The sequence below is a fragment of the Lampetra fluviatilis genome, chromosome 6 (genome assembly GCF_964198595.1).
Source record: "Lampetra fluviatilis chromosome 6, kcLamFluv1.1, whole genome shotgun sequence".
In the NCBI taxonomy this organism is placed as follows: Eukaryota; Metazoa; Chordata; class Hyperoartia; order Petromyzontiformes; family Petromyzontidae; genus Lampetra; species Lampetra fluviatilis.
Window position 1 is genome coordinate 9,194,038 of NC_136280.1, and position 66,667 is coordinate 9,260,704.

Sequence of the window (66,667 nt, forward strand, 5' to 3'; positions counted from 1 at the left end):
TAATGTAAAGAGTCATTTCTTATTAATTCCTATGATAAGCAAGCATACTACATCACAGAAAGTGCTGGGAATATTTAAGTTCTCATCTTGTTTTATTTCAGACCTTAACAAACAGATGGCTCAAACTTACAAAACATTGAGTCGAACAAGTTCTGTAGCTTTACAAAATGAATATGCTACAACTTCTGTAAAAATGAATAAATAAAATATTAAAAAATAAAATGTGTGCTTCCTGTTTTACAGAGGTAGCTATACAAAACAGACATCTTCTGTTAAAATAAGTGTTTTCAGTGCACAGTAACGTAAGCAATACAGTAACAGTACAGTCTTACAGTAATGTAAATTTACATACTACTAACAAAAAAGTGCAATCTTACAACTGTAAAGTTGCATAAACTCCTGAATAAAACTAACTACGTAGCCTCTAACACTGGCCAATCATTCACCATCCTCCATCCCCTCTCCCTCAGTGTCCATCTCCTCCCCCTCCACCATCTCCTCCCTCTCAAATGCTCCACTGCGGACTCGTTGGTTATGGTAAAGGAAGACCAAGGCTTTGAGGTTTTGGTTGGTAGTTGATCTTCTTCGGTTAGACAACACTAGTTTGTAGATGCTGTTGCTGCGTTCAGCATCAGCTGAGTTTGAGACAGCATCTTTGTACCGCTTGGCCAAGGAACTCAGCACAGGAAGTCTCTCCTTATGTTTGTTGGCAAATGAGAAAGATTTGCGGGCTTCATCATGGTTTCATTGGCATCGCGGGGTTTGCAGCTTTTCAATGATGTCGCGTAATGAGTGACGTCACTTCATAACGTTCCCATGGCAACAGGGGAAATGGCTGCGCTTGTGTGAAGTAAACGCAACATTTTTCAACTTTCTGCTAAGATATATGTGACTTTTTGCAACGAAAATGCGGGGATTATGAAATCATGCAAGCCCGCATATTTTGCGCGCGGAAATCTGCAATTTATGCGGCGAAAGTGCGGCGTATTTGAAAAAACGCGCCCCCTGCATAAATATGCGGACTTTGGCTGATTTTGCATGGAATCATGCGATCGCATAATCGCGTTTTTCTGGAGGGACTGAATTACGGTGCAGCTACATGAAATCACTCTGAATGGGACTCTAAATAAAACATGAGCTGGTGCGGATGTTTTTGTTATGAATTGTTCTCAATATTTATTTATTTTCTGACTTAATTCAGTTGGGATCTGAGCAGAGTTTGGCGTGGGGGGGGGTGTCGCTTACGAATTATCGGCAGAAGCACCCGTTATACGTCGCCGTCGTCATCATCGTCGGCCCTTTCGCTTCGTCTGATTTTAAAAGGCAACAAAATCCATGCCGCGCGTGTTTGTCATCGCCCTCCCACGCTATTCCATGCCGGCTGGGTTTGGCGCAGTCGTTTAACGGGCTTTGGGCTCGCGGTTGGAAAGTCGTGAGTTCAAACCCCGCGCACCTCACCCATATGTGCCGTGCACCGACGCCACCACCGGTGACGTGGCTGTGGATTGTGTCGGCGGTGCAACTGCAAGTTAATTTCAAGTTCAAGTTCATTGATTAGGTATAGCCCTGTGAGCCACTCGGCTCTTGAATCGGGTGCAACCGCAACAAACAAAAAACTAAAACATGAACTAAAAACATCTTAAAGTGAATATGTGACTAAGTGCAAACAGAAAATCCAAGAAAAGACAGCAAAATATTGCAGAAAAAAAATCACCGTACACCAACGCTGTGTGCAAAAATCCCAGTGGGATGCAAGTCAAACAACCAACAACAACCACAAGACACCTTAGATTAAGGCCATCAGTCTAACTCAAGTGACGTCATCGCACGTCATCACGCGTGACGTCATCACATCTACCCCGCTGTTTAACGGGAGGATTTCTCCACAAATCTGTCTGTCCGCCCGACGATGCTGGTTGTAATTACTGGCGAAACGTCGTGCTCAGATCGTAAATGTTGCGGATTTGCTCTCCAACACTCACATTTGTGTGTGTGCTGCACTCGTATAGAATTGGCACCCACGGGCCACGGACTGGAGGGCCCCAGACGCCGGGTTGCGAAGAGGAGGCGGGGTGGTGGGGTTGGGGTGACATTGGACAGGGGGGTTCCCATTTCACTCCTGGGTTGCAGTGCCGGGTGAAGCTAGTGCGGAGCCTGTTGCATGTTCATAATCAACGTTTTTGGGTTAGATCGCGTTATTTATAAATGTGTCGTAACCCTCCACCACCCGACACGGTCAATCAGTAAAAAAGTGTCACGTTGACAAAAGACAAATAGTTCACTGCTTTAGCCCACCGGTGTGTTGAAGCGTGAAACCACAACATTCCTGTAGCATGTGTTATAAAGGGGCCCTAAATAAACAAATAAATAAATAACACAATTATTAAAACACATTTTTCTTACTTACATAGTAAAGTAATTGTATTTTTTCATTTGCTATACAGCCAGATAATACGACAAATTTCTAACCTTAAACACCCAGTCGTTCGTAAAAGTTGAAGGCTGTGTAGTACTATAGTAATAGAGCAAGTGCAGAATCACTGAACCATAATTGATAGCTTGAAAGCATTTCGCGCGGGGCCCTTGAAAGCGCGGGGCCCCGTAGCTACTACATATGCAGCTACTACATTTGCAGCTACTACATATGCAGCTACTACATATGCAGCTACTTTTGCTACTACGATAATCCGGCACTGCTTGGTACCGAGGCCCCATGCGAACGACGTTTCGCAACTGCCCCCAAATATTCACTCCCCAACCCACCACGGCTGCCAGGCGCCGTCCCCCCACCCCCCCACAGTGGTGACGCCGCTGAGACGCCTCGAGTGTGACGCGCATCTTCCTGCCAGGGGGGTAATAACAGCTTAGGAGCGGCGTCGACTCCATCATTGTTATTATTGTCGTGTTCATTATCACTGCCATCATCGCCAGAGTAATTTTCATCATCACTGCTATTGTTATCCTTGGCATCATTGTCATATTATCATTGCCATCATCGCCAGAGTAATTTTCATCATCACTGCTATTATCCTTGTCATCATTGTCATATTCATTATCACTGCCATCATCATGATCATAGTCATTTTGTTTATCATCACTGCTATTGTTATCTTTGTTATCATTGTCATATTCATTATCATTGCCATCATCATGATCATAGACATTTTTATCATCACTGCTATTGTTATCATTGTCATATTCATTATCATTGCCATCATCATCACCAGAGTAATGTTCATCATCACTGCATTTGTTATCTTTGTCATCATTGTCATATTCATTATCACTGCCATCATCACCAGAGTAATGCACGTGTCTTATTATTATTATTATTATAATAAAACTAGAAGCCATTTGTAAATCCACAGCCGGATTCAGGGCTGCACCACACTCTGTCGGTCATCGGGGTTGGTTGGCCATTCTTCACGCTGGCCGGCGTAGGGTTGGTTGGTTGGCCAAATCTTCTCGGTTCTTTCGGTAAAGTCACGTAGAAGGGAAGTAATAAAATAATACAAATAAAACATAATAAAATAATTCTCACGACGTTTCGGCCACAACGCAAGCAGCCGTCCTCGGGTGAAGACCAGGTCTGAATGACGCTGTCTCCCCGACAGACCTGGTCTTCACCTGCTTGCGTTGTGGCCGAAACGTCGTGAGAATTGTATTTTATTATGTTTTATTTTTATTATTTTATTACTTCCCTTCTACGTGACTTTACCGAAAGAACCAAGAAGATGAATCCCTGCAGTCACGAAAGCTTTAAATCGGTTGGCCATACTTCACACAGGCCGGCGTGTGGGGGTGGTCAAGGGAGGCTCCCAGGACCGGTTCAAAATCGTTTCGACACTGATGTTAGCCGTGGCCTGGAATTGAACTCGGGTTACTCGGCTTCAAAACAAATACACGCGTCCAACGTAAAACCTCGATGCAGAGTTCTGCAAAACAATTATGAGCGAGTATAAGTGCTGTTGCCATGTAGGGAACAAAAATGTTAAAGAATTATAAGGGAAGACCGGACACAACCATATAGTTTGTATTCGATTCAATACGGTCTTAAAATACTGCAACGGCTAGCGCAATTAGGATTGGCCATGACCATTCCCGTATAAATACGTCTGTGAAAATGAGCTTCATAGCTCATCGGATTCCTCCAGTCAAAATAAAGATTCTGATGCTGAGATATGTAGTACAACCTCAGCTTTGTTTTGAAGTTGGAAAGGAATACTATTTTTACAGGTGCAAGGGAAATAATAAATGAATAAACGAATGTAAAAAACCTAAAAGTGTGCAGTGGAGATGGTGGCGGCTGAGAGATGCGTGTGATTTGTGTCTGTGTGTGTGTGTTTTGAATGATATGTGGTACATGTCTGTTGTGTGTGCATGTGCATTGGTTGCGTGCGCTGTGTGCGTGTGCGTGTTGTCCGGACCGCTGCTTAGGAGTGGAAGCGTTGAGATGGTGAGTGTTGCTCTGCATGTTTCACCATACCACGTGAACCCATGTGATTTTACCGCACACATCACCGTGATGTCACCACACCACGCTATTGTGATCTGACCACACACATCGTGGTGATCTCACCACACCACGCTATTGTGATGTCACCACACCACGCTATTGTGATGTCACCACACCACGCTATTGTGATGTCACCACACCACGCTATTGTGATCTGACCACACACATCACAGTGATCTGACCACACACATCACAGTGATCTGACCACACACATCACAGTGATCTGATTACACACATCACAGTGATCTCACCACACACATCACAGTGATCTGACCACACACATCACAGTGATCTCACCACACACATCACAGTGATTTCACCACACACATCACAGTGATCTCACCACACACATCACAGTGATCTGATTACACACATCACAGTGATCTCACCACACACATCACAGTGATCTCACCACACACATCACAGTGATCTCACCACACACATCACAGTGATTTCACCACACACATCACAGTGATCTCACCACACACATCACAGTGATCTCACCACACACATCACAGTGATCTGACCAAACACATCACAGTGATCTGACCACACACATCACAGTGATCTCACCACACACATCACAGTGATCTCACCACACACATCACAGTGATCTCACCACACACATCACAGTGAACTCACCACACACATCACAGTGATCTCAACACACACATCACAGTGATCTCACCACACACATCACAGTGATCTGACCAAACACATCACAGTGATCTGACCACACACATCACAGTGATCTCACCACACACATCACAGTGATCTCACCACACACATCACAGTGATCTCACCACACACATCACAGTGAACTCACCACACACATCACAGTGATCTCAACACACACATCACAGTGATCTCACCACACACATCACAGTGATCTCACCACACACATCACAGTGATCTCACCACACACATCACAGTGATCTCACCACACACATCACAGTGATCTCACCACACACATCACAGTGATCTCACCACACACATCACAGTGATCTGACCACACACATCACAGTGATCTCACCACACACATCACAGTGATCTCACCACACACATCACAGTGATCTCACCACACACATCACAGTGATCTCACCACACACATCACAGTGATCTCACCACACACATCACAGTGAACTCACCACACACATCACAGTGATCTCAACACACACATCACAGTGATCTCAACACACACATCACAGTGATCTCACCACACACATCACAGTGATCTCACCACACACATCACAGTGATCTCACCACACACATCACAGTGATCTGACCACACACATCACAGTGATCTCACCACACACATCACAGTGATCTCACCAAACACATCACAGTGATCTCACCACACACATCACAGTGATCTCACCACACACATCACAGTGATCTCACCACACACATCACAGTGATCTCACCACACACATCACATTGATCTGACCACACACATCACAGTGATCTGACCACACACATCACAGTGATCTGACCACACACATCACAGTGATCTCACCACACACATCACAGTGATCTCACCACACACATCACAGTGATCTCACCACACACATCACAGTGATCTCACCACACACATCACAGTGATCTCACCACACACATCACATTGATCTGACCACACACATCACAGTGATCTGACCACACACATCACAGTGATCTGACCACACACATCACAGTGATCTGACCACACACATCACAGTGATCTCACCACACACATCACAGTGATCTCACCACACACATCACAGTGATCTCACCACACACATCACAGTGATCTCACCACACACATCACAGTGATCTGACCACACACATCACAGTGATCTGCCCACACACATCACAGTGATCTCACCACACACATCACGGTGATCTCACCACACACATCACAGTGATCTCACCACACACATCACAGTGATCTCACCACACACATCACGGTGATCTCACCACACACATCACAGTGATCTCACCACACACATCGCAGAATAGTCGCCAATCAAATACAATACCCGAAATGCGCCTGATCTCGTGGGATCTTCGAAGCGCCAAGCTAAGCGGGCAGCAGCTACGATGCACAATGCAGGTGGCTACAGGCGGCAGAGGGTGACGTTTACGGTCGAGGCCGATGCAGAAACGTCTGTTGCTGCGCTGCACTTTACTGCGACCGCGTTCATTTGCTCCCCCCTCCTTCACCGAGATGGAGCGTCGTTGTGCACCGCGAGAATATGATAGATGGCGTGGCCCGAGGGAGGCCTTCATTCGGCCGTGGATAGATCACGGCTGCGGCCGGAGCACGTGCGTTTTGCATCGGCCCGCAAAGCGCCAATTGCTCCGGATTGTCGCTGTTGACGTTTTCAAGTTTTCAAGTTTCATTTATTAGGTTTTGCCCTGTGAGCCATTCGGCTCTTGAATCGGGTGCAACCGCAACAAACAAAAAAACAAAAACATGAACAAGAAAACATCTTAAAGTGACTGAGTGCAAACAGAAAAATCTAAGAAAAGACAGCAAAATATTGCAGAAAAAGCACCGTACACCAACACTGTGTGCAAAAATACCAGTGGGATGCAAGTCAAACAACAACAACAACAACCACAAGACAACTTAGATTAAGGCCATCAGTCTAACTCTGTACTACAACAAACAAACATGGCCAACCCGAAAAACTTTTCAAAAATCACCAAAATAAAGCCATAAAAGCAATGAAACAGTGGTCATAGGAACTGTGACGTGGACCGCACAGCCGGTCTCTGTGTGTGCCCTCCCGCCCCAACCAGAGCGCGGGTGAATGGCCTCCTCGGGTGTGCGACGGGGAAGGGGGGAGGGTGGAACTGGACTGGACAGTGGGTAAGGAGTTGCGGCTGGAGCAGAGGTCGCAACCGGGTACCCGATACCCGTACCCTACCCGATACCCGGCTACCCGTACCCGTTTGCGACCCTGGTGCGGCCGGGTACGGGTAGGCTGGTGAGTCACTGGTGAGTAACCGTTTGTCACTCATTTCGGGTAGGGTACGGGTACGGGTAGGGAACGGGTACCCGTACCCGGCCGGGTACGGGTACCCATTTTGCGACCCTGGTGTGGCCGGGTGCGGGTAAGGAATCAAAACCCGTTTGCGACCTCTGGGCTGGAGTGAAGAGGAGGATGGGGGATGAGGGCAGGGCAGGGCTGTGCGGGGTTGCCAGGGTTCACGGCGACGGAAATAGCACGGACAATCGGATGTAGGGCGAGAGCTGCCCAAAGCTCGCAGCTCTCGTTTAACCTCGCGACGGAGGGCTTGCGTGTGTCTGTGCGTGCGTGTGCGCGTGTGCGTGTAGGTGTTATGGGGAGCGGTAGTGTAGCGGTTAGCGCGCTGCGCTATGAACCTGGCGACCCGGGTTCGATTCCCGATCACGGCCAACACCAGTGACGATTATCTGAACCGGTCCTGGGCCTCCCCTAGGTCGACTCAGCCTTAAATGAGTACCTGGTGCGGTGTGTAAACATCGCCACTGGGGGAGAGAAAGGCGGTCGGGCGTGGTGCTGGCCACCCACCCTCTCGTGTACCGTTCCGGCCTTCATAGGGGCTCGCTAACAGCACTTGCCCCTACAGTCTGTTCAGGCTATATGGGGGATCTTTATCTTATGGGGAGCGGTAGTGTAGCGGTTAGCGCGCTGCGCTATGAACCTGGCGACCCAAGTTCGATTCCCGCTCACGGCTAACACCACTGACGATTATCTGAACCGCTGCCTCCCCTAGGTGGACTCAGCCTTAAATGAGTACCTGGTGCGGTGTGTAAACATCGCCACTGGGGAGACAAAGGCGGTCGGGCGTGGTGCTGGCCACCCACCCCTTCGTGCCGTGCCGGCCTTCATAGGTGCTCGCTAACAGCACTTGCCCCTACAGTCTGTTAAGGCTATATGGGGGATCTTTATCTTATGGGGAGCGGTAGTGTAGCGGTTATCGCGCTGCGCTATGAACCTGGCGACCCAGGTTCGATTCCCGCTCACGGCTAACACCACTGACGATTATCTGAACCGGTCCTGGGCCTCCCCTAGGTCGACTCAGCCTTAAATGAGTACCTGGTGCGGTGTGTAAACATCGCCACTGGGGAGACAAAGGCGGTCGGGCGTGGTGCTGGCCACCCACCCCTTCGTGCCGTGCCGGCCTTCATAGGTGCTCGCTAACAGCACGTTGGCTCAAGTAGTAACTATTTGTTCGTTTTGTTTACGTGACAAATCCCTTACTGATTGGCCGTGTCGGGTGGTGGAGGGTTTCGACACATTTATACTTACGCGATCTAACCCAAAAATCTTTATAATTAATAATATTGGTCGGTCGTAAAAGCCTCCGTGTTAAACTGTCTGATAGAAGTCTGCCTGAATTTTTTGGTTATTTGCGAGTGCATTTTCCATCTAGAAAGCCTTGCAATTGAGCCCTTGCCCTTATGAATGTATTGGTAAGTAGTTTGTTTCAATGATCCATCATCATCACCGTCATAATTTATAATGTATACCGCTCATCCCACACAGTATGTCTCAAGGCGGCATAACAAAGTGGTATTAAACTAACTTTGTTTATTTTTTTGTTTGTTTATTTTACCAGGTAACGCCCATTGAGCGATATATAATATTTTTCAGAAGCGCCTGGCCACATGTGATAGCCCAACGGCGTGGCTTATCACGTAGAAATTCTGCCAAATACTTTAAAAGGCACGTTTCTATATGTGGAGGAAAAAACCAGAGGACCTTGAGAAAAATCCACGCGACCATGGGGAGAACATGCAAACTCCAGATATACAGGTGTCAGGGTCAGGATCAAAACCCACGACCTCCTGCATACCAGGCGAGGTATTTAACGTCTCGCCACTGGGGTATTTGTGGCCTGGTTAGCCTGGGTGATAAAGTTCAAGTTCATTTATTAGGTATAGCCCTGTGAGCCATTCGGCTCTTAAATCGGGTGCAACCGCAACAAACAAAAAACACAAACATGAACAAGAAAACAACTTAAAGTGAATGTGTGACTGAGTGCAAACAGAAAATCCAAGAAAAGGAAGCAAAATATTGCAGAAAAAAACACCGTACACCAACGTTGTGTGCAAAAATCCCAGTGGGATGCAAGTCAAACAACCAACAACAACCACGTGACAATGCCTGTGTTGGGATATCTGAGGCTCCCTTCTGAGAGGTTTTAAGCCTTCGGTTCCAATGATGTTTTTTTGCGGAAGGATTCTCATGTTTTAAAATTCACGGCTCTTTATCAATCCGCATCTATCCACTCCTGGATGAAAGCCTCCCCATGCCTTGTATAAAGGTGTCATTTTGTACCAGTTTAAAGGGTAAAAACCTACTACTATATTTTGCCACTGGTAAAGGAGGTCTCATAGTGTAAATGCTTACCCCGAGCTCTCAATACTCTGATAGTTCACTGTTTTTTAGTTGTACGCCTTTTGGCGTCATCTGGTCCAACACCAATAGAGACTAGGCTCTAAGAAAAGCTGTCTCGGGTGTGGACCAATCAACTTCAAGGACAGTGCATATCATTACCATTATCAGAGTTGTTTCTTTTTGTTTGCATTTTGACTGCTTGTGTTGCGGTTATTGCAAATATGATGCCTTGTATAAAGCTGTCAGTTTTGTACCAGTTTAAAGGGTAAAAACTTACTACGACTAGTCATGGGGGTTGTTTGACCATACTTCACCACGTTGGTCATGTGGATTGGTGAAGAGGGGAGCGCTCCAGAACTGGTTCGGATATCACCCGGCACTGGTGTTATCTGTGGCCCGAAATTGAACTCGGGCAGTCAGGTTCATAGTTCATGTCTGAACCAGCTTCATATCAGCCATTCTAATACCTGTGGCTTGAAAAAAAAATCGTATAAATTACACCACAATGTGTGTGAAATGTTCACAGTTTAAATCCCTTCCTCAAAGACTCCCAATTTAGTCGAGCGCTTGTTACCTGGATTTCTATCTTTTTATCAAGTTTAAATTGATTCCTATTGACCAGGTGAGAACCCAAGAATAGACCAGGATGGGGTGACTCATTTACAAGAGTGACTTGAAATGGGCCACCAAAACGAGAACAAAAACGTAAAATTAGGTAGAGCGATGAAGCAAATAGAAACAGGCGCAAAAACAACAGCATCATCAGGAGACGTGTCCGGATAGTCTCTCTTTAACCCACGCGTGATCACATCGCATTATGAGTGTTCAATGAAAGGTCTTAAAGTTACCTGGATTTTCGGAATTGTATTAAACGAATCGCAACTCTTGACAAAAACAAAAACGAGAGGAATGAAAGGAGAATTTAGGAACATCTGAAACCCCATTACAATTAAAGTAACAATGTCATCATGTACACGCCACATAGAGCTCTTTGTAAACCTGTGGCCATATGAGGGCTTCGTGAAGCCGTGTCAGTCTGGACTACTGGACATCTGTGAAAAAGAGCTTCATAGCTCATCGGATTCCTCCAGTATAAATAAACATTCTGATTCAGTCATAGCACTTGTTTGACACAGTCGGTGTGGGGAGGTGAAGTGGGGGCCCAGGACCACGCCAGAGTGGCTTCCACGCGATGGTACATGCCCAAGGGCACGTCCACTGTGGAGATGGAGTAATACAATGTTGTACTTTCGATCAGCATGTATGGTGCAAAAGAAGTCCAACACAAATGCGTACAAAATCAGCTCGAACGTGGGTGCTCGATGTATCGTTGCATTGAGAGACCTGCCAGGTGAGTGCTGAGGCCTAGCTGATGGGCCATAACTGGACTGGCACGGAGCCATCACTTTTCCACAGCACTGACAAAAATCGAATATGATGAAGCCAAAGAAAATTAGAATGTTTGGATTTTTTTTGTCTGTAAATTTTTATCTATAGTTTTGAGGACACAAGCCTGATGTGTAGCGGCGGGAAATACCCACTTAATGATTTTTCTCCTTGTTCCAGTACCAAATAGGAATAACCACGAATGGAAAATGTGAAACCTTTCAAAATAATAATGCAGAGAAAGGGAGTTGAGAGTGCGAGAGTTGGGCTGGGGGGGGGAACTGGAGTCATGGTGTATGCTTAAGCTTCCCGATGTTGATCTTAATTTCCAAACGTCATCTCTGTTTATCTTGAAGCTGGCATTACACTCCTCCCAGTGCGCTATGGTGGTTTCAAGTTTATTTACTTTAAACCGGTTGACAACTTTAAAGACCTGGAAAGTCTGCCTTAATTTCAAGAGCGACCGGTTGAATATTTTGGAGTGATAATAATTTCAAGGTGCAACTTTGAAATTGCTTCCTCCTGCCACTGCTTGCAGAAAAGGCCTCTCGAATCGAGGGACCTGCAAAAGGGTGGCAGTTACACACACTTTACCCCACCGTACGTGACATGCCCATCAACTAACTGTAATGTACCCGATAATTGTTTTTTTACCCTTATATCTGGCAACAAAACTGACACACGTAACCTCAGAGGCAATTTCATCTGCTGTGACCTTATCAATGAAAAATCTATATTGTTTGCATCCTAAAGCACGTGACATCACCATTGGAACCTCATTTGCCAGTAAAAAATATGATAATTGGTTTTTTACCCTTCTATCTGGCAACAAAACTGACACCTTTTTTTTTACGAGGAGTCATGTTTGCATAGACCACAATACCTGCAGTCATAATGCAAACAAAAAACACAACTCTGATAATGTGCATTGTCTTTGAGTTGTGCGCCTTTTGGCGTCATATGGTCCAACACCAGGGTGAGACTAGGCTCTAAGGAAAGCTGTCTCGGGTGTGGACCAATCAACTTCAAGGACAGTGCATACATTATCAGAGTTATGTTTTTTGTTTGCATTATGACTGCAGGTATTGTGGTCTATGCAAAAATGACTCCTCGTAAAAAAGGTGTCAGTTTTGTTTCCAGATAAAAGGGTAAAAAAACAATTATACTGGTAGGAACGAAGTGGACCAGACCACCAATAGATTAATGTGTCCGTCCGTCCGTCCGTCCGTGTATCAACATCGCCCCCTACTGTAAACACTTGGCATGACCCTGTCCGACAAGATAGCCGCCCGCTCCCCCTGCGATCTGTGAATTAAACAAGATGGCCGTCGCTTCCGGCGCATCACGGCAAAACTTTAAACTTCGCTTCAAAATTACTTTACTGAAACGCAGCACGTTTATTTAAAAAATTACTTTACTGAAACGCAGCACGTTTTTTAACACAGAGACAAGAAACATTTATTAACACAGAGACTAGATACATTTAATCGCCTTATTTGTGCACGAAAAGCACGGCGTGAGGCCTAGTGCGGCAGGCTTCACGGGGCCTAGTGCGGCAGGCTTATTAACACAGAGATGAAACGCAGCACGTTTATTTAAAAAAAAAATTACTTTACTGAAACGCAGCACGTTTTTTTTAACACAGAGACAAGAAACATTTATTAACACAGAGACGAGATACATTTAATCGCCTTATTTGTGCACGAATAGCATGGCGCGAGGCCTAGTGCGGCAGGCTTCGCGAGGCCTAGTGCGGCAGGCTTATTAACACAGAGACGAGATACATTTAATCGCCTTATTTGTGCACGAAAAGCGCGGCTTCGCGAGGCCTAGTGCAGAGGCTTCGCGAGGCCTAGTGCAGAAGGCTTCACTAAGTCTACTGCAGAGAAGGCTTCGCGAGGCCTAGTGCAGTAGGCTTCGCGAGGCCTAGTGCGGCAGGCTTCGCGAGGCCTAGTGCGGGAGGCTTATTAACACAGAGACGAGATACATTTAATCGCCTTATTTGTGCACGATAATTTTTTCTTTAACTCCTCTATACCCGGTCGATATCCCTGTACCGGTACTAAGTATTATTCCTACCAGCCCACCCCGCAGGGTCCTGTTCATATTTTTTACTGCCAAATGAGGTTCCAATGGTGTAATGTACCCATTTACACCGCCGGGTGCACAGAGGCGTTGAGGGACTCGGGGAGAGACTTGGCTGCCATTGTTTCAAGTGCAGCACTGAAAAAATTAACCCGTAAAAACAAAGTTTTTCACTATAAATCCTTTATATGCGTGGCGGCTAGAGTCCTCTCGTCCTCTGGCTTGAGATGGCTGCCACCTATGGGTCAGATGATTGCCTGCCACCATTAAGCAATTGGTAATTAAATATAAATAAAATTCCTAAAAAGTGTAAAATTTTGGAAATTCTTTTTCACGAAAATAGATTGTCACGCACAACGAGTCTGTGTGCAAAATGTCAGCTCGATTGGATCACGGGAAGTGGGTTAAAAAACGACCGAAAGATTTGCACGGTCGTAAGCGCGCAAGCAAGCAAGCAAGTGAACTTAATATAAAGGATTTAAAAACGGGATCGACCCGGTGACTTGTGGATAAGTCCAGTGTGATCACCATCACGGCACGGCAGCTCCTAAGTAATGTAGTAGCCTAGCATATTTAGTTTTTAGACTTGCCAGCTATAATGACCTATTCCGCTGCAGCCAATATTGGTTCCTATTTGTAGTAAAAAAAATATTACAGGTTTTCCTCAATTTACGCGGGTTCGGTTGGTGCAGTTTTGCGTATATGTGGCTAACCTATTTCGCTGTATTGGGCTCGCATTGAGTTGTAATAAAACATAAAAAAAACTTTTAGATTTAGAGAACGGTATCGGCCATCCGTCGCTCTGCCGCATATATATATTTACATCTGCGTGGGAGAGTGGGCGCCTGGGTGTGACGATGGAGAGTTGGCAACTACGCGAGGTCAGGGGTCGCGACCCTTTCTCGTGTCACGACTGGCGCTAATGGACGGACGTGGGCAAGCATTAAGTGCTTAATTAAGTCGCTCTGCCCCGTTAGCGGAACGAATGTCTATAGCGTGACAATTAACGCTGCCTCCCCGTTCCAATTAATCTTTCCTGTCCACGGGTGTTATTGGCTTAATCTTTTTGTTTCCGTGCCGTTTTAATCCGGTCGGAGAATCGAAAGAGCGTCAACGGGCCCCCCCACCGTTCGTTGACACCGCCTTGATAACAACGACGACGTACGGAGTAGGGCGACGTTTCGGGCAATGGCCATTGTCCGCAGAAGAGAGGGAAACGGTGGGACAAGAGAGACCGGATTCTCAGCTGGAGATCTGGAGGATCGCGCTTTACCCTGTGAGGCCCTGGAAAATCTGGGAAACGTTCATAACGGTTGACAAACTTAACAGTCTTCTTGGTTCTTTCGGTAAAGTCACGTAGAATGGAAATAATAAAATAATAAAAATAAAACATAATAAAATAATTCTCACGACGTTTCGGCCACAACGCAGACAGACCTGTTCTTCACCTGAGGACGGCTGCTTGCGTTGTGGCCGAAACGTCGTGAGAATTATTTTATTATGTTTTATTTTTATTATTTTATTATTTCCATTCTACGTGACTTTACCGAAAGAACCAAGAAGATGAATCCCTACAGTCACGAAAGCTTTAAATCGAAATTTAAACTTAACAGTTTTGAACTCAAACGCTCTTTGTATAGCCCATCATCAACCCACTGCTAGATGAAGGCCGCCCCTAGCCGTCGCCATCTCTCACAGTTATAAATATAACTTTTTACCATTAACACTATTTTAATTTTATGCTTTGCTCGTTTCTGTCATTTGAAGCAATTAGTTGTTCCTGTGCAGCGTTTGGAGATGGTGCCAGTATTGCGATGCTATATAAAGCTGCATTAAACAAAAAATAGGCAAAGGTCTCTACAAAGGTGAATTATTTGGCGATGCTGCATTGGCAGTGGTGCACAAATAACACGAAGAAAGAGTCAACACATTCACCAGTAACACTGCTGTGGGCAAGGGCCAATGCCCAAAACGTTGCCCGTTATATGTTTTACCTTTTTGGGGGGGCAGTGTTATTGATGAATGCGTTGACTTTTTTTGTACATAAGTGGAAACGTTCTATGCAGTCAGATGAGCGTTGGGGAGGAGGAGGAGTGAAGGTGGTGGGGAGGAGGAGGGTGAGGAATGGGGGTTGGCGTGGGGGGGGACTCTAGGGGAGGGGAGGTTTATACTGTGGGTTTTATAAAAGAGATTGTTCTCAAAGGAGGCGTGTCAGCGGGGGCCTGGCCTGAAAAGCGACTTCTGGTTTACTGATCTTCGCTGGGGCCACGTGGCGCTGTGACGATTATAGCGATATCAGTTGCGCATACGCGAGTAATTAATTGCGTTTCACGTATTTGGCGCTTTGCTGTATTCCCACGACAAATAGAGATCAAATTTCGATTTAAAGCTTTCGTGACTGCAGGGATTCATCTTCTTGGTTCTTTCGGTAAAGTCACGTAGAAGGGAAATAATAAAATAATAAAACATAATAAAATAATGCTCACGACGTTTCGGCCACAACGCAAGCAGCCGTCCTCAGGTGAAGACCAGGTCTGTCGGGGAGACAGCGTCTCCCCGACAGACCTGGTCTTGCGTTGTGGCCAAAACGTCGTGAGAATTATTTTATTATGTTTTATTATTTTATTATTTCCCTTCTACGTGACTTTACCGAAAGAACCAAGAAAATAGAGATCACTTAAACATTCTTCAACTGCAACTGAGATATTTCCATTTAAACCTTTTACATTCGGAGAGTGGTATCCACCATCCATCCCTCGGCCATATATATAGGCATCTCTGTGCGGGAGATTGGGGGCGCGTGGGTCTGGTGATGGGAGAGAGGGCCAACTACGTTGGCTGAAGGCTCGAGAGCTTTTTGCAGGAAGTCTGCAGTCAAGTCTTCTGATCATCGTCACGTTGCAAGCTCTAATGCCTACAACGCACATGCTGTCCGCTAAACAGACAGTTGCCTCTAAGTTAGATAATTGGCATGACGTCAATCACTCCGGAAAACATTTAGAAAGTCACTTATTTAATGGGTAGAGGGCCATTAATTTTTTACGACTCATTATCTATCGTTATTCAAAGAAAATTTTTGTCAGGAGGTACATTTATGCAAACACATGCAACGATAATCACGGCGTAACGATATTTTGAAAAAACGGATGATAAGATGATCGTGGATCTCATTTCGTATGATGTACTGTGGGACCTCATCATCCTTTCGCGGGGCAGTGAATTTGACAAATTCGAAAATTACTCGCGTTTTTACTCAATTGGCATCGTACATCGTAATCGCTGCGCCCGACTGGCAGACGGATGCTGCCCCCAGGTCACGCTTGTAAAACGAGACTCATCCTCTTCTTGGTTCTTTCGGTAAAGTCACGTAGAATGGAAATAATAAAATAATAAAAATAAAACATAATAAAATAATTCTCACGACGTTTCGGCCACAACGCAAGCAGCCGTCCTCAGGTGAAGAACAGGTCTGTCGAGAAGACAGAGTCTGAATGACAACCCCAGGCTTGGAAAAAAAAAGACGCTCCAAGCCTGGGGTTGTTATTCAGACTCTGTCTTCTTGACAGACCTGTTCTTCACCTGAGGACGGCTGCTTGCGTTGTGGCCGAAACGTCGTGAGAATTATTTTATTATGTTTTATTTGTATTACTTTATTATTTCCATTCTACGTGACTTTACCGAAAGAACCAAGAAGATGAATCCCTGCAGTCACGAAAGCTTTAAATCGAGACTCATCCTGGTCTCTTTCTCGCCTTGCTGAACAAAATAAGCGTTGAACCGAAGCGGAGAGCGTTTTGAACGCACCAATCTGAGTGTTTGTGCTCCTCGAGTCGTCCGGCCCCTCTGTCGGTCAACAACCCCCACGACTAACTTGCTCATTGGGGTTCTGTGACGATACCTCGCAACGCTGCTCAGTGTGTGTGTTGGTGAAGGGGAGACAGTAGAACGGGGGGGGGGGGGGTTGGGGGGAATGGTGAGCGCAGTGGTGGGGGTTATACTGTGGACCAGTTCGGATGTCACTCGCCTCTCATTGGTAGACCTGACCGGGAATTGAACACAGGTTGGCGGGTTCATATCGCGCCCATTGCTCTTGGTCCAAGAGACCCGGCATGATGATGCCTTTGGTATACTCGCCACAGTCCCGGGCGTGAGCTTATACAAGACATTTCATATGTAGAGGCATCGGAGGTGGTGTGGTGGTGCAGAGATGAGAGCGCTGTGCGGCAACCGCTGAGAGTTCGAATCCAGAATGCCGCCCGTCATTCAATCTGGTCCTCGAGTTGACGGTATCTCTGCCCAGTCCACTGCAACCGCACGTACAACATCGCCGCATTCAATTCGGCGCCGAATTTGGCGACACTCCGGCGCCGAGAACGAAATGCCGGCGCGACTGTCACGCAGGAGGTCCCAGTTGTCACCTCGTGACGTGGACACCGACAGCACAGTTTGGATTATATTGGGTTTAAATTTAAAGCTTCTTTCGTGACTGCAGGGATTCATCTTCTTGGTTCTTTCGGTAAAGTCACGTGGAAGGGAAGTAATAAAGTAATAGAAATAAAACATAATAGAATAATAAATAAATAATATAATATAATAAAGCCACGTAGAAGGGAAATAATAAAATAATAAAAATAAAACATTATAAAATAATATATATTATTTTATTATGTAATATTAAAATAATAAAAATAACACATAATAAAATAACATACTATATTATTTTATTATGTTTTATTTTATTATTTTTATAAAAATAACACGTAATAAAATAATATAATATCTTATTTTATTATGCTATATTTTATTATTTTATTATTTCCCTTCTACGTGACTTTACCGAAAGAACCAAGAAGATATATTGGGTTTCTCCGCAGGGTTTGTCAGGCTCGCTCTCCGTGATCGGGTGAGGATCTGGGCAATCCAGGAGAGCCTCAGAGTCGAGAGCCGCTGCAAGGGCACGTCATTGTTCCCGTAATTCAGGGTTGTATCGTGGGATTAAGACATTGTCGCATTTAGGGCTGGAGGGCATCTTCATTATTCTGGCAACTGCCTGATGATGCTGCCTGTAACCACCGGTGAAGCGTGGAATGTTGTGGATTGCTCTCCAACACACTGCTTGTGCTGCCGAAGCAGTAATACATTGGCACGTGTGTTTTACGAGACAACGTTGGGTGGAGGAGGGTGTCCCACACTGATTTTACTCGCACGATCTGACCCAAATATCAATTATAATTATTGATTGATCATCCCGACTCGTGTTGGCGTCAAGTCGTGAGACGAAGTGTGATAGTAAAATCGTGACCTAATTATCTCAGCTGGAATATAACCAATTTAAGCGTAGAAGCAAATTCAATGCGATGGTTTTATTGTGCATTTGTCGGTGACCGGGCTGAGATGGCGCTGGGCAGGTTCTGACGTGGCATAAGCATCGCGGCGGACGATTTCGCGCAAAACTGTGCATCACGTTTGTTCATCCGTTCAGTTTTCAAAGGCAGAAGGCGTCGATCTTGCGGCCTCGAGCGAGCGCTGCGCTGAGTAAGGCGGGGGGACAACCCACGGCGGCTCCAGGTCAAGGGGATGGTGGAATCCACCTCGGGTTTTCCCAGCCAACATATGAAACGAACGCGAGCAGCCGATCCCAGGCGCGATGCAACTTTGGGCCGAGAAGAAGAAGAAAGAAAATCCACGTGGTCTCCCACGGGCAACCGACGCGTGCGTGGAGCACCGTCTCCACTTTCCTCTTGGATCACTGATTCATTATTTAAGCACCCAGTCTTGCCACCTGCAATTGCAAAACCTGAAGTGGAGTTTTCTGCCCGGCTCGCCTGGTGCCCCATGACATCTCTGGAGTGACTCGCACGCACGCACGCACTAGTGTGGGGACTTTCTTGTGAAGGTCCACACCTGCGGACAGGCACGTTTCTCACACGCAAAAAAGACAAAGACAAAGATCCCCCGTATAGTCTTAACAGACTGTAGGGGCAAGTGCTGTTAGCGAGCACCTATGAAGGCCGGAACGGTACACGAGGGGGTTGGGTGGCCAGCACCACGCCCGACCGCCTTTGTCTCCCCAGTGGCGATGTTTACACACCGCACCAGGTACTCATTTAAGGCTGAGTCGACCTAAGGGAGGCCCAGGACCGGTTCAGATAATCGTCACTGGGTGTTGGCCGTAGAGCGGGAATCGAACCCAAGTCGCCAGGTTCATAGTGCAGCTTGCTAACCGCTACACTACCGCTCCCTACAACACAACAACAACCGCCATTCGCCACTAAGTGGCGGTGACGTCACCACGACGCTTGTGCCAGGCCATGTGCACCTTGAGGCCACGTGAAGTGTCGAACGCCCGCTGGCAGGAGGTCACGGGGCAGACCCAGGTGCCACGGGTCGACTGACCGAGATGACCGAGATGACTGGCTGATGCACCACCTGTGCCCCCTACTGTGCCAACTTGCTGTGCTTTAGCCACCCGGCGCTCCGCTCGTTGTTGTGAGCGTCGCTCCTCCGCCCTCCGTTGTTGTTGGAGGGCGACTGCCTCCAACTGCCCAGTAGCGTCCTTCACGAGCCTCCTCCACTGAGGCCGATCTTGACACCGCTGGTACCAGTCATCGGCAAGTCCACTCAGCTCCACGTCCTCCTGTACCACATCACTCCATCTCTTCTCTAGCCCGTGCCGCGCCCGTTTAGCCCCCTCGATCCGGCCGAACAAAAGCTACAACACACATACAGACACACACACACACCTTTGTCCGCGGGGCACTGACAGCTTCAATCTCTTTAGAGCACCTCAGGACTGACAGCCGTCTGACGGCCCCCCGTCCCATAAACAGTGGCGCAGCGTGATTGGCATCGGCCAAAGGAATGAACCCGGGGGGCCCTCCATCCAATTTCATTCCCCCTCTTCACGTAGCCGGGCGACTGGGGCCCTGGTGGTGCAGTTTGCACTGCCTGCACACGTGATAGCCTGCATCGCACCGACGCTCAACCGGAGATCCACGTCGGCCGAGGCTTGGACTCCGCAAGTGCGGGGCGGTCCAGAGCTGCGATCCGCGCAGGGTTTTTTTTTCTTCTACAAAACGGCTTGCGCCAGGTGTTTCCAATCGAGCCCCTTCGCGATCGGCGCCCAGCCTCACTGCCCCGCCCTCCGGGTCAGTGCCGGCTGTACGCGTGGCGCTTGGAACCGTGGCGCCGTCACCTTCGTCGTCCCGGTAACGACGTACGCAATTGCTGGACAGGCGGACTCGCCCGTGTACCGAGGTGAGAGCCGCTCCCCCGGTCTCCTCGGCTTGGGTCGCGTGGCACGCGGTCATCGGTCCACAGCTGGTGAGGTATTGCCACAGCTGGCGAGGCATTGCCACAGCTGGCGAGGCATTGCCACAGCTGGCGAGGCATTGCCACAGCTGGCGAGGCATTGCCACAGCTGGTGAGGTATTGCCATAGCTGGTGAGGTATTGCCACAGCTGGTGAGGTATTGCCACAGCTGGCGAGGCATTGCCACAGCTGGTGAGGCATTGCCACAGCTGGTGAGGTATTGCCATAGCTGGTGAGGCATTGCCACAGCTGGCGAGGTATTGCCACAGCTGGTGAGGCATTGCCACAGCTGGCGAGGCATTGCCACAGCTGGTGAGGTATTGCCATAGCTGGTGAGGTATTGCCACAGCTGGTGAGGTATTGCCACAGCTGGCGAGGCATTGCCACAGCTGGCGAGGTATTGCCACAGCTGGTGAGGTATTGCCACAGCTGGTGAGGCATTGCCACAGCTGGTGAGGCATTGCCACAGCTGGTGAGGTATTGCCACAGCTGGCGAGGCATTGCCACAGCTGGTGAGGCATTGCCACAGCTGGTGAGGCATTGCCACAGCTGGCGAGGCATTGTCACAGTTGGTGAGGTATTGCCACAGCTGGCGAGGCATTGCCACAGCTGGTGAGGCATTGTCACAGCTGGTGAGGCATTGTCACAGCTGGTGAGGCATTGTCACAGCTGGTGAGGCATTGCCACAGCTGGTGAGGCATTGCCACAGCTGGTGAGGCATTGTCACAGCTGGTGAGGCATTGCCACAGCTGGTGAGTCATTGTCACAGCTGGTGAGGCATTGTCACAGCTGGTGAGGCATTGTCACAGCTGGTGAGGCATTGTCACAGCTGGTGAGGCATTGTCACAGCTGGTGAGGCATTGTCACAGCTGGTGAGGCATTGTCACAGCTGGTGAGGCATTGCCACAGCTGGTGAGGCATTGCCACAGCTGGTGAGGCATTGTCACAGCTGGTGAGGCATTGCCACAGCTGGTGAGGCATTGTCACAGCTGGTGAGGCATTGCCACAGCTGGTGAGGCATTGTCACAGCTGGTGAGGCATTGTCACAGCTGGTGAGGCATTGCCACAGCTGGTGAGGTATTGTCACAGCTGGTGAGGCATTGCCACAGCTGGTGAGGCATTGTCACAGCTGGTGAGGCATTGTCACAGCTGGTGAGGCATTGTCACAGCTGGTGAGGCATTGCCACAGCTGGTGAGGCATTGCCACAGCTGGCGAGGCATTGCCACAGCTGGTGAGGCATTGCCACAGCTGGTGAGGCATTGCCACAGCTGGCGAGGCATTGCCACAGCTGGTGAGGCATTGCCACAGCTGGTGAGGCATTGCCACAGCTGGTGAGGCATTGCCACAGCTGGCGAGGCATTGCCACAGCTGGCGAGGCATTGCCACAGCTGGTGAGGCATTGCCACAGCTGGCGAGGCATTTCCACAGCTGGCGAGGCATTGCCACAGCTGGCGAGGCATTGCCACAGCTGGCGAGGCATTGCCACAGCTGGCGAGGCATTGCCACAGCTGGTGAGGCATTGCCACAGCTGGCGAGGCATTGCCACAGCTGGCGAGGCATTGCCACAGCTGGCGAGGCATTGCCACAGCTGGCGAGGCATTGCCACAGCTGGCGAGGCATTTCCACAGCTGGTGAGGCATTGCCACAGCTGGTGAGGTATTGCCACAGCTGGTGAGGTATTGCCACAGCTGGTGAGGCATTGCCACAGCTGGTGAGGCATTGCCACAGCTGGTGACGCATTGCCACAGCTGGTGAGGCATTGCCACAGCTGGTGAGGCATTGCCACAGCTGGTGAGGCATTGCCACAGCTGGTGAGGCATTGCCACAGCTGGCGAGGCATTGCCACAGCTGGCGAGGTATTGCCACAGCTGGCGAGGTATTGCCACAGCTGGTGAGGCATTGCCACAGCTGGTGAGGCATTGCCACAGCTGGTGAGGTATTGCCACAGCTGGCGAGGTATTGCCACAGCTGGCGAGGCATTGCCACAGCTGGCGAGACATTGCCACAGCTGGCGAGGCATTGCGACAGCTGGTGAGGTATTGCTACAGCTGGTGAGGTATTGCCACAGATGGTGAGGTATTGCCACAGCTGGCGAGGTATTGCCACAGCTGGTGAGGCATTGCCACAGCTGGTGAGGTATTGCCACAGCTGGTGAGGTATTGCCACAGCTGGCGAGGTATTGCCAGAGCTGGCGAGGCATTGCCACAGCTGGTGAGGTATTGCCACAGCTGGTGAGGTATTGCCACAGCTCGTGAGGTATTGCCACAGCTGGTGAGGCATTGCCACAGCTGGCGAGGCATTGCCACAGCTGGTGAGGTATTGCCACAGCTGGCGAGGTATTGCCACAGCTGGCGAGGCATTGCCACAGCTGGCGAGGCATTGCCACAGCTGGTGAGGCATTGCCACAGCTGGTGAGGTATTGCCACAGCTGGCGAGGTATTGCCACAGCTGGCGAGGTATTGCCACAGCTGGCGAGGCATTGCCACAGCTGGCGAGGCATTGCCACAGCTGGTGAGGTATTGCCACAGCTGGTGAGGCATTGCCACAGCTGGTGAGGCGACGCAGCGCAGCGGTCTGGGCAGCACCTCCGCTCGTTTGACCTTGCGACGCGATCAGACGGGAAAGGACAGGAGGTTTTGAGCATTTGGGAGTCTGCAGGAATACGTGCGCAGTGGATAAAGGCGCATCCATGCAATTGCTTGATTTTTGCTATTGCTGGTGGAAAAGCCTCCACGAGGAGCAGCTTTAGATAACCCTTCCCTGCCCCCCTAGAGGGCATTTTAGGAGTTCCCATACTTTACCCCACCATCCTCCATCTGCCGACCTGACTAACTACGGCGCACGGCCACTTTAAATTTTGGGTGTACAGAGGTGCTGGGGTGGTGGCGTGTTTCAAGAAACTCGCGCCAACCTTTCCACGGCCGCACTGGGCGACCAACTTGAGCCACCTGCTGTCGCTCTCTGGGCCTGCGCAAGCCCCAGCGTGCGTGCCACTTAGTCCACGGCAGCCTCTAAGAATCACAACATGGCGGCTTTGTTTTCAATTTTCAGTTCTCCGTGGTTAGAAGCGAGTGCGGTTGAGCCGGCGTTGTGTGGCCCTGTGAGAGACGAGGCGTGGGGGGGGGGAGAGGTGTAGGCGCCCCGACCCCCCCCCTCCCCCCCGGACATGGTAACGCGGGCAGCAAGAACACTGGGTCTCCCCCGTGGGACCAGGCTCCCAGGCACTCGGCGTAGGGGAAGCCTGCCCTTTGCAAGCTGTCCGGCATCGCGCCCCTCAGTGCCAACGAGGAAATACTCGCACTGCTGTGCTCGTGTGGGTGTGTGTGTGTGCGCGTCGTGCGTTTCGTATTCGCAGACTTCCCATTCGTCATCCTCGACATGACAAGACGTATTTATTCCAGTCCATCCGCCTATCGAACCATCTGGACAAATGACAGACTCCGTAAGTCAAGTTGAGTGAGCTTGCCATCCTCATGGCAGCAGCCTTTGTTTAACGGGACTTGACGCTGCTGCTGTCGAGACCAAGAATGTTGAGATTTCCAGTTTTAAAGGCCGCCGTAAAAGATTCGTCCAGAAAGGGCTCGTGGGCAGATTCTTTGCATACGACCAGGTGAGAGCCCCCCCCCCCTCCCCCCATTGTGACTCCGACTTTCTCTAGGGAGTCCGGGGTATTACGAGGGAAATACAAATGCTGTATTCGGTACAGAGAGCAACAACTAAAGCACAGCCTGATGGACCAAAAAACATTTTCTATTCACGTCCATTTAGTCCTTGACATATGCTCGTCAAATTCGAAGAGAGAAGACGTGTGGAGTACGACGCTTTTATTTGCACACACTTTGGAGCTGAGCTTTATTCGCAGATCACTCAATCGAGATTATTACGCGGCAATCGTCGCCCGCTACTGGCAGACTCACGGCCCGGGTCACGCTCGCGGGCGAGACTCATCATCATCATCCCGCTGGTGAGAGAGAATCCAGTTGGTGCTACCGCGCGGCCCGCGAGTTGTTCCCCACGGCGCCACTTGGCCCCTTGCGGAGCGATGACGCGGGGGGTTGGTGCACCACGCTCTCAACCTGGTCACCCGGGGCACGGCTGACGTCGGCGGCGGCGAGTGATGCCCGGGGCATCCCCCTTCACCAAATCCGCACTGAGCGGCTTGGTGTAGTGTCGTCGAACAGCCCCAGCGACCAATGCAACGTGGGGACGCCTTCAGCGGGGGATTGACAGAGAGATGACTCGGTTTTTTCGTTGCTAATTTCTCTCCGCCGCTGGGAATCACCTTGTGGCGTCGAGACTACAGTGTGCCAACGAGGTTCTTTAACAGAATTGAATTGCTGTTAGCGAGTACCTGTTAAGGCCGGCAGGGTGATGCGGCCAGCACCAAGCCTAACCGCTTTTGTCTCGCCAGTGCTGAGGTTTACACGCTGAACCAGATGAAAATGTAAGGTTCGAGTCGACCTCGGGGAGGCCTAGTACCAGTTCCGATATCACCACCAATGCTAGCCGTGGCCGGAATCAAACTCAGTTTGCCGGGTTGGTAGTGCAGTGCGCCGACCGCTGCGCCACTGCTCCCCACGTGTATCATCAGTGCCACCACCGCAACCACCGCCCCTGAGGGGCTTCTTAGTGCAGCGTGTGAACTCGCACACGCTGCACACACACGCGTATACTCCCACGCACGCACGTACTTGACGCACGCACGTACTTGACGCACGCACGTACTTGACGCACGCACGTACTTGACGCACGCACGTACTTGGCGCACGCACGTACTTGGCGCACGCACGTACTTGGCGCACGCACGTACTTGGCGCACGCACGTACTTGGCGCACGCACGTACTTGGCGCACGCACGTACTTGGCGCACGCACGTACTTGGCGCACGCACGTACTTGACGCACGCACGCACTTGACGCACGCACGCACTTGACGCACGCACGCACTTGACGCACGCACGCACTTGACGCACGCACGCACTTGACGCACGCACGCACTTGACGCACGCACGCACTTGACGCACGCACGCACTTGACGCACGCACGCACGCACTTGACGCACGCACGCACGCACTTGACGCACGCACGCACTTGACGCACGCACGCACTTGACGCACGCACGCACTTGACGCACGCACGCACGCACTTGACGCACGCACGCACTTGACGCACGCACGCACTTGACGCACGCACGCACTTGACGCACGCACGCACTTGACGCACGCACGCACTTGACGCACGCACGCACTTGACGCACGCACGCACTTGACGCACGCACGCACTTGACGCACGCACGCACTTGACGCACGCACGCACTTGACGCACGCACGCACTTGACGCACGCACGCACTTGACGCACGCACGCACGCACTTGACGCACGCACGCACGCACTTGACGCACGCACGCACGCACTTGACGCACGCACGCACGCACTTGACGCACGCACGCACGCACTTGACGCACGCACGCACTTGACGCACGCACGCACTTGACGCACCCACGCACTTGACGCACGCACGCACTTGACGCACGCACGCACTTGACGCACGCACGCACTTGACGCACGCACGCACTTGACGCACGCACGCACTTGACGCACGCACGCACTTGACGCACGCACGCACTTGACGCACGCACGTACTTGACGCACGCACGTACTTGACGCACGCACGTACTTGACGCACGCACGTACTTGACGCACGCACGTACTTGACGCACGCACACACTCGCCCGCCTCTCGCTGGCGACGATGACATTCCCCTGGCGATCGTCCGGGGCTGGGTGCACTTTGAGTCCGAGTGGAGTGGCGGCGACAGGTCACTGGGATTAATCCGGGCGCTGTAGGGGACGAGTTGAGAGGCTTGATTGATCGGCAGTAACTGACCGGGGTGACCAGTCGACACGCGCACACACACACACACAAAGATCCCAAAGATCCCCCCATATTGCCTTAACAGACTGTAGGGGCAAGTGCTGTTAGCGAGCACCTATGAAGGCCAGAACGGTACACGAGGGGGTGGGTGGCCAGCACCACGCCCGACCGCCTTTGTCTCCCCAGTGGCGATGTTTACACACCGCACCAGGTACTCATTTAAGGCTGAGTCGACCTAGGGGAGGCCCAGGACCGGTTCAGATAATCGTCACTGGTGTTAGCCGTGAGCGGGAATCGAACCCGGGTCGCCAGGTTCACAGCGCAGCGCACTAACCGCTACACTACCGCGCGCACGCACACACGCATGCACACACGCACGCATGCACACACGCACACACGCACGCACACACGCATGCACACACGCACACACGCATGCACACACGCACACACGCATGCACACACGCACACACGCATGCACACACGCACACACGCACGCACACACACACGCACACACACGCACACACGCATGCACACACGCACACACGCATGCACACACGCACACACGCATGCACACACGCCATCACACGCATGTGCGCGCGCGTGCACGCGTGACCCTGCCTGGGTGTGCTCGCGGAGTGCACGGTGAGCTGCAGTCGTGGAATCAATTAGCGGAATTAGCGCCGCGTATCGATCGGCTCCTTGATCCCCGTGCCGCCTGCCACGTGGCGTGTGCCGTGTGGCCGCGAGGAACGTGGCGAAATGCCGGCCTCGTCTCTTTCACCGGTGAGTTCTCTCTCTTTCGGAATCGACGACAGGTAGGCTTTGGCTGACGAGCTGAGGATGCAGGTGCCCCCCCCCTCCCCATCTGCATGATGAATAGGAAATTCCGCAAATGGATCATGAATTATGTTTAAGCCGATAAATTGTCTTTTAACAGTCGACCCCTGCCTACCTCTCCCCTCTCATTTCACTCTACTCCCCTCCACACACTCACCTACCTCTCCCCTCTCATCTCATTCTACTCCCCTCCACACACTCACCTACCTCTCCCCTTTCATCTCATTCCACTCCCCTCCACACACACACCTACCTCTCCCCTCTCATCTCACTCTACTCCCCTGCGAGTGCAGACGTACGATTTCACAGTCATAACTTTTATTCAGTTGATAGCTTCCGTTGGTAATGGTCTCGCGATCCAACGATTCCACCTAGCTCCAGGACATGAGCTGATTTCGTCGTTCCATCTCCGTGGCGGACGTCACCCCTATCGGTCGGATTCCCTCCTTTGGCTGCCAACTCGCTCGTTAGTCCCGACCCGCGGGCACCATGGACGGAGCACGGCCGACGATGGTGATGGCGAATCCCGTCGTATCGGTGGCATGGGTTCTAACGATGCGGCCGATTTAGCATCGATTCTTAAGCTCACGATGCACGCCTAGAATCGCGGGCGCAAGATCAACGTATCACCGCTCCGCGCGTGTTGCGTGCAACGTAACGGGGTGACCGTGCCCGTTGCGTCGTTGCGCTGGACATCGGCCTTCGGTCTCCGGCGGGGCAGGAATAAGAGAAGCGATGACACGAGGGGTTTGGCCACCGCGTGACCCACAATGGCGAGCGTGGCAGCCCACGTGGTAAACAGTTGCTGCCGGGCGACACGGGCGCAGGAGGCAAATAGGCTGATGGACCAAAATAACACTTTGATTATATTCGTACGAAGTGTGACAGAGCCTTGCATTTTCGTCATTTAAATAACCATCAGTTCACCGTGTTATATCGTGTTATAGACCTCTACAATGCTACTGCTATCCTCTCCTGGGCTGATGGGCCCCATGGAGTGGTTTGGCCTATTCTGATGTAATTATGCAATGATCGAGTTTCTTTCGACTGGAGTGTCACAACATATTTATTCTAGGCGACAACAAAAAAATAAATCCACTTTATTTCTACGCCATGCAGCTAGTCTTGACGGTGCACTATATCACACGTTTACCTTCGTGTTCCCATTCGGACGATGTAACAGAACATCTTCTGAAGTGAACTTCAAAATTTCCCTTTGTCATCTCCACTCGGGGCTCACTTTGTACGTGGCTTCCAAGGAGAGTTTGGTGGTTGTCAATCAAACTGATTCTTTTAAGTCTCAAAGCTGGGATAGATTTGGTGGAAATCCAATTGTATTATTATGATGGTTTGTTTGTGTAGCCTGCGTGACTTGGCTTGAGAGCGTCTGGTTTACTCACAACCCAATAACCCAGTTTACATGCAGCAGCTCCGTGCCTCTATGTGAGATTATTTCTCTCCGTGTGAGCCATTGGTGACTGGCTGCTACCATTAACTCGCTACACCCGAGAAGTCGGTCTAATCACTGGTTAAATGACCCCAGATTCTAACCCAGGATCTCAGCGACACTGACTCAGTGCTTTGCTCGCTGATCCACCTGGTTACATCTATTACCTGGCTTCTCCCCCCCTCATCCCCCTCCCCACTCCTCCGGTGTGAAGGTGCCGCCTCTTGCTACGTCGGACCTCGGACTTCACAAAGCCCTTGCAAGCGACGGGAAACCCTTGTGACCTCCCGTCGCCCCTTAACCCTGGAGCTGCCATGCCACCTTCACCACGTGGCTTCTCTGTCACCGCATTCATCATAAATCATTTGGCACTCCGCATCTCCCAGGAGGTGCCTCCTCCGTCGCTGCGTGTGACCTTGCGCTGCCCGCCCGCCCGCCCGCTCCTCGGGAATGAAGCCCCGGTGCCCGTGCGTGTCGCGCCTCGTTTAACCCTCGCGCCGCTGCGCCCACCGCGTGCAGACACCGCTTTGTGGGGGCCGGCGCGAGGGGCTCGCCGAGGCCGCCCCGCCCCGGCGTAAAGACGGCGTGGGCCTCCCTGCTGCAGTGCCTGCCCTGCCCGGCCTTCCCGTGCCCACCGCCGCCGCCGCCGCCTCCGCCCCAACAGCAGCAGCAGCAGCAGCAGCCGGGGCACAACGACGCCTTCCCGTTCTGCTGCTGCGGCGGCCGCGACGCTTGCGCCCCTTCCTCCTCCGCCGCCGTCGCTGCCGCCGCCGCCGCCTCCTCGTGCTTCTTCTGCTGCTGCTGCTGCCTCCCCCTGCCCGGCTGCTGCCGCTGCTGTCCCCCCGGCGGCCAGGGCGGCCAGGGAGGCGGCGGCCAGGGCGGCGGTGGCCCCGGCGGCCAGGGCGGCGGTGGCGCCGCTGGCGGCTGCTGGCCCCTGCCCGCGTGGCCCTGCCCGGCGGCGTGCCCGTGCCTGCGCCGCTTCACGGCGTGCGTGTCCCCGCGGCCGCACCCGCCGGCGGCAAACGGGGCCCTCGGCGACAGCGACGAGGGGCGGCGGCAGCAGCAGCAGGCGGCGCCCTCCCTCAGCATGGTGAAGCTCACAAAGTCCAAGACCTTCCAGGCGTACCTGCCCAACTGCCACCGCAAGTACAGCTGCGTGCACTGCCGCGCGCACCTGGCCAACCACGACGAGCTCATCTCCAAGGTGCGTCGCCGCTCACCTGCGATTGGTTCCTCTTCCTCAGCCATCTTGTCGCCTCCATAACTCCCCAACCACGCTCTTTCCTTTCCCCTGCGCTGGTTGTGCCGCAACTGTTGCTTAGCTTTGGTCCACGTTTATTTTGTCTCTACTTCCATAGTCTGCTTCCCCCCTGTTCAAGTTCAGGCTCAAGGCCTTCCTTTTACCTCTGCCTACGACTGACTGCCTTCTTGTCTCTGTAAATTAAATATGCACACAGTATTTGTATAATGTCTAGTGACACGTCGCGCTGAGACAGGATTTAAATTCACATTGTATTCATGGTAATGACTGGACAATTTTACAATTCACCCCTGCATCCAAATTATTTGACGAGGCAACCATTCGGCAAGCAGCGTTGGGTGAGGGAAGAGATTTTTGTGGGCCAGCTGTTGATCACTCTGCTATGCTGCCAGGACGTTACTGCAGGTCCTCGGTTAATCCAGGGATGGAGAACCTATGATTTGGCCCACGACTTTATTTCACACGGCCCGTGTCCACATGAGGCCCGCCACTTTGAAATGGGCATCAAATTATATTTACCCATCACTGCAAGCATTTCAGCTGCACTAATCGGTTACTAGAGGGGGAATGATATTGCAGCTGGCAACAACGCTGCGTTGGCAATTTTAGCGCACTCATTCAACGCTAAAGATGAGCCGTCATAATTGTTTGCATTATTATAGGATCGGCCTCTATTAATTTGTGGCCCTCTGCCTGAGGTGTTTGTGAATTCTATTCGGCTCCTGGCAAGAAGACGGTTCCCCACCCTGGGTCTAATCAGTCGAGTGCAGGCCAGGCCGCCCCCACTGCCCCCTATGGGTGGGCAGTATCATCCTCTTGTTGATGCAGCTGTCTTGAGATGATTTCTTTTGAACAGTGTTCCCAAATTGAGTAGTAATACCCCACTCGGGCCAACGAGTTTACGTGCCGCTCTTCCCTCTTGCGGTAACGTGATATATTATTTTTCGCATCGGCAGGACCCTCCTAAAAAGAGAGCCGTGGGACTCGATGAGGCTTTCCCGGTCAAACAAACGTAATAATAGTAATGATAATAACAATGTCCCGGTTTCTTTTTTGTAGCTCATAGGTGCCAACCCCTGCGTTGGCGCCCTGCCAGGGATATAATCTGAGTGCCGTTTGCCAAGGGCGGCGTTGCGCGCAGTGGCACTTCGAGTAGCTGTTGGCGAGAGGCAGGGTAACCGCTCCTGCGGGCCGTGTCTCACAGCCTATGAGTGCGAGGAGGAAACGTCAGATTGGGGAACATCGTTTGCAGCGGTGTCATGGGGTTCGCTCGCGGGCGTTTAGGCTCAAGACGTTATCCGTTGCCGCTGCCTGGCAGTCAAGCGACCCGCGCCTTTGTGTGACGAAGACGACGGTTGTTGGGCCGGAGCAGAGGTCGCTTGAAGTACGCTCACAGGGAGTTCTGTGGTGCCCGCTTCCTTGGGCGCCTTGTGTGACACGAAGGGTTGCGTGCTGCTCTGGCGATAAAATTGGGGGAAATTGTTCTGGGGAACGATGCAATTTTTTTATCTGGTCTAAAGATTCTTCAAAATAGTAAAACATATTTTACAGATTTGAAGCTTTCGTGACTGCAAGGATTCATACTCTTAGGTTTTTTCGGTAAAGTCACATAGGTAAAAAATAAAATTAAAATTAATAAAAGTAATGATAGAAATAAAATAAAATAATAAATCACAATTTTTTTTTTCTATTATTACTTTTATTCATTATAATTTTATGTTTTACCTACGTGACTTTACCGAAAAAACCTAAGAGTATATTTTACAGACCTTAGCCAATCCACTATTTAGATGGAGGCCACCCTACGCCTTGTTGGGCCATACTTCACCACTCTGGACAATGCGGGTGGGTGAAGGGTGGAGCCCAGTATGAGCTCAGATATAACTCGACACTCCGGATCAGATCAGAATCAGAATCTTTATTTATCCTCGAGAAATCCGATGAGCTATGCAGCTCTTCTTTTCACAGATGTCCAGTAGGAGCGGGTCAGGAAGTTACAACAACAAACAATACACAAACACACGATAGGAGTGCAAAAGTATAGGAAAGGTAACCAAATTAGTAAAAATGTATACTGAATATAGATAAAGTTTGTAAGTTCAAATTGCATAAGTACACCGATTCCAAGGCATGGGCAATGCGGCGAAAGAACAGCCAAAACAGTCCCAGACCACACCAAGACAACACACAGTCCATCAAAAACAAAATTGCACATTATAATTGAATTAGTGAAAAATGGGTAAGGATGAAAGTTACAAATCACAGTTGCAAGTGCAGCCGTATCCACCGCCAATCTTCTGCTTCGTGGCATTTTTTGAAGGCAGATTTACGATGTTAAACGAGGGATCAAGGTTATTTCCAAAGCGTCGGTGCCGCAACGGAAAAACGCCTTGTCACTCTATTCCCACTCGCCCCTTGGCTGACGCTAAATGTCACCAATGTCAGCCAAGGGGCGAGCGGGAATCGCACTCAGGCCATCGGGTTCATAGCAGTGTGCACGAAGCACTCTCCACATACGCCACCGAGCCACGGAAATATTCAGAAGTAATGTTTGCACACGAACGGGGTGGGGGGGGGGCTCCCCCAGAATCCAGCGAGATACGGCTGTTCCACTCGGCAGAGGAAATCTTCGAGTTAGTGCTTAAACAGGATGAATAATTCATCTCGCGTTGTAAGCGCGCCCAACTGGAGCCATGTGACCGTGAGCTCCTTCCAAAGGCGCACTGGTTCTGCCGGTGCTCGCTCGTAAATCGGACGGAAACATCTCCCTGAGCCTCGCCACGGCCCCGCGCTCACCTTGTCACTTCAAGCGCAATTATACCTGCGGTGGCGAGATGTTAACTCCCTCGCCTGGTATGCAGGAGGTCGTGGGTTCGATCCCGACCCTGGCGCCTGCTATACATTTGGAGTTTGCATGTCTCTCTCCCCGTGGTTGCGTGGATTTTTCTTCGGGTCCTCCGGTTTTTCCCTCCACATGTATAAACGTGCATTTCGAGTATTTGGCTGCTAGAAACTTCCACGTGATAAGCCACTTAGACGAGCTATCATTTGTGGCCAGGTCACTTCTGAAAAAAGCTATATAGCTGAGTGGGCCGTATCTGGTAAAATAAAAAAAATTACCGCCCTTTTGTCAATCCGCTACTGGATGACGGCTTCCCCATGCCCGTGCGTGTCATGGGATGGTTTCTTTGAACGTACTTCACACTGGTCAACGCGGGTTGGCGAATGTGAAACGCGAGCTTGGTCGTGGGACCCTGGAAGTACGCTGCTGCCCAGGGCGTAGCCGCACGGCAGTGCCGCGTGATCTGACGCGTTCCTGTAGCCCCGGATGTCTCCGCATTTATAACCCGCTTCGCTGGAAGGAGCGCCTTAACAAAGTGGGTCAGGTTCCCTTGAATTGGCATCGATGAGCCCGGGCTAGTGAGCCGCATTGAGATCCTGCCAGCGATCGTGAATGCATATTCCTTGCACCCACACGGGTTGGAGCTTGGGGGGGGGGGTGGGGGTGGCGGGGGGGCAAGGTCAACCAGGTGTCTGGCTGGGATAGTGGGTGGGCAGGCAGGTGGGCAGGCAGGTGGGCGGGTGGGGCGAGCGGGCCGGCTGGCTGGCGACAGCTTTCTATCCCCGTGGGCAAGGGTTTACGCCGCCAATCGCAGTGGCGCTGCCGTGGATGTCGCTGATCCGCGCGGATCCAGCGTTGAAGTGTGGCGGCGGCGGCGGCGGTGGCGGCGGCAGCTGTCGGTGAGCGACCCTAGTGGCCTCTCTCGGTGGGGGGGATTTCGAGGGGCCCGAGAGTCTGAATCCTCAATGCCGAGGTCCAAACGACGGAAGCTGTCGAATGGATCCGGTTGTGATTTTTTTTAAATTCGAACCGAAAACAGAAATCATCCAGAATGCGCCAACATTGTCAAAGCTGAGACGGGTCGAGCCCGGTTCGTGCTTGAATGGTTGACCGTCTGGGAATACCACGTGTTGTATGTACGTCTGTTGAACTTCTTTCGCACCGTACGTATCCAGCCGTGCTTATCGGAGGCGTGGACAGTTGGGTAGCTCGGAGATGACAGTACAGTACTGTATTGGAATATATCAGTGTGGAGCTCGAAGCGTTATCCCCTCATATCCGTGGGTTTTCTCTGGTTGCTCCAGTTTCTTCTCACAAGCTAAACACGTGCAATGTGCAGGCTCTTCCTGAATATGTGTTTTGAGGCTCATCGCTGATTTCAAAAAAAGGCATTTCTATTATTGCTTTTATTATAGTCATAATCCTAAATAATTCTTCATACAAATTCTCACAATGCTATGGTCCTGCATAATAAATGCACTAAATCCAAAGGATTAAAGAGGATTAGGTGGATTCCTCCCACTGACATTGACGTGGTGAAAGCCAATTATAAACACAGATGCTGGGTTTCAGAGGGGGCTCGTCATCATTCGTCGAGTGGGATTGGCTAAACTTAGATTGTTCCCGGAATCCGTGGGCCGGGGGGGGGGGGCCGGGGGGGGGGACCGGGGGGGGACCGGGGGGGGGGGCCGGGGGGGGCCGGGGGGGGGGCAGCTATATAAAGGTAGACTTTGCATCTCTGCCGTCCGTGCCTGCTTAGGATTAAGTTGCCATCCGAATGAATCCACCCTAGGGCGTACTCGGCGCACGTATGAACTGAGCTTGTTTTATACTGTTAGGTTTTGTTCGGTAAAGTGACGTAGGTAAAAAAATTAAAAGTTAATAAAAGTAATAATGGAAATAAAATGAAATAATAATAAAATAACTTCCATTATTACTTTTATTAACTTTTAATTTTATTTTTTTTACCTACGTGACTTTACAAAACCTAACAGTGTGAATCCTTGCGGTCACGAAAGCTTCAAATCTGAGCTTATTTTCCTACTTCAGTCTCGACCACGCGGCGGCAGTTGCGTGCCGCTCTCGCGAATGCTCTCGGGCCGCGGACTGCAGTGGAAACCCAAAAACGTGCGCGACGTAGAAGCTCGCTCGAGGCCGACGTCCCACGAACTCCGATCGGGAGCTGAAGCGTCAGAGTCTCCGAAACGCGCCGACGAGTTGAACAGCGCGTGCGCACGTGTACACGCACACACGTGTACGCTTTGCAACATGTGCTCCATACAATAATTCTTGCGGAATTGTTTCATGGGAACTGTGGGGAGGATGGACACGGAATGCGCTCTTTAAACACGTTCCTTCCGAGTGGGCAGGAAGGAACTTGGTTGGACGGCGCATTCGTGCGATCCGTGCCACGCGGCGCAAGCTGCGTGGGGCGGCGCGTCACGTGGTGCTGAGCCCGCCCGAAGTGCTCTATGAAATACAAATCGAGGGCGTTGCTATGCACGACAGACAGACAGACAAATAATCCCTGGTGGGCAGTGTGGAACTGTTGTTCTTACCTGTATAAAAATTAACCCGTAAAAACAAAGTTTTTCACTATAAATCCTTTATATGCGTGTTCAATGGGCCACAACCCAGCCCACATTGGTCTTTGAAACGGGCGGCTAGAGTCCTCTCGTCCTCTGGCTTGAGATGGCTGCCACCTATGGGTCAGATGATTGCCTGCCACCATTAAGCAATTGGTAATTAAATATTTAATTTGTTTTCCCTAAAAAGTGTAAAATTTTGGAAAAAAAATTTCACGAAAATAAATTGTCACGCACAACGAGTCTGTGTGCAAAATGTCAGCTCGATTGGATCACGGAAAGTGGGTTAAAAAACGACCGAAAGATTTGCATGGTCGTAAGCGCGTAAGCAAGTGAACTTAATATAAAGGATTTAAAAACATTTATCTCATGACAAGCTTCCACACACTCCAGTGTGCATGCCGAGTCACCTGACTCAGCAGAGCCAATCACAGGAGCAGGCCCCGTCACAGTGTGAAATGGGCACCACGTGAGTTATCGTAAAGAAAGAGCGATGATGCGTCATCGGTTTTTTTTTAAGAATGGCTGAGCAGGTGATATGTGTATAGCTATGCGGGAGAGTGGGCACCTGGGTCTGGTGATGGAGGACGTTTTTTTAAGCTGTAACCTTGAGTTTGGAGAAGCCGTTCAATGGCATCTGGGGTCATCGGGTGAATTCCGTGTTTGTACCTCTTGAAGGAAACGCGAGTGGGGCGATGATCGTCGCGATGCGAGTGGTGGATCGCAGCTTCATCGCTGTCACGATCAGGCGACTCCTTCATTCCCCACTTGAGGAGGAAGTTGTCGCACCTGCCGTGCAGTGCTTAACAAGGTCAACTTTTGTGATGAACTTGGGAAGTCGCCCTCTGAAACACTATCGATTATTACACTAGCTATGCATGCAATTAATTGTACATGTATGTATGTATTAATAGTGCTCAAGATAGCTTTTTTGCATTTTCCCTTCCACGTCCATGGGCTATTTTGGCGGTAACGGAATTAGAACGCGTGGGTTGGATTGTTGGATCGCAGGACCACGAGAGATGGCTGATGGCTCGGTGAGGCCTTCGTCCAGCAGTGGATCAATCGTGTCCGACGATGACCAGGGTGACGATTATTTGGGCTTCTGTCGAGTGTCAATGTTCTTTACGCAGCAGTTTGTTGCGATGCGGAAGAGAACCGGTTCCATACTGAACCTGCATTATTGCGCTTGGCGAGTTGATAAAAACCTCGCCTGGTATACAGGAGGCCGTGGGTTCGATCCCAACCCTAACACCTGCGAATATGGAATTTGCGTGTTCTCCTTGTGGTCGTGTGGACCACGTGATAAGCCACTTCGTTGGGCTATCATTTGTGGCTAGGTGTTGCTTCTTTAAAATATCTATTTAGCTAAGTGTGGCTTACCTGGTAAAATTACCAAAAAGTTTAGTGCAATTTGATTACTGTCCAGTTACCCCTCTATATGGATGTCTGTTAAACGTGTTGTGCGTGGGGGTGTGTGTACGCGAGCTTCTGTTCATAGAGAAATTGCCAAAATATATATCGAATAATCATTGTCATCATCCATTGCATGAAAACCTTCTCTACCATTGTCGCCACCCTTCACGGTCACGCGATGCCGTAATCCATCTCGCTGCGGCACATGAACTGGTGGTGAAAATGTGGTCTCATTGGAAGCATAATGATCGTGAGTGGGCCAAAGTTCAAGAGGTCAAATAAGCCAATGCCGTTGATGTCATCATCATCCCAACAACATCACTCAGTTGACCTTTGGTCTTCGGGGGAATACAAATGTTCGTATGAGAAAGCTTGGCAATAACCAACTTGAAACATGACAATGTAATTGGATCTCCCCCGTTGCGCATTACAGTCTAACTTTCTGTTGCATTATCATGCACTGTGGGTGAAGTGTAGGAAATATGACGCCTTTTTTTAGGATGCATTTCCCTGTCGTCGTATATTTCAGTTGTGATATTGTCATCGCGTAATGGGAACAAAAAATTCGGAACTCTCGCAACAAGCAGTGCACCACCCTGCCTTGCAGAGACCCCAGAATATGATCCTACGGAACTACTTGTGGGAGAATCACACACGAGGCACACAACTTGTGTACGCTTGAGAACCCAGTTTAATCACAACTCAGTCGATGTTAGTCTACGCGTAAATCTAGATTGAAAACTCCAATGGAGACTAGGCTCTAAGAAAAGCTGTCTCGGGTGTGGACCAATCAACTTCAAGGACAGTACATATCATTATCATCATCAGAGTTGTTTCTTTTTGTTTGCATTTTGACTGCTTGTGTTGTGGTTATTGCAAACATGATCCCTTGTATAAAGGTGTCAGTTTTTGTACCAGTTGAAAGGGTTAAAACCTATTACTATACTTCATTTCTTTAGAACCGATTTTTGTTTTTAATTGGTTGTCCTTCCCCCGCACCTCCGATTAGTGCAGTTATCTCCGTGCGGTGTGAAATAAGTTCAACATACGTACAATCTATGAGTCTCTATGCCAGTCATTGGTAACGAGGCTGAAACCGTCAACTCGCTACGCTTGAGAGCCCGGTTTTAAAAGCACAGGCAGCTGTAATCTATATTAGAACCCAGGATCTCAGCAGGGCCGGGGCGGTGCGCTCGCACCAAAGCCGGCAAATCACATCACGAAAATATGATTGTCAGCCGAGGTCAACACACCCTCATGAATGCTACTCTACGCTCATGGCTGACTTTGTCCCATTCCTGGAGCGTGCTCCTTGAGCTCGCTCCGGCTCATCGACCTTGCAGCTCGTTTCCATTGTTTGCACGCAATCTGAAAGACAACCGTGCGAGAGACACGGAATGTTTTAAAAACCCATCCAGTGCCTTGGCCGGTCCCCGTGGGGTCAGCAGTGGAGATGTTAGAGGGGGGTTTCTTTTTTTTTACACTTCCCCGTGACCAAACAAAAACCCAATGTGACGAGAAGTGAACCGATGTTGAGAGATGATAATCTCGCCCCCAGAGTGAAACTCAGCAGATACGCCAAAAGGAGAGCACCGTTGTGAATTTTCAATTTATTTTTGTCGTAATCTGTTGGCAGAGCGCCACCACCACCACCTACTTACTGTGCGCTGATGCGGCCCAGATCCAGTATTGTGGTGATGGGGGGGGGCTCATTGTAGGAGAAGCGCCGCGCGTGTCAACAACAACAACAACAGACGCCGTTCACAACTAAGTGGCGGCGACGTCACCACGACGCTCGTGCCAGGCCAGTGGCACTTAGAAGCCACGTGAAATGTCGAAAGGTCATTGGCAGGAGGTCACGGAATAGACCCAGGTGCCATGTGTTAACTGACTGAGATGACTGGCAGATGCACCAACTGTGCTCCGCACCGTGCCAGCCCTTTTAGCAACCCGGCGCTCCGCTCGTTGTTGTGAGCGTCGCTCCTCCGCCCTCCGTTGTTGCTGGAGGCCGACGGCCTCCCAACTGCCCAGCAGTAGCGTCCTTCACGCGCCTCCTCCACATGCGTGTCAGCGCACACCTCCTCCTCCGCCCCCACCTCTCTCAAACCCACTCTTAGCGGGCAGCCTGAATGATGCGAACCAACATCGGCTCCCAAGAATATATCAGGTGGTGGTGGTGGTGAGAAGGGTGGCGCAGAAAGCCTCTTTGGGCATCACTCGGCCCTCCTCGGCCTCCCGTTCACCACCGTCACTGCCCACGACAGGGCAATGGCAACGGTGGCGCTGTGCGAAGTGGGGGGGGGGTAGTGGGGGTGCTGAGTGGGGGGGGGCGCCGCGATGAGTGCTTGTTATTGTGGCTCGAGACATCCGCACTGCAGCACGCTGACGTCAGGCGGGATATTTTTACCGTTGCGGTGTGTGGGCGTGATAGCCCCAGCCTCTGTGTGTGTGTGAGCCTCTGTGTGTGTGTGAGAGCCTCTGTGTGTGTGTGTGAGCCTCTGTGTGTGTGTGTGAGCCTCTGTGTGTGAGCCTCTCTGTGTGTGTGTGTGAGCCTCTGTGTGTGTGTGAGCCTCTGTGTGTGTGTGAGAGCCTCTGTGTGTGTGTGTGAGCCTCTGTGTGTGTGTGTGAGCCTCTGTGTGTGTGTGTGAGCCTCTGTGTGTGTGTGAGCCTCTGTGTGTGTGTGAGAGCCTCTGTGTGTGTGTGTGTGAGCCTCTGTGTGTGTGTGAGCCTCTGTGTGTGTGTGTGTGAGCCTCTGTGTGTGTGTGTGAGCCTCTGTGTGTGTGTGTGTGTGAGCCTCTGTGTGTGTGTGTGAGCCTCTGTGTGTGTGTGTGTGAGCCTCTGTGTGTGTGTGAGCCTCTGTGTGTGTGTGAGAGCCTCTGTGTGTGTGTGTGTGAGCCTCTGTGTGTGTGAGAGCCTCTGTGTGTGTGTGTGTGAGCCTCTGTGTGTGTGTGTGAGCCTCTGTGTGTGTGTGTGTGAGCCTCTGTGTGTGTGTGAGCGAGCCTCTGTGTGTGTGTATGCCCCTGTGTGTGTGTGTGAGCCTCTGTGTGTGTGTGTGAGCCTCTGTGTGTGTGTGAGCCTCTGTGTGTGTGTGAGCCTCTGTGTGTGTGTGAGAGCCTCTGTGTGTGTGTGTGAGCCTCTGTGTGTGTGTGTGAGCCTCTGTGTGTGTGTGTGAGCCTCTGTGTGTGTGTGAGAGCCTCTGTGTGTGTGTGTGAGCCTCTGTGTGTGTGTGTGAGCCTCTGTGTGTGTGTGTGAGCCTCTGTGTGTGTGTGTGTGAGCCTCTGTGTGTGTGTGAGCCTCTGTGTGTGTGTGAGAGCCTCTGTGTGTGTGTGTGTGAGCCTCTGTGTGTGTGAGAGCCTCTGTGTGTGTGTGTGTGAGCCTCTGTGTGTGTGTGTGAGCCTCTGTGTGTGTGTGTGTGAGCCTCTGTGTGTGTGTGAGCGAGCCTCTGTGTGTGTGTATGCCCCTGTGTGTGTGTGTGAGCCTCTGTGTGTGTGTGTGAGCCTCTGTGTGTGTGTGAGAGCCTCTGTGTGTGTGTGTGTGAGCCTCTGTGTGTGTGAGAGCCTCTGTGTGTGTGTGTGTGAGCCTCTGTGTGTGTGTGTGAGCCTCTGTGTGTGTGTGTGAGCCTCTGTGTGTGTGTGTGTGAGCCTCTGTGTGTGTGTGAGCGAGCCTCTGTGTGTGTGTATGCCCCTGTGTGTGAGCCTCTGTGTGTGTGTGTGAGCCTCTGTGTGTGTGTGTGTGAGCCTCTGTGTGTGTGTGAGCCTCTGTGTGTGTGTGTGAGCCTCTGTGTGTGAGCCTCTGTGTGTGTGTGAGCCTCTGTGTGTGTGTGTGAGCCTCTGTGTGTGTGTGTGAGCCTCTGTGTGTGTGTGTGAGCCTCTGTGTGTGTGTGAGAGCCTTTGTGTGTGTGTGTGAGCCCCTGTGTGTGTGTGAGCCTCTGTGTGTGTGTGTGAGCCTCTGTGTGTGTGTGTGCCCCTGTGTGTGTGTGAGCCTCTCTGTGTGTGTGTGTGCCCCTGTGTGTGTGTGTGAGCCCCTGTGTATTTGTGTCAGCCCCTTGTGTGTGTGCGAGCCTCTGTGTGTGTGTGAACCCCTTTGTGTGTGTGTGAACCCCTCTGTGTGTGTGTGTGTGAGCCTCTGTGTGTGTGTGTGAGCCTCTGTGTGTGTGTGTGAACCTCTGTGTGTGTGTGAGCCTCTGTGTGTGTGTGTGTGAGCCTCTGTGTGTGTGTGTGAGCCTCTGTGTGTGTGTGTGTGAGTCTCTGTGTGTGTGTGTGAGCCTCTGTGTGTGTGTGTGAGCCTCTGTGTGTGTGAGCCTCTGTGTGTGTGTGTGAGCCTCTGTGTGTGTGTGTGAGCCTCTGTGTGTGTGTGTGTCTGTGTGTGGGTGAGCCTCGGTGTGTGTGAGCCCCTGTGTGTGTGTGTGAGCCTCTGTGTGTGAGCGTGATAGCCCCAGCCTCTGTGTGTGTGTGTGTGAGCCTCTGTATGTGTGTGTGAGCCTGTGTGTGTGTGTGAGCCCCTGTGTGTGTGTGAGCCTCTGTGTGTGTGTGTGAGAGCCTCTGTGTGTGTTTGAGCGAGCCTCTGTGTGTGTGTGTGCACCTGTGTGTGTGTGTGTGAGCCTCTGTGTGTGTGAGCCTCTGTGTGTGTGTGTGTGTGAGAGCCTCTGTGTGTGTGTGAGCCTCTGTGTGTGTGTGTGAGCCTCTGTGTGTGTGTGAGCCTCTGTGTGTGTGTGTGAGCCTCTGTGTGCGTGTGTGAGCCTCTGTGTGTGTGTGTGAGCCTCTGTGTGTGTGTGTGAGCCTCTGTGTGTGTGTGAGAGCCTCTGTGTGTGTGTGAGCCTCTGTGTGTGTGTGTGAGCCTCTGTGTGTGTGTGAGCCTCTGTGTGTGTGTGTGTGAGCCTCTGTGTGTGTGTGTGTGAGCCCCTGTGTGTGTGTGTGAACCCCTCTGTGTGTGTGTGTGAGCCTCTGTGTGTGTGTGTGAGCCTTTGTGTGTGTGTGAGCCTCTGTGTGTGTGTGAGCCTCTGTGTGTGTGAGCCTCTGTGTGTGTGTGAGCTTCTGTGTGTGTGTGTGTGAGCCTCTGTGTGTGTGTGTGTGTGAGCTTCTGTGTGTGAGCCTCTGTGTGTGTGTGTGAGCCTCTGTGTGTGTGTGAGCCTCTGTGTGTGTGTGTGAGCCTCTGTGTGTGTGTGAGCCCTCTGTGTGTGTGTGAGCCTCTGTGTGTGTGTGAGCCTCTCTGTGTGTGTGTGAGCCCCTCTGTGTGTGTGTGCCCCTGTGTGTGTGTGTGCCCCTGTGTGTGTGTGGGGAGCGGTGGTGTAGAGGTTAGCGCTCTGCGCTAAGAACCAGGCGACCCGGGTTCAATTCCCGCTCATGGCCAACACCAGTGACGATTATTTGAACAGGTCCTGGGCCTCCGCTAGGTCGACTGAGCCTGAAATGAGTACCTGGTGCGGTGTGTAAACATCGTCACTGGGGAGACAAAGGCGGCCGGGCGTTGTGTTGGCCACCCACCCCCTCGTGTGCCGTGCCGGCCTTCATAGGTGCTCGCTAACAGCACTTGCCCCAACAGTCTGTTAAGGCTATACTGGGGGATCTTTTTGTGTGTGAGAGCCTCTGTGTGTGTTTGTGTGCCCCTGTGTATGTGTGAGCCCCTGTGTATTTGTGTCAGCCCCTTGTGTGTGTGCGAGCCTCTGCGTGCGTGTGTGTGAGAGAACTTGGAGCATGCCACATCAGCATGGGTATTTTATAACATAAAACACTCCACCCGCCTCAACTTTCCTTGATTGATGGACCAGTTGTGGAGAGAGTGGAGAAGTTTCCCTACCTGGACAGTGTGCTTATGACCAGCTCCGGGCTTTGCAGCAGGGGTCTCATTCCGGATCAGCCGAGCGATATTATATTTTCATCAACTGCGTAACGCTGTGTGAAAGCTACCTGTCCTGTCACTCTACAGGAAGCTTCGGGTCTTCTCGGCCACAGTTTTGGCCTCCCTTCTCTTTGCTTGCGAAATGTGGACCCCTCTAATGGAGCATCTACGCCGGTTTGAAACATTCAGGCTGGCCTGCCTACAGACCATTATGGGTCTAGCCAGGCTGGATTACAGTGTGAGCGGCGCTACAGATCCTAGAAAGAGCTGGATAGAGTCCCATCGGTGAGCTCGTCCGACAGAGGCTGCTTTGGTTGGGTCATAGCCCGCATGCCGAGCCATTGCCGTCCCCAAGCGGATAATGTTTGGCCAGATAGTGGGGGCTAAACGGGCAAAGACACAGGCTAGAGAGGAGATGGACTGATGTTATACAGAAAGATGTGGAGCTGAGTGGACTTGCCGTTGACTGCTACCAGCAGTGTCAAGATCGTTCTGTGCATGTACAATTGTGTGTGTATGCGTGGAGTCTGATTTGGTATAGAAATAATATGTATATAATATAGTTTGATGAGAAATCGGAATAGCGTTTTCTTTTCATATTTTGGAAGGTAAAGGCCATGCTGAGGCCATTTTGGCCACCGGCTTGGCTCTTCAGAAAAGTACAAAAAAATAATTCCTGGAAACATAAATATCCTTACCAAATCAGATGTGGTGCTACGGCCGCTCGGGCCAAAATCAATGCGTGCTCACACAGCGTATTGAGCGTGCGCTGTTGGTTTTGCATTCGCGATTGAGATGGTGTCCTTGAAATCAAACCCGTGCGATCTTCGAACTGCCCACTTTGTTGACGATATTCCGGCAATCGGCGGAACGATGACAAACGTATTCGCAGCGGGCCACTGTCTCTGGCAATTGTCCTGCTTCAGAGCCACAGAGCAAAGGGAGTTTTACTTGCCGACGTGTCGGCTTGCTGTTTGTGTTAAGCGTGCAGCGTTCATGATGAACTTGGCAAGTGTGTTTTCATTTGTGCTCGTGTCACTGCTAACAGGTCCCGGGCTCTTGTTGTTGTTTTTAATAAATATCCTCTTCTCTGTCCCTCCCCCCCGCCCGCCCCGTGCAGTCCTTCCAAGGGAGCCAAGGAAGGGCGTATTTGTTCAACTCTGTGTAAGTTTACCTCTATTTACATCACGGCTGTGTGTGTACGGAGGGGGAAGCCACCGCCTTGCTTGAGACTTGAGCCCGCGCTATCAATCGATTGGTCGGCTACAGATTGTACGACTTCCTTTTTGTGGTCAATTACCCGGTGGGCCCTTTGAAAAATGGCGCCCACCCCCACATCCCACCTTCCGAAGGTAGGAAACCCCCCAAACAAGCCACGCCCAGCGTTACAGCGGCTGATGATGCCGATGACGTCACCAAGCTCGTCCGTTACCTCCCGTCCAGCGACACACTTAAGAGCAGAGGTGAGACATCTTTTTTTTCTCCCAATTGTGTTTTCACGATCGGTTGAGCCATCGAACCGACGATCGGTGGGGCCATCGATTACTTCGGTAACGGGGTCACAGCCCAGGCTGTACGGGAGGCGCAACGCTGGCCACCGCGGGTGGGCGGCGGCGGCTGCCGATGTGCCATCCGATGCTCCGCGGCTCCATATTTGGTGGCGCGCTTTGGCATCGGATGCAACCCCCATGCTGTGCCGTTAGCGCAAATGACTTATCACGGCATTACCGACGCGTTCGCCTCGCCCAGTCCGTCCGCCCGGTACAGGACGTCGATGCCGCTTGAGCATGGACGGAGCCGATTCGTCCACCCCAGACGATTTTGGTAGATTCCTTCGATTTTGTGGTTTACGATTCGATTCGTGAAATGTGTCCATTTTGGTGCCCACGGTGGTGCATGTGGCCCTCCCTCCGTGTCCTCACGATGTTGATCATGACGAGGATAATGAGGATGATGATGGGGGAGCGTTGAACACAGAGCGGTGTGAATGTATGAGACGCATCGTGTTCTGAGCATATCGTCTTTAGCCGTGAGCTAGCCACTGCAGGATGAAGGCCTCCTAGCACCAACGCCATTGCTGTCGTGGTACTGAAACGCCGCGTCTCGCTCCTGCATGGCTCCATCTTCGCAGTGGTCTTACTCTCGGGCGTCTTCTCACCTTTGGCTGACACCCTAGGGGCCGTCCATAAATGACGTCACGCACCTAGGGGAGGGGGCTGGAGGGGTCAGACATTTGTGACGATGTGTGACGAGGGGGGGGGGGGTTTGAGAAATGTGACGTCACATCAAAATGCACAACTTTAAATAAATATAGACACAACACGTTCTACTTAATTAAAAAGTATTTTTAATAAATGTTTTCTCCTACAGCATCAGAGTGCAGCGCCACATTAAATACGCACTACAATGACAATAGTTTAAAGTGATTTGAAGCATTTTTTTTTCTTGGGGGGTGGGGCGGCAGAGCTTTGTGATGTCATATTTGAGGGGGGTCTGACTCTTTGTGACGCCGTGTGACGAGGGGGGGGGGGTCAAAAATCGTCCAAAATCACGTGACGTCATTTTTAGACGGCCCCTTATCACCAAGATCATCCATCGACGTCCCCCCCCCAAAAAAAAACTTGGCAGCACCCTCCTGAAAGAGAGTCTTCATACTCGAAGAGGAGGAGGCTTTCCTGGGTAAACAAGCATAAAAAATTGTAATAAATAATAATTGTGCTTGAGCCTGGTGAGTGCTTGGATGGATGACTGCCGATAAATACCAGCAGACGCAGGCTTAAGCTGGGGAGGTAGCCAAGGGATAAAAGCACAGCGATGGATTCTTTAATAAATCTGTGCTGTTTCCCTCTCGTATGCACAGTGGGTTTCCTCTGGATACTCGGGTTTACTACTCGTGAAACTAAACAATCTTTCATGAAGGCTGCCAAACGAAGGCTGCCAAACCTATTTGTTGTGAGACGTTATTTGTTGTTTGTGCCTTTGCTTTTGATGCATTTTCTTAATTTGTTTATTCATTTTAGATTTTGCTCGGTAGTAGGCTTTTCATTTGCTTGGTATTGGCTGTATATGGGATTTGGTCCTCATATATAATTAAAATACCTCGTTATGGGATGCTAATAGCATAAATGATGCGAAACAAAATAAAAGTGTTATTATGCCGATACAGGACCCTCCAGGAAGGGAGTCTTGAAGCTCAGTGCGCTCTTTCCTTGGAAAGACAAATATAAACGGAAAAATCCAGGACAGTCGTATTAGAATCGACTTGTAGATGATGACCCGTTGCATCATCCGCGCGCGTCCCATGCTGCGATAGCGCGGCGAATGCAAACTGCCGCTGCCACAGCCAAAACCGCCACCTCCGCTGGAAGAGCCCCCCCCCCCCCGTATGGCCGAGCGGGCACGGGGAAGTCGATCAACGGAACAACACGAGAAGCCTCCCCACCCGGCTCCCTCCCTGCCCCCCTCTCTCTCTCCTATTTCCTTCCCCCGGCCAACAGTTTGTATCGAACGAGCGGAGCCGCAATTTGGCCGGGAGCGCGACATAACGCGGAATATCGGCGCGCGGGGGAGGCTGGGCATCCGCGCACGCACGCACGCATGCAGGATGGCGCGGCCGATCGAATTTGATGCCAGGCTCAGTTTTGTCTCCTGGAGGAGCTGTGTAATTCTGCACGTCCCCTGCACCCGCTGATGGGATTCTGCAAATCCTGGTCTTGGCCAGGCGCGGTCGGTGAGCCTCGAAGTTCAGCGTCTGTTTAGGCTGAACGTGCATGTGTTTGTGTGTTTTTTTAAATTATGATTGCGACGCTTGTCTTTGCTAAGGAAAGCCTCCGTGAGTCTTGCAGTATTGACCAGGCCGGCCACTGGATTCGAATTGTTAACGTCTGTGACAGGTGGTCAACTCGCGTCCGCTCGGCCTTGCGCGAGGTGATCCCCCACCTCCTGCCCCAATTGCCGAGTGATTCGGTGGATCGTCGCGATTCGGGATCGCGATTCCGTGGAACAGTTGATTCGTTGGCGTCTCGTTTTCACCGACTCATTGGTCCCGTTTTGCTCGTCTCGTTGGATCGGACGCAACGCGAGACGTTGGAACTGTGCACGAACCCGAGAGCACTTCGATTCGCGTGAATTGTGAATGTACCAATTGATTTAAAGCACACTGCTGTTGTATATGGACATCAATGAGGTGTTTTGGGCTAGATCGCGTAAACATATAAATGTGTCGTTAAACCCGCCACCCAAAACACCTCTATTATTGATATTGGTCACGAAAGCCTACGTGTTAAACAGAGTGTATTTACTCTGTGTATGGTGTTTGTATGTATGTGTGTGGATAGTGTGTATGTGTGGATAGTGTATGTGTGGATAGTGTGTGTGTGTGTGGATAATGTGTATGTGTGTGTGTGGATAATGTGTGTGTGGATAATGTGTGTGTGTGTGGATAATGTGTGTGTGTAGAGTGTGTATGTGGATAGTGTTTGTGTATAGTGTGCGTGTGTGGATAATGTGTGTGTATGTGTGGAGAGTGTGTATAGTGGGTGTGTGTGGGGTGCTGCTGTAGGACAATGGTTAGCGCGCTGCGCTATGAACCCGGCGGCCCGGGTAAATGTCCCTTTCGCGTCCAACACCGTTGACGATTATCTGAACCGGTCCCTGGGCCTCCCTGAGGTCGACTCAGCCTCAAATGAGTACGTGGTGTGGTGTGCAAACATCGCCACTGGAGAGACAAAGGCGGCCAGGCGCGGTGCTGGCCACCCACCCCCTCGTGTACCATGCCAGGATTCGTAGGTGCTCGCTAAACAGCACTTGCCCCAAAAGTCTGCTAAGGCTATGAGAGGCGCGTTTGTCTTTGCAGCGTCTGTGCGCATCATGAATTACAATCCCATTGCGCGTGGAGAAAATAAATCAGGTTCGCTGTCAGACGCTGTGCCCCCCGTCACCTCCGAAGCCTGGAGTTTTACGCGCCCTTTAATGGAACGGTCAGCGAGAACGCCGGCCGATTTACATCACCAACGCGCGCGGTGGGGAGGGGGGGGGGAAGAGATCAAACATAAGAGGTCGTCTCACAGTTGAGCTACAAACAAACAAAATACAACAACAACAACCACCACCATCACGCGGACCGAACTAAGATGGGACAAGACGAGGGGGTTGACCGAGAAATGCCTCCCAAAAGCCGATTTCTTTCTCCGCCGCGTGCCGACTGATGCCAACCAAACGGTCGCCAGGTCACCCTTGGCCCGCGACGAATCTGCCGCGGACGACTCGACTCTGCCAGGCGACAGGAACGGTGTGTTTCGGTGATGCCCGTTAGGATGTGTCTGCTGATTTGTGCCGCGCGTTGTTCGGAATCGGGGCTTTGGTTCAGCCCGGGGACGGGGGAGTCAATAAAGCTGTTGCCGGTGAATATTCCGTGCGAAATTAAAGGAGCACTTGGTGTGCGCTGCGTGCATTCATCGGCACCGGGCAGATAAAGTTGGCCGGAACAGTGGTGCTGGTCACGCCGCCCCCTCGCGCCGCTCGGCCTTCACAGGTACTCCCTAACAGCACTTGCCCCAACAGCCCTGTATGGCTATACGGGGGATCTTTGTCTTTGTCTGTGCAGAGTGAACGTGGGCTGCGGGCCGGCAGAGGAGCGGGTTCTGTTGACCGGGCTGCACGCGGTGGCCGACATCTACTGCGAAAACTGCAAAACCACCCTGGGCTGGAAATACGTGCGTTGCTTTCCCTGGGTCTTAAGAAGGCGTGCCGGTGGAAGCAGTCGGTGGCGTGGGTTAATGCAGCCGGTGGCGTGGGTTAAAGCCTGTGGTGTGGGTTCGTGCAGTCGGGGGTGTGGGTTAAAACCGGTGGCGTGGGTTCATGCAGTCGGGGGTGTGGCTGAATGCAATCGGGGGTGTGGGTTAAATCCGGTGGCGTGGGTTCGTGCAGTCGGGGGCGTGGGTTAAAGCCGGTGGCGTAGGTTCATGTAGTCGGTGGCGTGGGTTAAAGCCGGTGGCGTAGGTTCATGCAGTCGGTGGCGTGGTTTAAAGCCGGTGGTGTGGGTTAATGCAGTCGGTGGCGTGGGTTAATGCAGTCGGTGGCGTGGGTTAATGCAGCCGGTGGCGTGGGTTAAAGCCGGTGGCGTGGGTAAATGCAGTCGGTGGCGTGGGTTAAAGCCGGTGGTGTAGGTTCATGCAGTCGGGGGCGTGGGTTAAAGCCTGTGGTGTGGGTTCGTGCAGTCGGGGGCGTGGGTTCATGCAGTCGGGGGCGTGGGTTAAAGCCAGGTGAGTGAGTTTAAAGCGATGCCATGGGAGAGGAAAGGGATGATGCACACAGATGAATTGCTTTGGCCCAGTGCCAGATGCAGGGCAGGTTGGTGCCCTCCCAGAGAAGTGCTGCGTGCTCGTCAGCAGATCTCTCCCCGGCCTGCTGGGGTGCCACCTTGTGTGGTGTTGACTTCTGCCTTGCTCGTGCCCCAGTGCAGTGACACGGAGATGTGTATAACCCCCACACGCTCATTAATTGTCTCTGGCACCCCTCAGTCAGGGCCGGATTAGTGTCATGATAGGCCTAAGGCGAATATGAGGGAAGGGCCTAAGTATGTATTCCATTTTTTCACCTGAAGACGATGGCTTGTGTTGCTATCGAAACGTCGTGTTTTATTAGTTGTTTTTTTCTAGCTACGTGACTTTACCGAATGAACCAAAGAGTATGAATTAGATTTCAATAAAAAAAATGAACAATTCGTCAAACGTATTTATTGACCCATGTAAAAGAAACACTTTTATTTAAATTCATCAAACGTAAATCGCTCACGACATTCATTTCTTTAAACAATGTTTTTTCCATATTATTTGGGTCTTTCGGTAAAGCCACGTAGATAAAAAAAATCACCTGATGACGATTGCTTGTGTTGCGATCGAAACGTCGTGATATTTTTTATTATTTTTTCTGTCTACGTGGCTTTACCGAAAGACCCAAAGAATATGAATTCCTGCAGTCACGAAAGCTTTAAGTCAATGTTTTCCCCCCCGTAGCTTCACCTGTGGCAATGTCATGAATTATGTCATCGGAGTTAAAAGACACAATATTTCTGATGGCCACGCTACCATCACTCAGCTGTTACTTCAATATGGCAAGGAGGGCCTACAAATGAAGGGCCTAATCCGGCCCCTGACCGCAGTGCATTTTTATTGTTGCCAGTGCTGAATGCGGTAATGCGCCCCTAACATGGCCCGGGTGTTATTGTTGTTGTGCAAAATTGTACGATTTTGATCTTAGTGAGGAGTTTCTTTTGTTAAACCAGGCGAGAAATGGATAGGCCAGGATCGTCTCGTATGCACGAGTGACCCGGGTAGACGCCGAAGGGTCCGGCACTGGTACAACACAGGTGCTGGCGGCACTGAAAGCGATGGCTCGTGTTTATATCTTAACGGGGCATTAGGACATTTAAATCAACAGCTGTGTGCGCTTTTGGCATCGCACGACAAGTGATGCCTGGGATGCTCGAGTAGCGGTGAAGGCCTACATTCAAATTCAGATCCGATTCCCTGCAGTATTTACGTTTGTTTTTGCGCATTTTAAAATCCTTTATAGTAAGTTCACTTGCTTGCTTGCGCGCTTACGACCGTGCAAATTTTTGGGTCGTTTTTTAACCCACTTCCCGTGATCCAATCGAGCTGACATTTTGCACACAGACTCGTTGTGCGTGACAATTTATTTTCGTGAAAAAATTTTTTTTCCAACATTTTACACTTTTTAGGAAAAAATAAATTATATTTAATTACCAATTGCTTAATGATGGCAGGCAATCATCTGACCCATAGGTGGCAGCCATCTCAAGCCAGAGGACGAGAGGACTCTAGCCGCCACGCATATAAAGGATTTATAGTGAAAAACTTTGTTTTTACGGGTTAATCTTTTTTACCGACTCCAACTCGGTGAAACAAATAGTCGTCTGTCTCAAAATATGGGTTGTTTTTTTCTCTCTCCCTCAGAATATTTAATTAAACTGCAACAATCCGATGAGCTAGAAAGCTCTTCTCCCACACAGATGTCCAGTTTTGGGGGGTGGGGAGGAGGGTTTCGGCTCAGAACATCACATCAACCCCGCCGTTGTGTGTAGTTAAGGCCCCATTTTTGTCAAGGCCCCATTTTTGCGTGAGCTGCAACGACCCTCCTCCTCATTAACCGCCGTGTGTCTTCATTGACGCCGTGTTTGTGCGCGCAGGAGCACGCGTTCGAGAGCAGTCAGAAGTACAAGGAGGGTAAGTACATCATCGAGCTGGCGCACATGATCAAGGACAATGGCTGGGACTGAGCCTCCCCTCCGCCCACCACTTCGGTCAGCAGTCACTTCAGAGCCCCCCCCTCCTCCCCCCGGCTGCCCCCGGGTGGAGTGGGGGGGGGGTCAGGGATGGGGGCGGGGGCGCGTGCCGGGGGGTGTGTGGGGGGGGGCAGACTTCGCTTGAAGAAGAGGGGGGGGGGAGGGGCGGGGCACCCACCCACGTGTATTCCTCGAGGTGGTGGCGTTGTCTTGTCACGAGCGTCCTGCCGTGTGTACTCACAATTTGACGTCCTCGTCTCTGTCCGTGGTTTTCCGTCTTCTTCTCTCCCCCCCCCCGCCCGCCCGCCCCCCCTCCCCCATTGGGACGTCGTGAGGCGACCAGGCCAGGGAGAGGCTTTGGGGCAATCGATCATAAATGAGAGAGAGCGAGAGATGGCGACACGAACTAAAAACGAAAACGAATCCCTCACGCCGCACGCTCCCATGCTCGCCCTCTTCTCTCTCCCGCTCCATCTCCACGGCGGGGAGAGATGAGTTACGCTGCGTCGTCGGGGTTTATTTTCTTTCTAAAAACGAGCACATGATTTGGTGGCTCAAAAGCTGGGCAATTAAGTTATATTTTTTGTTTGTTCGTTATTATTATGGTACGATACAATTGCGCTTCTAAAATTACGTCAAAAATGCCGAGGCATCTCGGCTCTGTTACAGTTTGTATTTTTATTATTATTTTTGCGTTTACGTGTAAATTATGATTGAACCCGTTGTAGGAAATGGCGAAGCATTTATTTATTTATTGAAACAAAAAAGTTTTATTATGTTTTATTTTTATTATTTTATTACTTCCCTTCTACGTGATTTTACCGAAAGAACCAAGAAGATGGAAACAAAATTTGTTTAACTTTTTCGCGCATCGCGGCTTTCGCGATGACTTGAGACTCAGTGCACACCGCGTGGCCGGATGTAACCCCGTTGTGGCCGCGTTGACCCCTAAGCCTGCGTCGGTGGAGCCTCGTTTAAAGATTTAGCCGTCTGCCATCAGATATACACATATACATAGATGCCGTCTCTGGACGTGTGCGCGACGCGTGTTCAACTGAGGCTGTTGTGTCTGTTACGATGCCGCTCCCTCCTAACTCCTCATTTATTTAAAATGTGTACCTGTAACATGAACGAGATTTTTTTTTATTGTATCGTTTCAAAATCCCAAGCACCGAGCGTTCCGTCATGGATTATGAACTTCGTGATCGGTGCGCGAATTGGAAGGGGCGGAAAGCGGCGTGCTTGGGAAGTGGCCAAGCGGATGGTGAATCGTTCTTTTGGGTGCTAATTTGTTTATTTTTCTGCTCGGTTTATCTGCCCTAAATGTGCGTCTTTTCTTGGGGCGATTCCAGAAATCACAATCTTATCAATTGTGTTGCTCCTACCATTTATTTATACCACTTTTTTTACACACAAACTGATGGCTATTGAATTTTGCAGTTTTATAGCAAATATTATTTTCCCTGCTCATTTAGCACTTGGTCTTTTATGTTTACCAGCGCCTTTAAAGGCAGTGGGGAGAGGTGGTCGGGAAGGGAACACGCCCCAACCCCTGCTCCTTATTTGCCCATAAATCCGGTTAATCAAACCACCCCCTTTGTACCCCTTTGATACGCAAGAGCAAATGTTGCTAATGGGAAGTGTGGAGCTTGTGGTGCCGAGGAACAACTTGCGGTAGCGGTGCGCACCGACCACCGTGGACAAGCTACCCAACAACACAACCAAACCTCCTCCTCATCCTCCTCCTCCCCCTCCCGTGCGCAATAACACAGCACTCGTGTCCATCCGTCGTGTACACAACGCGCCCGGTGTTCCCGTACGAGCAGGCATCCGATGGAAGCTTGCCGAAGAAAGACGCACTCGGTCTTGGGTTGGCTCAGTTTATCAGGAATCCAGGAACCCGGCTCAGAAAACATTGGCCGTTTTGATTTGTTGGTTGTTGTTGTTGTTGTTGTGCCGTGCGTCGTTGGCTCAGTTTTGTTTCCGTTACGTTCTCAAGTTGCTTTCCCCGTTATAAGAATTGGTTTTACCCCTTTCTGACAATAAGATGTTTAAACACCAAACAGAAACCGTTTTTGTTGTTGTTGCAAGGAATCGTTCGCCTCTTGGCGTCCTCTTGTCGAACACCGTTTGAGACTAGGCTCGAAAGAAAGCTGTCTCTGGTGTGGACCAATCAGTTTCAAAGACAATGCACATATTACCAGAAGCATGTTCTTTTTTGCATGTTCACCACGAGTACGTGTGGTTAATTCAGACGTGATTCCTTGCAAAAGGTTTCTGTTTTAAAATCTTAACACCTGTTGTATTGCCAGAAAGGATTAAAACCTATGCTTATATTTTGATGCCGGCGAGGGAGGGTCCCACGATGTTTGCCTGTGTTTGGGATGTGCGGGGAGAGGTAGAGAAGGAGAGGGAGAGGTCTACGCAATGCCTCGAGAGCAACCACGACGCCCGACTTTGTAAAACGAAAGTTTAACGAAAACAAGAGCAGCAGTGTTACGACTCGCAAAGAAACGCTACAACGTACGTTTTATTTTTTACTCGAGGTATAAATGCCTACGTCTGAAAGTGAACACTGCAGGACCAGTGCACTACTGACACTAAACACACACACAAAAAAACACAAAAAACATTCAGAGATAAAAATACAAAATAATAATTAAAAAAACGCTACCAAACTGCGAATGTTGGAAAATTCAGCATTGATTTACGGGGGTGGTGGGGGGGCGGGGTGAAACAATACTCGTTATATCTTTTGTTATTAAACCTCCTTTCACGTTTGTTGACTTGTTGCAGCGGAACCTTTGGGTTGGCTGGCCTGTGTTACTCGTGGTGATGCTGTGAGCGGTCGCAAGGAGGTCAGGAAACGTGCGGGTGGAGCGGGGAGTTTCATTCTCGAATGGAAATCAACACTCCCCCCTTGCCCCCCCCCCCCGTTATGTGAGGGAGGAGGAGAAGAGAGCTGGTGGGAGGAGGGAGAATGTGGAGCAGAGGGGTTTGCACTGTATGCGGTCTGTTAAAATGTTTATTTTTATTACGGCACTATTGCTCCTTGAACTCCACGCGCTAATCGGAAGAGCGTCATGTTAACTCTCCCAAGGCCCACACCTATGTGTATGTATATTGAACTTATTTTGCACCCTAGCCAACCGTTCTAATGTGTATGTATATTGAACTTATTTTGCATCCGCACGTAGCCAACCGTTCTAATCGGAGGTGGGGTGGGGGGAATGACAACAGATTAAACACAAAAAGCAGTTCTAAAGAGATGAGTTTTAAATTTAGATTTAAAATTGCATAGCTCCAGTGGCTTCCTAATATCGTAAGGAAGAGCGTTCCAGACGGCCGCAGAAGCGCATCTGAAAGCGCGCGATGCAGTGACCACCTTTGTTCGATGGCTAGCCAAAAAAAAATCGAAGGCTCGCATATACTAGCATATGCACGTGCGCACAATCGCACAGTATTTCTATTTTAAATCGGAGAAGTGCCCATATGCAATTGTGTTTAGCCTTCGTGGAAATAATCGGCATGATACAGCTCTGTAAAATGTTCCACAACAGAATTGCCGACAACGGTTAGAGGGATCGCTTCTCTCACGCTGGGGAATGCACAAATATTTTTTTCCCAGGGACCAGTTGCATAAAATACCTTCGTGAACCCAAATCACCATCCGCCACCATGGATGATGAAATACTGCAGTCATAGTAACAATCATAATCTATAGTCCTTTTCTTGTTTCTTTCGGTAAAGTCACGTAGAATGGAAATAATAAAAATTAAACATAATAAAATAAATCTTCTCGACAGACCTGTTCTCCACCTGAGGACGGCTGCTTGCGTTGTGGCCGAAACGTCGTGATAATTATTTTATTATGTTTTATTTTTATTATTTTATTATTTCCATTCTACGTGACTTTACCGAAAGAACCAAGAAGATGAATCCCTGCAGTCACGAAAGCTTTAAATCGAAATTTATAGTCCTTTTGTCAATACACATCTGGATGAAGGCCTCTCCCATGCCGTGTTAGTCATGGGGATCGGTTGACCATACTTCACCATGCTGGTCAGTGTGAGTTGGTGGAGGCGAGAGACGCAGGACCAGTTGAAATATCGCTAGCCCGCAATGTCAGCCGTGGCCAGTAATTCAACTCAAAATGATGGGTTCGCAGCGCATTGCGCTAACCACTGCGCCGCCACTCCCAATTGTCGGCACCAAATAGACAACAGTGGGAAGGGTCCGTCTGAAAGGCCCGCAGGTGGATGGACTAGCATTTGTTTACGTGGCCACTGGACTTTTTGTCTGTCGATTATTTATATGTTACCTCGAGGTACGCTGTATTTCTACTCTTAGGTTTTTTCGGTAAAGTCACGTAGGTAAAAAAGAATAAAATTAATAAAATGAATAAGAAAAAAAAATATTTCATTATTTTATTTAAAACTATTTTTGTAAATTATTTAATTTTAATTATTACTTTTATTAATTTTAATTGTCTTATTTTTTACCTACGTGACTTTACCGACAAAACCTAAGAGTATGAATCCTTGCAGTCACGAAAGCTTCAAATCTAGAAATACTGTATTTCCCCATTGATATTCTAAAGCAGTAAACTCGGGTACCGATTACGAAATAATAATAATTTGTCATTTAAAATAAGCAGTGGCACGCACGGTGGTTACCACGCTGCACTATGAACCCGGCAACCTGAGTTCGATTCCGTGCCACAGCTGAAATAAATAATAGCGAGCGGCATCTCAACCGGTCCTGGTTGTCTCCCTGTCACAAAACCAGCACTCATTAGAGTGGTGAAGTATGTTATATTCTTAGGTTTTTTTCGGTAAAGTCACGTAAAAAAAATGTAACATTTAAATTAATAAAAAAAAATCTAGAATGGTGAAGTATGGTCTTAACAACCCCAGTGACCGACGCGGTGCAAGGAGGCCTTCGTTCAAGCAGTGGGTCGCTTCGTGGGTGGTGACGTGGCCCATCGCCTGCAGCGTTCTCCGCTCGCTGCCGAGATTCACGGTTCGAATCCAGTCGCCACCCCGGTTAATACTGCGGGAGTATTAACCGTAATGTTACGAGCCGTCCGCTTCACACTGGACGCGTTCGCATCCTATTGACGTGATTCGCAAGAGGAGGCAATTGTGTGTCGGCGTCAACGGTCCAAACTTGCCACGTTCGAAACTGACCCACAAATGACTCAGTTAGGCGCGCTAAACATAGCAGCAGTCGGATAATTGGTTCTTTACCCTTCTATCTGGCAACAAAACTGACACCTTTTTACAAGGAGTCATGTTTGCATAGACCGCAATACCTGCAGTCATAATACAAACAAAAGAACATAACTCTGATAATGTGCACTGTCCTTAAAGTTGATTGATCCACACCCGAGACAGCTTTCCTTAGAGCCTAGTCTCATATGGGTTGGACCAGATGACGCCAAAAGGCGCACAACTCAAAGACAATGCACCATCAGAGTATGAGAGCTCGGGGCAAGCATCTACACTATGGGAACCTCATTTGCCAGTAAAAATATGATAATTGGTTCTTTACCCTTCTATCTGGCAACAAAACTGACACCTTTTTACAAGGAGTCATGTTTGCATAGACCGCAATACCTGCAGTCATAATACAAACAAAAGAACATAAGTATAGCAGCAGTCATCACCTCCCTCCTGGCAGACTATTGCCCCAGGTCAGTCTTGTAAATGAGACGCATTCTGGTCTCTTGAGTTCTCACCCGCACAAAATAAACTTGAAAATTGCACGTGGCTATGTATGTATTACGATAATGCTCGTAAATACAACAATAATAATGATGACCTAAGGAGGAGGGCAATCACTTGAGGTGTTTATGCAACCAGTCACTCGACCTTAAGCCCGTGTGCGTCCATCATCATCAAAGACCAATCTGGATACAACAAGTCACGTTTAGAAATCACCTAGAGGACTTCGGACCGCTTCTGCTGGCCCTGTAATCGACTCTCGAAATGTTGAGCCGAACGTGTTCCTCTATCAACGGCCCCCCGAAATCCCGATCCTTTGTAGGAATGTATGAGTCCCACCGTTTCAAGAAGTCACGGGTGGGGGGGGGGGGGGAGTGGGGGGTGGGTTTGGAGCAAATTGCCACTGAGTTGCAAATGAGCCGGATTGACTCCATGTTGTGTCCGTGCGGATAGAGGGATGCGGCTGCTGCTGCTGCTTTAACATGCGATTTAAATCGATAGAGCAAAATTTTCCTATTTTGTTGTGTTATTTCCTGCCACACCTCCATTCTGCTCCGCGCGAACGCGGCTCAGCGCAAAGGCTCGCGGACGAGCGCGGTTCCTCCAGAAGCAGCGTTTCTCAAACTCTTCTTGGCCGGGCCGATGCAAACATTTCCGCGGACCACCCGGTCAGCCGGCCACGCCTTGTGACAAAATGCATTAAATTCTCTCGCTAAATAGCAGGAATACAAAATTATTCATATTAGCGGAACATGTTTTTTTTAATATATATAAATGCAGCTATAAGGTTTTTTAGGGGGGGTGGAGGCATTTAGATCGTAGGCTTAGGATAGTTCAATCGGGATAGTCTACCTAACTTAATTTTTTAATTGAATATCATAAGTTAAATATGAATTAACGTCCGAAACAAAAGGTATAAACGTTGTCATTATTTCCGGACCAAACCTGCATTTGCATCGCAGCCCCATGGACCACCTCGTGGTTCTGGGGACCGCACTTTGAGAACCACTGCTGTCGGGGCTCAATTTGTCGCTCGCAAGCTCAAGGCAGAGAGAGAGGAGTCTTTCAAGTGAGGTGTCCAATTTGATTGCGGCGGTGGCTTAGGAGGTTGATGAGTTGCCCGTCAAACTCCTCCGGAGGGCAACGTATCGGACCAGCCACCTCTTCAATCCCCCGCCGAGACTGCGCGTCGTTTCCCGCGTGCCTGCGCATTACGCGATACGGATGATGTTGAGCGGCGCTGGAGAGGAAACGCGTTGTTGTTGTTTTTGTTGTTGCGTTTGTGTTTTTGAGGGAGGCGATGCCCGTTGAGCTCCTGGTGCTGCCACCCTGGAGCGACGGATGGGTTTGGGTCCACGTGATCGCGGTGACTCGAGTTCCAATCACCTCCTGTTACCCCATGTTAGGCGCACTTTGCTTGACACACGTGTGTGTGTTAACGAGGCATGTGATGATGCATCAATTTAACATCAATGTATGGTCTCACGACAAAGTCATTATTTACAGTGTACACAGTTGAAATGATCATTTTACACTCGGGATAATAAACTCAATGCAGGATTTCGAAAATGAAAAGCAATACAATTGAGATCGGTAATAATGGATTATTAGAATGGAGTATCGTCTCACTCAGACAAGCACTGGGGCAACGCTCAACTTTGTTAATCGGTAGAAATTCCAGGGGCAATTGCACGATCGCTGTTGATTCTCGTGTCATCCGCCCAGAGAAGAATAGCAAAGTATGATGCCCAGACTGGGATTTGAACTCGTTATCTCACGACTGGGAGGTCCTTCGGCTCGCTGTCCTGTCCGAGCAACGTCGCAATCGCATGATGGGCAGAAAAAAAAGCAAAACCAACACCGAGCAAAACAAATCACCGTCTCCCTCACAAGCCAGACTCGTGCCCGACCGCTCTCCTGGCGCAAGTGTTTTCTGAGCCAGCGTTTAATCTATATTATCGCAAACGTTGAGCTCGTGAGCTGCGATGCCTAATTAGAAGCGTAGAAGACAATGTGTGTTAATTCTAGATTTGAAGCTTTCGTGACTGCAAGGATTCATATTCTTAGGTTTTTTTCGGTAAAGTCACGTAGGTAAAAAAAATAAAATTTATAAAAGTAAAATTAAAATAAAAATCACGACGTTTCGGAGGCAACACAAGCTTCCGTCTTCAGGTGGAACCGTCACTTGATACAGCTATATACTTGATACAGCTATCGTGCTGTGACGGTTCCACCTGAAGACGGAAGCTTGTGTTGCCTCCGAAACGTCGTGATTTTAATTGTATTTTTATTTTTTTATTAATTTTTATTTTTTTACCTACGTGACTTTACCGAAGAAAAAACCTAAGAAAAATGAGAATGTGTGTGTGTGCGTGCGTGCGTGCGCTGGGCAATGCTCTGCCCTGTTGTTGTGACGTCCCGCGGGTCTCGCTGTGAAGCACACATGGCCCTCACGCGCGGGTGGCACCCCCCGTGCCGCGGGGGTTTGTTTCGTGGTTTTTTTTGTCGAGCGAGCGATGTCCCTCCTCCCCTTCTGGCGTGCAGCCGATTGCACGATCGGCCTCGGCGACGTTATTTAGTTTTTCCAAAAACGTAGCTTTTTTTTTACTTGAAACAAAATCTGTTTTTGTCAGTCTTGGTTTTTCACGTGTCTTCTTCTTATTATTTTGATTTATTTAAACTTATATACACACAGTATAATATATTTTGACCCTATACTCCCCTTCACAAAAAAACTTTTTTAAGCCCTGTACAGCATTATTCCTCTCATAGTCACCCTTCTCTTTGCCCCCCTCGTTTAGTTTTTAGTTAAACGCACGCACACTCGGCCACAGCATGGGTTCGTCTCGTTTGCCGAATTCCGCGAGACGCCCAGACCCCCCCGCCCACCCCCCGTCTTCTCGACGCGTCTCGCCACCACTCCCGCCGCTCCTCTCTCTGTACGACGCCATCGGATCCCACAACGCGAGGCCGCTTCGTCAGTGACGGGGATCGAACTCCCTCGGGACCGCGGTGCGCGCGTGCGAGGCCTGGATACATACGCGCACACGTACGCGCACACACACACGCGCGTGCACGCGCACACACACGCGCGTGCACACACACGCATGCGCGCACACACACACGCACGCGCACACACGCGCGCGCACACACACACGCACGCGCACACACACACACACGTGCGTGCGCGTGTGCAGGTCTCGCACGCGCGTTCACGCCCGGGCAGAGTGACGTCCGATCCGGACGCGGTGAGGGATGATGAGGATGGGACTGTGATGGAATTGGTGGATATTTGTCTGCGCCCCCCCCTCCGCCTTCCTCCTCCCTCCTCGAACTCCACTTTTACTTTTGCTCGTGTATAAAAGCATCGCTTGGGCGGACTGTGTATAGCTTTTAAAACCGACACACCTGCAGCCGGCTTGGAGATATGTTAGTTGCACACGGTGGGTGGGGTAGAGGTAGAGGGGGGAGGGAGGGAGATTGGGATGGGGGCTCTGTTTGACTTGTTCGCTCGCTCGCCTTGGCACAACGATCACTTTGTCATCTTTATCCGTCTCGTCGTAGACTCGCTGTTACCAAGGTTAAGACTCATTGAATATGTGATGATGTCAAATGTTATTTGAGCTCTCGTATATATACACACACACATTATAGACTTGTGGCTCGACGTTGGAGGATGCCCACGTGCTCCATGTACTGTGGCCACAGTGGTAACGTCCCTTGAGAGAACAGCAACACAACGAGGTCACAGTGGACGACGCATACAGCCCGTCGGGTTCGAAAACACAGCTGGGTTTCAACTGGAGCTGTCCGAGGCTGAGCTCCAGAAAAAAAATGTGACCCCCCCCCCCTCCTTCCTTCGCTCTTCTGTTGCGGGGGTAGGAAGGGGGTGGGGGTCTGGGAAGTTGGGGGGGGGGGGGGTTAGGGGTTCCAGAAAACATTCCCGTAGAAGTTAAGCCCCCCAGCCGTGAGAGATGGTAGTACGGAGGGTAAAAAAAAAAACATTGCCGAGGGAGAAAATAAATCTGTCCGTCCGACCGCCTGGCATCCGGTGCCAATCTGGATGATCATGACCGTGGAACTCAACAGATCGTGGCGGCGGAGGCAACGGTGTACAAGCGAATAATAATTAATTAATGGAGAGCGGTGGCGCAGTGGTTAGCGCACTGCGCTACAAACCCGGCAATCCAAGTTCGATTCCTCGGCTGTGGCTGGCATCAGTGGCGAGTGATATCAGAGCTGGTGCTGGGCCTCCCCTAGGTATGCTCAGCCTTAATTGAGGACCTGGTGCTTATGTGTGTGAACATAAGCACCGAGGAGACCAAAGGCAACTGGGCTGTGCCAGCCTTCATAGGTGCTCGCTAAAACAGCACTTGGCCCCACAGGTATAGGCTATATGGAGATTTTTTTTTTACATGTATACAAGCACTGGCTGAAAAGACTTTATCCCCACCTTAGGCCACAAATTTCTCTCTGCCTTCTTTGAGAAAAGGTTATTGGCTAACGCAATAGCTCATGGGATATCAGGCAGTTACGAGGTAGCCTTAATTATGGCGGTGGTTTACGACTCCTCCAATCGCAATTTGCTCGGCAAATTTCACGCAAAATGAGAATATTCTCCATACAAAAATGAAAATCACTCTGTGCGGTTGGATTGATTGGCGGCCGTGAGACCCGGAGTTGGGGGGTGAGGGGTGGTTGTTTGGGGGGGGGGGTTGGGAGAAATCTAAACAAATCAAAACGCACCTTCGAGTAAGACAATGTGGCGTAGCTCCGTTCGAGTTGCTTAGAGCGACGCTGACGAGCGCTGCGCCGTTGACGGGCCACGCATCGAAGCGGCCGTGGTGACGAGGCCAGCCCGGTGGAGTTCTCGCCTCCGCTGGGGCCGCGGGAGTGGGGTCACTGCGGCCCGCCCGCTCGCTCGCTCGCGTCCCGACAGGCTGCATGCTCTCGTAACAGGGACTCGCAGGCAGGCTGTCTCTCTCAAGTGCCTTGGAACTGTCGTCGTGTGAACTGTGTGACCTTTGGCAGCGGTGAGCTGCGGGGGCGGCTGCGTCGGGCGGAGACGGCGCCTCCTGCCTGCGCGCTCGGGCGTCTTGTTCGTCCGCCGTCCTTCGTTGCCGGCTGGGGCTGGCCAAGGTGGGGACGTTGGATTACTCGCGAACAAGTGTGAAATTAGTTGGCGTTTTTAGCCTTGGTGTCGAGGACGAACGCAGCGGAATGTTGGTCGGTTATTAGCTCCTGAGTTTGAAGTCGGTCGTTGGAATTAAAATGCTGGCCGCATTGACACTGCGCAAAAGAGTCAATTTATTCAGCATTTAATGGCTGAAATGAAATCCACGGGACCAACGCTTGATTAAAGTTCCAGAGAGAGATTTCGCCGTAGAAATCGCCGACGAGATTAACACTGCGTCCAGTGTGAATTCAGTCACAATTTTGACGACTTAAACCTTGACTGAAATCACGCAGATTGCCGTCGAGTAGACCTTGAGACTAGGGAAACCAACATGCCGACTAAGTTCACACTGCTCGCTGTCTCTGCCGGCCACACCTGGCCTGGGTGTGATTGCGGGAGTGGTCGCACCGAGCGGACGGACGTCCTTGGCTCCCCGCACCAGACTCGCCGCTCGCCTCTGGTCTTCAAGATTGGGCCTTCCCTAAAGCACTGCATTTTCAACAACATGTACAGCTTGTTTTTTCTTAACTCTTTGTGTTAATAAAAGTGATAAAAAATATTTGTACATTTCACTTTCGTTTTTTCAATAGCCTGCCGAGTTTGGCAAATGATATGGCGGTCGTGGTTAGGGTCACATGGGGGGGGGGGGCGCCGGGGGGAGGCAACTTACCCCGGGCCTCGTACAATAGAGGGCCCAACAACAACAGGCATGTGGATAGTGGAATAATGAAGCCCCCACGTGGATTTCTGCCGAGGGCTTTAAGGAACCTCTGGGCGTCTTTGGCATTGGTGGTGGTGATAGTGGTGGCGTCAGCGGTGGTCTCGATGTAGACTGTGGGCCTGAATTCTGAGTTGTTGGTATAAATTATACCTTTTTTAAGAGGGTTGTGATAGATGTAACGTACATCACCACGGTGGCCAGTGCCGATTGGGGAAGGCGGGGAGCAGGATCGCCCAGAGGTTTCTGGAGGCCCCGAGGCAGAATTCCACACGGGGGCTCCCTTATTCACTCGTGAGCAAAAACTGGGGCTTATCGTGGGGGCTTATTTTTGTGTGAGTCCTGGGGCAAATCTCATCTTTTATCTCCCACCCCACCGACTCCCGCCTGGACAGCCCTGGCAGGGATCATCGACATGAGAGACAATGGATTCTGCTGCACTGCCCTCTGCTGCCCGTAATTCTAATTTATTGGAATTTCACAATGGTCACCCAAACAAGTACAGTGCTATCCAGGCTCAACTCTTCTTAGAATTCGAGATCTGATTTCTTTTGGAGGGGGGGGAGGGGTAAATTCCTGGTAATTTGGTCACAGTGAACACAAATACAATGGGGGGATGAGGCAAATCGCCACGGTGATGCTTCAGCAATTTTGTCAAGATGTCAATCTGGTCCGAAATGCTGCTATAAATCCATAAGAGTGATTCAATATCCCGTTGGATAGGATTCCGTGACCGACCTCCGTGGGAACTGGAAGTAAGACTAGCTTGCCAATCGACCGTTACGATGTTTACTTATAGATTTTGTTTCCTATGCTTTGATGTATTAACTTCGAGGTGGGCGGGGTTTGTGTCAGGGCACGAGATAAATATTAAAATGACGCGGCAGTATTTCCGATGATATTCTGGGCTATTTCAGAAGTGGGGTTCCCCTGTGTAACAGCTTACCTAACAACAAAAAAATTACTTTAGGGAGGGGGGGCACGTGGTCTAGCGGCCACCATGGTTGTTACAGAGGGTGTAATAACCACAACACAGTTCTACGAGCCGCATGAATCACGTTGGACGGTAAATGTCCCCCCGACGTCATTCGCAAGGGTAGGTAGGCCATTGCATGCCGGCGTAAGCTTCCAAAAATTGCCGATTGCGAAAATGACAACTGCTGTTTAATAATTGGTTTTTTTACCCTTCTATCTGGCAACAAAACTGACACCTTTTTTTACGAGGAGTCATGTTTGCATAGACTACAATACCTGCAGTCATAATGCAAACTAAAAACATAACTCTGATAATGTATGCACTGTCCTTGAAGTTGATTGGTCCACACCCGAGACAGCTTTCCTTAGAGCCTTTTGGCGTCATCTGGTCCAACACCATGTGAGACTAGGCTCTAAGGAAAGCTGTCTCGGGTGTGGACCAATCAACTTCAAGGACAGTGCACACATTATCAGAGTTATGTTTTTTTTTGCATTATGACTGCAGGTATTGTGGTCTATGCAAACATGACTCCTCGTAAAAAAAGGTGTCAGTTTTGTTGCCAGATAAAAGGGTAAAAAAAAAACTTATCATATTTTTTACTGGCAATGAGGTACCAATGGTGTAACTGCTGTTTACTCAATTTGGATTATACAGAGCAATCATCGCCCCCAACTGATGGACTAATGCCACAGGCCGCTCTTGCAAATTCATCTTTATGCTTGGTCTCTTACGTTCTTAGCTGTTTGAACAAAAACAAAATAATTGAAATGTATTCCCACAAGCGATCGCTTGTGTTGTGATCGAAACGTCGGAGTTTTTTTGTTATTTTCTTTGAACCATCTACGTGACTTTACCGAAAGACCCAAAGAATATGAATTCCTGCAGTCATGAAAGCTTTAAGTCAAGCTGTTCAAATAGTTTAAAAGTTTAAATTACTTTTTATTTTACCAGGTAAGTCCCCACTGAGCTTTTTCGCTATTTTTCAGAAGCGACCTGGCCACAAATGATAGCTCAACGAAGTGGCTTATCATGTGGAGATTTTTTATCAAATAATATAAACGCATGTTTAGAAATGTGGAGGGAAAATCCAAAGAACCCGTAAAAAAAGCCACGCGACCACAGGGAGAACACGCAAAATCCAAATATACAGGCACCAGGGTCGAGATCAAACCCACGACCTCCTGTATACCAGGCGAAGTCGTAAACATCCCGCCACCATGAGACCTGGAATGCGCAAATTTTCTGGAATGCGATTTTTGTTATTACTCCTGATATTGTGATAACCCTCCCTCTCCCCCGCCATAAAAATCCGTTATCATATGGAGGACACGGTATATCCACCGATGTTATTGCTAGGACGGACTGAACCCAGAGACACATCAGAGAGTTGTACAGCACAACCGTGAAAACCTCGATGCAGACAGCAGACCATATCTCGCCCCCCCCTCTCTCTTCCTGGACACGGCAAAGCCGGTTTCCTTGGAGGAAGGTAACGAGTGAGAAGCAGGGGGGTGGGGGGGGGGCAGCCCTACTCTGGCTTTGAGGACGGAGATGGGATGCACGGGAACGCGAGACGTCGCCCCTGAAAATGAATCTTGCCCGCGCAATGAATAATGAATGCGGCGCGGCCGTGGTGGGGCACGGTGGGTGTGAGGTCGCAAAGGAGCGGTGGGGGCGGAGGGGGCCCACGAAACAGAGGGGATTCACTGAATGTCACCCTGAGAGCTGGACTTGGGACAGGGCTGGGAGTGCTGACGTTGGCTCTCTTCCTGTACGCATTGCAGATGAGGCTCTTGCCTTATCGATTAGTCAAAACAAGTCACATTGATTCCTTGCGCAAATTAGGTTGGAAGTGGTGCTAACCTCGTGTTTAGAGCCATGAGCCAAATGGGGGGAAACTCCGCATTCCTATTGTGTAGGCAAGTCTATAAATAGGATAACCACTGTTGCTTTCCACACAAAGTGGTACTAATTGTATTGACCCCCGGGGAGACTGATGGGTTGAGTCAACCCAAAACTAGGATCTAAACTTTGACACGTGCAGTCCTCTGAAAAGAAATACACACGAGGAGATGTGGGATTTATTCTCTGACACTGGGGAATACACAGAAATATCTACCCATGGTTGGTTGCATCAAATACCTTAACGAATGAAACTCGATATCCGCATTAACAATGGAAGATGAAATGGTTATAATAAAAATTTACAGCCCCTTTGTCCATCCACTGCTGGATGAGGGCCTACCCACGCCTGGGAGAGTCATGGGGAGTGTTTGGCCATACTTCACCACGTTGGTCAGTGTAGCAGCATAGAAGTGCAGTGCAACAGCAGCATTGGATTTTACTTTAATGAATTATTGACCAACTTCAAAACAATTGGGTTGATGGCCACGCATCCGTAGAGCGCAAATTATATAATTGAACAAAACAATTTAAACATCAAATTTGTTATAAAATTCATCACACTGTGGCTGTTATTCAATAATTCGTAGAAACATATCGTAAACATTGCTTTTTATGTCGATTCAAAAGTAAAGCTTAATGTTTGCGTCTCATTAAAGGCAAAACATCGGCTTTCTTTTTGTCAGATTGAATTACAGGAGGCACTGTATTTATTGTGCACTGTAAATAGCAGTAATGCAAAGCGGGTTTTTTTCATCTCGGCCAATTTAATTTTGGAAAAATGTAAGCGCAAGAAATTGTATTAATGCTTCACTTGAATCCACATTTATTAAATCAGCGCAAGACCCACGTGCGTTCATATTTCACCCACATTCATTAACAACACCACGTGGACAAATTACGCTTTTTTGTGTTCCAGTAGAGCGGTGGTCACTCTGTATGAGAAGCGGCGGTGTAGTGGTTGGCGCACTGCAGTATAAAGCCCGGCGACCGGCCACGTTGCCTCACGTCAATGACTCGCACGGACCAGAGTGGTGAGGTATGGTGACACAAACACCCTCTTGATCGACACGGCATCGCGAGGCCTTCATCCGGCAG

General features: G+C 50.2%; 1 protein-coding gene across 1 annotated transcript; it reads left to right on the forward strand.

Annotated features, from left to right (window-relative positions):
* Positions 1 to 29,347: 29,347 nt before the first annotated feature.
* YPEL2 (yippee like 2) lies at positions 29,348 to 55,533 on the forward strand. Its single transcript, XM_078857708.1, has 4 exons — positions 29,348 to 30,028; positions 43,887 to 43,930; positions 48,372 to 48,480; positions 50,976 to 55,533. Exons 1-4 carry the CDS (start codon positions 29,912 to 29,914, stop codon positions 51,063 to 51,065), a joined length of 360 nt encoding a protein of 119 aa, XP_078713834.1. The 5' UTR covers positions 29,348 to 29,911; the 3' UTR covers positions 51,066 to 55,533.
* Positions 55,534 to 66,667: the final 11,134 nt, after the last annotated feature.

What these genes read in the sequence shown, in the direction of transcription:
- YPEL2 (XM_078857708.1), top strand. Translation starts at nt 29,912, where the DNA reads ATGGTGAAGCTCACAAAGTCCAAGACCTTCCAGGCGTACCTGCCCAAC. An exon ending in GCGTATTTGTTCAACTCTGT is followed by an intron (nt 43,931 to 48,371) that starts GTAAGTTTACCT and finishes TTGTCTGTGCAG; the next exon opens with AGTGAACGTGGGCTGCGGGC. An exon ending in CCACCCTGGGCTGGAAATAC is followed by an intron (nt 48,481 to 50,975) that starts GTGCGTTGCTTT and finishes TTGTGCGCGCAG; the next exon opens with GAGCACGCGTTCGAGAGCAG.